At 33.4% G+C, this 72,089-nt stretch overlaps 6 protein-coding genes across 6 annotated transcripts in view; 4 read left to right on the top strand and 2 right to left on the bottom strand.

The window, feature by feature from the left end:
* Positions 1 to 3,118, top strand: part of LOC109815496 (cysteine proteinase 15A) — a 3,418-nt gene extending 300 nt beyond the window's left edge. The window contains exons 1-4 of the mRNA XM_020380236.3: positions 1 to 199; positions 268 to 387; positions 1,913 to 2,156; positions 2,482 to 3,118. The exon at positions 1 to 199 is cut by the window's left edge and continues 300 nt beyond it. Of these exons, the coding sequence (XP_020235825.2) occupies positions 1 to 199; positions 268 to 387; positions 1,913 to 2,156; positions 2,482 to 2,750 (832 nt within the window). The 3' untranslated portion in view covers positions 2,751 to 3,118. The remainder of the gene's footprint in view (positions 200 to 267; positions 388 to 1,912; positions 2,157 to 2,481) is intronic.
* Positions 3,119 to 28,817: 25,699 nt separating this feature from the next.
* LOC145951729 (uncharacterized) lies at positions 28,818 to 29,924 on the bottom strand. Its single transcript, XM_083063634.1, has 3 exons — positions 29,810 to 29,924; positions 29,592 to 29,710; positions 28,818 to 29,501 (listed from the first exon to the last, which is right to left on the bottom strand). The coding sequence occupies exons 1-3, from the start codon at positions 29,907 to 29,909 to the stop codon at positions 28,962 to 28,964; spliced, it is 759 nt and encodes a 252-aa protein (XP_082919760.1). The 5' UTR covers positions 29,910 to 29,924; the 3' UTR covers positions 28,818 to 28,961.
* Positions 29,925 to 29,967: 43 nt separating this feature from the next.
* LOC145951985 (uncharacterized) lies at positions 29,968 to 31,430 on the bottom strand. Its single transcript, XM_083064197.1, has 2 exons — positions 30,020 to 31,430; positions 29,968 to 29,978 (listed from the first exon to the last, which is right to left on the bottom strand). Exons 1-2 carry the CDS (start codon positions 31,428 to 31,430, stop codon positions 29,968 to 29,970), a joined length of 1,422 nt encoding a protein of 473 aa, XP_082920323.1.
* Positions 31,431 to 35,928: 4,498 nt separating this feature from the next.
* Positions 35,929 to 40,107, top strand: LOC109806195 (uncharacterized). Its single transcript, XM_029272778.2, has 2 exons — positions 35,929 to 39,850; positions 39,977 to 40,107. The coding sequence occupies exon 1, from the start codon at positions 36,677 to 36,679 to the stop codon at positions 39,845 to 39,847; it is 3,171 nt and encodes a 1,056-aa protein (XP_029128611.2). The 5' UTR covers positions 35,929 to 36,676; the 3' UTR covers positions 39,848 to 39,850; positions 39,977 to 40,107.
* LOC145951986 (uncharacterized) lies at positions 39,981 to 41,582 on the top strand. The gene is made up of 4 exons (XM_083064198.1): positions 39,981 to 40,238; positions 40,312 to 40,515; positions 40,598 to 40,834; positions 40,917 to 41,582. Exons 1-4 carry the CDS (start codon positions 39,981 to 39,983, stop codon positions 41,580 to 41,582), a joined length of 1,365 nt encoding a protein of 454 aa, XP_082920324.1.
* On the top strand, positions 41,571 to 43,355 carry LOC145951783 (uncharacterized). The gene is made up of 4 exons (XM_083063812.1): positions 41,571 to 42,306; positions 42,386 to 42,458; positions 42,539 to 42,634; positions 42,721 to 43,355. The coding sequence occupies exons 1-4, from the start codon at positions 42,218 to 42,220 to the stop codon at positions 42,808 to 42,810; spliced, it is 348 nt and encodes a 115-aa protein (XP_082919938.1). The 5' UTR covers positions 41,571 to 42,217; the 3' UTR covers positions 42,811 to 43,355.
* The last annotated feature ends 28,734 nt before the right edge of the window (positions 43,356 to 72,089 follow it).

The raw sequence follows: 72,089 nt of genomic DNA on the forward strand, positions 1-72,089 counted from the left end.
GAAACTCGACCCCTCCGCCGTCCACGGCGTCACGAAATTCTCCGATCTTACTCCGGCGGAGTTCCGGCGGCAGTTCCTCGGCCTCAAGCCTCTCCGCTTCCCGCCGCATGCTCAGAAGGCGCCTATCCTCCCTACCAAGGATCTCCCCAAGGATTTCGATTGGCGTGACAAAGGTGCCGTCACCAAAGTCAAGGACCAGGTAATGTTAATTATAATTTGTGGATAATTTGACGTGAAATTGAAGTTTTGGTGTGTGTTTTTGTTTAGGGTTCGTGTGGTTCGTGTTGGTCTTTCAGTACTACGGGAGCGTTGGAAGGTGCTCATTATCTTGCCACTGGCGAGCTCGTTAGTCTTAGCGAGCAACAGCTTATGGACTGTGATCACGTGGTTAGTTTCTCTCACGTTTTTAAGCTTATCTAGAAAAACTCAAATTCCGTTGATCATTAAAAAAAAAGTTACTTATTATTTATTTATATATAATTTGTTTTATAATAAAGATATAAAAGATTATTAGAATGATTACAATGAAAATTAAACCTAACTATCTCAACTCTTTTTCACGCAACTAGTTAAACTAATTGCAGTGATTTTATATACAAAATTTAATAATGTAAAATATAAGAAAGTATTAAAAAAATTATTTTTAATTAAAAAGAAGATAATTCAAAAATATAAAATAATTCTTATGAATTAATTTTGTGGAGAGTTGAGGCAGTTTATTATGGTTAAGAAGTCCTTTTTGGCATTTGAACTTGGCTTTTGTATCAGTACTCATAAACTGGCGGCAGGTGAAAGGTTGGAAAATTGTATTTTAAGTTGATAGTAACATTCAAGTATGAAAACTTTTATCCATTACAAAAGCTACTTAAATTGCTTTTCAAGTCAAAATCAATTTTGATTTCACAATATCAACTTCTCAACGTTGGATTAAACAAGCATCGCTTTTAGTAAATAATTGCTTTGGTTTGATTACGTATTTTTTTTTTTTTTTTTTTATGGTTCGTCTTATAAGTTATTCGATCACAGAAAGATAATCTGAATACATAATAATACAACGAAGACATTATGTGGCCGACCGTAAGTTAACACACTTCAAAACAATGTCGTATCCATGCTAGAACTGTTAGTGAAATCGACATTCTAGACCTATTAATTTCATTGTAAATTTTTTTTTCTCAACTGTTATGTTAATATTAATACAAAAGAGAATCCCATAATAATTACATAAGTAATGGTATCTGATATCGATGATTATGATGTGTTATAAATTTTCGGACATCGAATTTCTTTTCTAAATTACAATTTTTATTTTCTTGTTAATTAGTATTTTAGATTGTATAATGTACAGGAAAAATGTTTGTTATATATAATTAAAAATTCTAATAATTATATATACAAATAAATTTAATAATTAAATATATAAATTATATTTAAATTTTATATAAATAAACATTTTCAGCATACAAATTTTATTTTATATTTATGATAAATAAGTTAAATTTATATTGTAATAAAATATCATTTTTATTTTTTTATAATTTATTTTAAAAATATTAAAATTTAATTAATAAATAATTATAATAAAAAAATTAAATTAGATTAAAAAATTAGAAAAATTTCTAAAAATCTTTTCTTTGATAAGAATTCTTACATTTTTATAAGATAATTATAATTGTTCATGTTTAATATATAAAGGTTAATTTTTTTAATGATAATTTTGAACTTTGCATTGTAACCGTGTTGTATTGTACTCTAATGTTATAAAGCTTATTATATGTCCTTGTTCGTGTAATATAATATGGCCTTTGTGTCTCGATCGTATATGTATCTACTATCAGGTAAGAGTAAAATAATAAAATTAGCCACCATCGTGATATATGTAATGATGAATCAACGGCTATGAATCTTCCAGTGTGATCCAGAACAATATGGAGAGTGTGACGCAGGCTGCGGTGGTGGGTTGATGAACAACGCATTTGAGTACATACTTGAGTCTGGTGGAATACAGCGAGAAGAAGACTATCCATACACCGCAAGAGATGGCACCTGCAGATTTGACAAAAGCAAAATTGCGGCTACTGTATCTAATTACAGTGTGGTTTCCCTTGATGAAGATCAAATTGCTGCAAACCTAGTGAAGAATGGCCCTCTTGCAGGTAGCTTAATTCTTCTCTATGGACCAAAATACTTGGCTCCACAACTTACTTTCTCCCTTTCCCCATCCAAAAAGGAACTACATACATATATATCTGTTTGATTGCAACTTTTTTTAAGGATAAAATTTTCATACATGATAAGGTTCTCTAATTAAAGTTAAAATCTTATTTCGATAACATGCATTGATATTATGACGTATATTATCGGAAGTATAACTGTAATTTTGATTGATGAGTAATGCCAAAAGTATGATACTGTAATTAAGCTGCCCCTTTTTCTAATGGCAAATTAGAGAAATACTGACTATTGCTTTGCTTGGTACAGTTGGTATCAATGCACTTTATATGCAGACATATATAGGTGGCGTTTCATGCCCATACGTCTGCGGGAAGCATTTGGATCATGGGGTTCTTCTAGTGGGTTATGGCGAAGGTGCATATGCTCCCATTCGTTTCAAGAAAAAGCCTTACTGGATCATTAAGAATTCATGGGGTGAGAACTGGGGAGTGAAAGGATATTACAAGATCTGCAGAGGCCAAAATGTATGTGGAGTGGATTCCATGGTCTCAACTGTAGCAGCTATACATTCATAAAGCCGTTAAACACAAAGGATATGCCTCATTGTGCTTATGTGATGTAATATTGGGCCAGAGGAGTTTGTATATAAATATTTATTTTGCGCACTGTATGCGATACTGTGATGTGTTACTGGAAAAATTATTTCCATGTAGCGGAAACTGCTACGATCATGTTACATAGAATGTAATTCTATATGCTTGCTAGTTAAATGTCGTTGTCCATTGTTAGGGCAACATGGCAGAGTAAATGGATTAAAGATACTTCAGTATAAAATTTCATTAATGTATTTATTTGAAAAAATACTCATCTTTCTTCAAAGTCCTCGAAAGTATTCAATCTTTGAAATGGTTGCTACATTTACAAAAGAGACTTTGAAACTTAAGTCAGCAATTATTCAAAATTTGTAGGTGTTTTTTTTAGAATGATCATGTCTTCTAAAAATAAAACACGAGAGTATAAGTAAGAAAACATTTGTTACCAATAAATGTGAAAATATTAAAGAGTATTCAAAATCTTTAATAATCATTTAATGCTCAGACGCTACTCTATGTGGTTTTAACTTTGGACTAATGAGTCTCAGCATGTTGAAGACCATTTGGTTTAATAGTAGTGTACCTTCTCGGTATACCATCTAGTATATGGGTGTATATACTATGTTCCCAATTTTTCCCTTCTCAATATTCTTTGTTGAAGTTGAGGTGAATTTTGTGGTGGTACGAGATTTATCTAGTACATAAGCTTCCTAAGTCTTTGATTTTCAAGGAGAAGAGTTCATTTTTCAGTTGCATTTGCATTATTCTTTTTGGCACGAAGAGATTTTGTTCCCCACTTTTGAATTTTGAAATCATTACTTTATGATATGTTGTTGTTTTGGGATATGTAACTTTAAGGTCATTTCAGGGGAGTGTAATGATGGCATGTTTGTTACGTTGCAATTTTCTAGAGACCTAGGTGTGAAGGGACATGGTAATGCAAAAAGTCATCTTCCTTTCATCTATTAATCCCGAAGAGATCTAATAGTTTAAAGAGATGTGACGCTTCATTTCTCAATGCCCCTTGTGCCTATAAATAGGGTCCCTTAGTTCTCACAAGGAATTACCTACCACCTTCACCTTCAAATTACACCGAGTACTTATCATCATTGATAATTTCCAAATATGGATTCAATCTCTATTCAATTTAGGTAATAATTAATATATCATATTTCTAAATCTTGTTTTTTTGGTCACAAAACACTTAATCAAGATTTAATTTTATTTTAGAATTTAATTTTTAAACAATAGGTATTTTAATATTTTTCTTTGTTGAGATATAACATAGAAAAAAGATAATTTGGATGTTACAAGTCTCAAAATTGCGAACCATCACTCTAAGCTACATAAAAGATTAATTCTAAGTAAGGAAAATTCACTCAAAGCAACCAACAACTCCTTTTGAGCAAGCCAAGTCAGAGAGCAACCCTGGAAGGCTATAACAACTTGCTCAAAGTGAGCTACTTAGACACTCTGAGCAAGCAAAATTCACTTAGAGTTACCACACGAATGCTACTTGGAAGCTCGAACATGCTCCCTCAGAGTGAACTACATGAGCACTCAAAGTGAGCGTATCAAACATAAAAGTCCATCAGATTTGTTATAAAAGTAAGGTCTCTAGGAAGTTTCTATATTCCATTCTTATCAATCAGTATTCTTCTTAGAATAATTAAAGAGAGTTCTTATGAGGTTACTCTTATAATCATGGATTTCTCAAAGGTCTTTTTTTGTTGTTGTGTAATTCTTAGTCATGAGTGACTAAGTATCTACTGTTGGAGATTGAGGTAACTACTTGAATTATATAATTTTCTCTGTATTTTCATTCAATAAAGTCTTTATTCAATTAATCGTTTTGATCCTTGACCTTAATGTAGGGTTGTTTAATCTAAATTACAAAAAAAAAATTAAAGAAACCTAGACTTTGTCACTTAAAGATTTAGGATTTAAATATAATTGTGAACTGTCAAATTTACTATATAATTACAACATTAAGTGGATAATTAAGAGGTTTTACACAGGAAAAGTTAGTAAATTAATCTCTGACTGTTCTTATTATTAAAAGTTATTGCTTTATATTATTTTCACTAAATATTTCTTGTTGAACAATTTCAAATTATCATTAATTATCTGTTTAGTACCAAATTTAAGAGGTTTTACATAAGGAAAGTTAGTGAATCAATCTCCAGCGATTCATATTATTAAAAGTTACTACTTTATATTATTTTCACTAAATATTTCTTGTTGAACAATTTCAAATTAAAAATAAATTATCTTTTTAGTACCAAAATTTTATTATACAATTATAAACCCAAGTTCATATGGATTCGATAACGTGGACTTCTTTTCAATTTACTACCTATGACAATTGATATACTTGCCAAATGTGTAATAAGTAAATGGCATTGTTGTCGAAGACTTGCATCCTATAATTGTTTAATTATAATACGATGCCAAACTAGATTTGTAATTTTCTATTTTTCTTAATTTCTTATTTTTTTATTTCAGTCTATTTTATTTTAATTTTATTATATCTCATTTGTTCTTCGTTTAGCCTAAATTTTGTTTATGCGAGGTGAAACTTCTATTGTAGAGCTGCACTATGGTCTAAAGATTGAAAAAACTTGTAGAAGAAATAATGCTTTGTGAAGGAGAAAACAACAAGCCAACCAAAACACCTTAAAAGTTGAATCAATGGCAAAAGAAGGAGTAAATCCTCCTCCTCCTTCTCATCCACAACTAGAGCGAAAGAGGTTGGCTGATTACATGGCACATCGTGGTCTTAGGGAGTTCAATAACATTACACGACCTACTACTACCGCTACTCAATTTGAGCTTAAGCCGACATTTCTAAATCTAATAAGAGGGAATCAATTCTCTAGAGCCAACAATGAAAATACTCATACACACTTGTTTGAGTTCATCATGATTTGCAACACCATGCAATATCAAGGTGTTTCAGATGACACCATCAGATTGTCAGTGTTCCCTTTTTTCACTAGGTAGGAGAGTTAGTTATTGGATACAATCATTCTCACCTAATAGATTTCACTACATATAATAAATATCTAGAGAAGTATTTTCCTACAAAGAAAATTATGCAGTTCAAGATTTCCATCAACAACTTTCAGTAGGAGGCAGACGAGTCACTATTGGAAGCATGGGATAGATACATAAATCTGCTAAGGAAGTGCTCGAACCATGGATGAGATGATATGGACTAGATATGCATTTTTCTAGATGGACTGCTATGTGATACTAAGCTCATTTTGGATGCCTCAACTAAAGAAAATATTAATTACAAGACACCAAAGGAAGTTGACATCATTATAGAAAGTATTGCCAACAACCATAGTGGATCCTAGAGGAAAAGATTCACACCATGGAAAGGAGTTTATGAGTTGGGTGCCAACGATGCTATATTGGACCAAAACAAATTTTTTCCCCAACAAATGGAGATATTGAACAAGACAATGGGGAAGTTACCACAACAAATCCAACAACTGCAATCTCAGGCACCTACATTTGCTTCTACATACTATATCTGTTGTTGTGAGACTTGTGGAGGTATGAATCTGTGAGGGCAATGTGGAGTGGTGGTGGAGGAACCTCAATAAGAGGTTAACTACATGAGTAATCAAGGAAGATAAGGAGGTCATCAAGGTGCAAACTTCAATAGAGAAGAGGGACAACAACATCAAAACTTTGGATGGAATTAGAATGGTGTAGGCACTTCCAATGCAGCTCCTCCAACGTCCAAGCCTAACCTATATGACCGTCAAACAAGGTTAGAGGACACCCCAACCAATTCATACAAATTTCCACCACTAACTTGAAGAATACACATGTCGTAATTAGAGACATGGAGGTCAAAATGGGGCAACTCTCTACTCAATTGGAGGAGAGATTTTCTAGTAAATTTGTTGCTCACACACAACCCAACCCCAATAGGAATTATAATGCCATTTTTACAAGGAATGGTAAAGAGTATGGTGTTGTGGTTGGAGTGAAAAACAAAATGGAGGAAATAAATGGAGAAGACGAGGGAGAGAAAGAAGAAAAAAAATGACAAAAATAAAAAAATGAAAAAAAAAGTATAAAAGAAAAATAAGAAGTAATATATGAGGGAGAATAAGTGAAAAAAAATGAAACATCAAGTAGAAAAAAAGGAGAGGATGAACACACAACAACACTTGGTGAAAGAATTACCATACCCTTTTGTAGCCATAAAAAATAGTAGAGAAAAACAATATGCTCGATTCTTAAATATCTTTAAACAACTTTGAATCAATATACCATTTTTTGAAGCTTTGGAGTAGATGCCTATCTATGCTAAGTTTATGAGGGAGTGACACACGAAGAAAAAGAAATTCATTGAAGAGGACATCATTAAGATAAAGGCAAGCTATAGTGCCATCATCTAAAAGTCTTTGCCTCCAAAGCTTAAGGATCTTGGAAGCTTCACCATTCCTATCACTATAGTAAATCTAATGGTGAAGAAAACTCTTATTGATTTAGGGGCTAGTATCAACATGAGACCTTATACATGTTTTCCAAGAATGGGGAGGTAAAGATGAAGCCAAACCAAATGATATTGTACTTAGCAGATAGATCTCTGAAATATCCTCATGGAATGGTGGAGGATTTGTTGGTAAAGGTAGACAAGCTCACTTTCCCAACAGACTTTGTAGTTATAGATATTGAGGAAGAAATGAATATCCTTAGCATTTTGGGAAGTTCATTCATGACCATAGCCAAAATATTAATTGATGTGGTAGATGAACAATTCCAAATAAAAATGTAGGATAAGGCAATAACTTTTAATGTGTTAAAAGGAAGGAGTCATCCACTTGATCAAGGGTTGCGTTTCATGATAAAAGAAAAAAAAAAGAAGACAAACCTTGATAAGGAAAGAGGGGAAAGGCCAATAGGTCAGCCTAAGAAGACGAAAGTCCAAGTAGTCAAGACCTTATGTCATTAAGGGATATGTGAGACCCGTAGCTTATTGCTTTTTCCTCACTTCTCTCACTTTCATTATTCACTCATATTCTCTTCTCCCCAATTTCCCTACGTATTGTTGCCTGATTCTTCCTTCTTTGGTGAGCTAGGTTTTGAGTATCTGGTGATCTTGCTGACATTTCTCCTCCTCCGTTCTTCATTTCCTCAAGCTTGTCCTTCTACGTTTAAGCTTCTCTTTTTCTTCCCGCAGTCCCAGAGCTCGATTTTTCTTCACACCGAGGTAAGGGAAGCTAGTTACTTTGCTGTTTTTGGTTGAGAATGAGTCTTAGAAACTCATTTGTTGTTTGTTGGTGGTTGATCTTTGGCTGAGATTTAAGAAAAACTAGTTTTCGGGGTTTTTCGGGGTTGGGTGAAATTTTGGGGTTTTCCCTTGATTTTGGATGCATGTTGAAAATGAGCTGTTTTTCTTGATGTTTGATGGAAGTGTAAACTTTTGGATGGTTTGCATGTTGGTTTCCTAGTATTTTTTGCAGTTATTCGCGCCGGGCGTGATTTGAAATGGAAAATCTCTGGGTGAATCGTGCCGGGCGCGGGGAGAACCACGCCGGGCGCAATAGACCTCTGTAGGTCTCTGGTTGAGAATTGCGCCGGGCTCGCTTTTAATGCGCCGGGCATGAATTTGATTTTCGGAATTGGACTTTATAGTCTGCATGAAAGTTGTATCCTTGGATGTTAGCTTTCCAATGGCGCTGGAATCACCCAAAAAGGAGTTTTAGAACTCCAGATATGGCTGTTTTAGTGAAGAGGGGTCAAGCTGCTAGCATTACTTATAGCTATTGTGGTTTTTAGAATTGTTAACAAGGTAGATGAAGGAATTAGGACTTGGTGTCTTCATGAGAGTTGTAGGAAATCTTCTTATTTTTCATATGAGATAAGGATGAGTATGGTAGGAGTAGTATAACTCCTAATGCGCTGTTTGCTGTGAAGGCTGCCATTTCACTTTTAGTGATTTGGTTAAGTTGAAAGTTGTTTTAGGTGCTTAGGTGTATTGGTGTTGTTTGGGTGAGTAATTTGACAAGATAGATGAGTTGTAATCAAGATGGTTGGGTCGTATTATGTGTTGAACATATTGTACGTTGTGAAGTTGTTGATCATGTTGTTTTAAGCTGTTAATGATGAATGTTATTGAGTTGAATGATGATATTGATGTGCTGCGCTGAGCGCGGCCCTTGTCGCGCTGGGCGTGAGACTCCTTGGGAGTCTCTGCCTCGAGGGCGATGGGCGCAATTTGGTTTGTGTTGGGCGCGAGACCAAGGGAGGTCTCTGCCTTGCCTGCGCTGGGCGCGGGTTGGGGCACGCCAAGTATGTGAGACTCCTTGGAGTCTCTGCCTGGCCTGCACTGGGCGCAATTGGGTATTGCGCCAGGCGCGAGAGAGCTTTGGACTCTCTGGCTAAGTCTCATCGGGCGAGGGCACGCTTGCGCCGGGCACGCTAGCCCTGGAGCCCTCTGGTTGTGCCACGCCGAGCGCGTATGAGGATGTGAAGTTATATGCTGAATTTGCTGATAATATGGTTTTATGCTGATTAACGCTGCCAATGTTGTGTTATGAAAAGTTGTGTTGTGCTGTGTGATGCTAATGCTGAACCTTATTGTTTGAGTCGAGCTGAATGATATGCTGATAGTTGTTGAATTATGCTGTAATTGCTGAGCTGAGATGTAATTGATAAATATGTTGTGCTGACTAGGTGTAAATGCTAAAAAAATGATGTTAAGCTGTAATAGATGTATATCGCTATGCTAAGCTGGGCTGTTATTGATGATTTTAAATGCTGATTTATAATATGGTTGTGCTCTAGAATGATGAGCTGAGTTGTGAGTAGTAAGCTGTGTTGAATACTACTTAGTTGTGCTGTAGTTGTGTTGTACTGTGAGCTGTTTTGCTGTGTTGTTTATTGCTGAGCTGTATGCTGTGCTTAGCCATTATTGTGGTGCTGTTATAGCCGTTATGTCGGTGCTGTTAGCCACTATTGTGGTGCTGTTATAGCCGCTGAGCGGTGCTTGTATTGCTGAATTTGCTGTGGTGTAGTATAAGCTGTACGGGTGTGCTGATAGCTGTAGATGCTTTTATTTACATATTTATGTATGTATGTCGATTTCTTTACACTAGCTTACCCTTTGTTGTTTCCATGTGGTTTGGACTGCGATGATCATACTATGTATGGGAGCAGAGCAGGGATAGGTTGGTGGCTAGTGGTGAGTCTGCAGCTGGCAGGCGGAGCTGATCCTTGTTGATGTTTTGTTGTTTTTAGCTACTTGGTGTAGTAGCTTTGGATGTATTTTTTGTACATTTTGAATCTAGTCAGACTTGGACATGTATATATGTATATTCTAGACACTTCTGTCCGGTTTCAGGTGTGCTGTGCAGTGTGTAGTGACCAGTCGAGTCGTTACACTTTAGTGGTATCAGAGCAGTTCAAGTCTAGTGGACACTCTTTGGGGGTGGTTCCTTTAGGCTTTTGTTGTGCTGAACTCTGTGTTGTGCTGTCTTGGTGTGTTGTTTGTTGTGTTGATTGTTGTGGTGTTTTACTGTGCTGTTGATGGTTGTTTGGTTTAGTTATTGTATACTGAAGATGCTGTTACTTCTGTAGACAATGACTAGAACCAATGAGCGGATAGCCCGTGCCATGGAGATGATGGCTATGGCTATGCAGCAGCAAAATGTTTATTTTGTTAGGATGGACGCTAATAGAGCTGCAACTGGTGCAGCAAGGCCCGTGGGGTCGCAGTAGAGCCAGGATCTAGCTAAGTTTCGGAAATGCCGTCCTCCACAGTTTAAGGGAGATGCGGACCCAGAGGTAGCTGACCACTGGATCTGTGAGCTGGAGAAGATCTTCACTGTGTTGGGATGTTCTCGAGAGAAGAGGCTGGCATATGCTGTCTACATGTTGGTTAGGGAGGTTGAGCATTGGTGGAGAGGTACTCACTATATGCTTACTGCTAGAGGAGGAGCTGTTGATTCAGCTGGTCAAGCTGAATCGTTGTTGAGGGATGGAGCATAGTGTTGTCTTCTGCTTGCTGCTATGAGTGTGGAGACCGAGAGGGTCATTGCTGAGATTGATGTGGTGAGGGATTTTGCTGAGGTGTTCCCTGATGAGGTGCTTGGGTTACCTCCTATTAGGGAGATGGAGTTTAGCATTGACTTGGTTCCAAGTGCTGGGCCAGTGTTGGTGGCTCCCTATGGGATGGCTCCTGCTGAACTGGTTGAGATGAAAGGTCAGTTGGACAACCTGTTGGAGGAGCAGTTGGTGCGACCAAGTGTATCGCTGTGGGGTGCTCCCGTGTTGTTGGTGGAGAAGAAAGATGGAGGTAGTTGACTGTGTGTTGATTACCGGTAGTGGAGCAAGTTGACCATTAAGAACAAATATCTGCTTCCCCGGATAGATGACTTAATGGATCAACTGAGGGGAGCATCCGTTTTCTCAAAGATCGACTTGAGGTCAAGTTATCACCAGATCAGGATGAAGGAGGGTGACATACCGAAGATTGGTTTCAAGACTAGGTATGGTCACTACGAGTATGTTGTGATGCTGTTTGGTGTGACCAACGCCCCGGCTGTGTTCATGGATTACATAACAGGATCTTCCGGCCGTTTTTGGATAAGTTTGTTGTGGTGTTTATTGATGATATCTTGATTTATTCAAGGACCCCGGAAGAGCATGGTGAGCACTTGAGGTTGGTGCTGGAGATTTTGAAGGCGAAGTAGCTGTATGCTAAGCTTTCAAAATGTGAGTCTGGTTGGATGAGGTGAAGTTCTTGGGACATGTGATCTCAGCTAAGGGGATTTCTGTTAACCCGGCTAAAGTGGAGTCGGTGTTGCAGTGGGAGCGTCCTAGAACTGTCACTGATATTCGGAGCTTTGTGGGTTTAGCGGGTTACTATTGAAGGTTCCTTGAAGGATTCTCTAAGATAGTAGCGCCTCTGACCCAGTTGACGAGGAAGGAGCAGCCGTTCATTTGGACAGATGCCTGTGAGCGGAGCTTTGATGAGCTGAAAAGGAGGTTGACTACTTCTCCTGTGCTGGTGATTGCCGGATTCTGGTGAGCTCTTTGATGTGTATTGTTATGCTTCTCACTAGGGTCTGGGGTGTGTGCTGATGCAAAACAGGAAAGTAGTGGCATATGCTTCAAGGAAACTGAAGAATCATGAGAGGAATTATCCCACTCATGACTTGGAGTTAACAGCTGTGGTGTTTGCCTTGAAGATATGGAGGCATTACTTGTATGGTGCTCGGTTTAGTGTCTTCAGTGGTCACAAGAGTCTGAAGTACTTGTTTGATCAGAAGGAGCTGAACATGAGGTAGAGGCGGTGGATGGAGTTTTTGAAAGATTATGATTTCTAGTTGATGTATCATCCTGGTAAGGCCAATGTTGTGGCGAATGCGCTGAGTAGGAAATCCATCCACGTGTCGAGTATGATGGTTAGGGAGCTGGAGCTGGTTGAGGAGTTTAGAGATCTGAATCTCTGTGTGGAGTTAGCTCAGGATCACATTAGTTGTGGCATGATTACCATAACTAATGAGTTCATGAGGCAGGTTGGACTTAAGCAGTTGCAAGACGTTGAGCTGGTGAAGCTTCTTGGTTTGCTAGGTACCGAGAAGGCTGTTGGTTTTGAGCTGGGTGAAGATGGAATCTTGAGGTTTAAGGGCAGTATTTGCCTACCTCATGATGCTGATGTTGGATGATTTGCTGAGGGCTTGTGTGTTAGACCACTTGGGAAGCTGGGAAGAGGTCCTACCGCTGGTTTTGGGTTGGGGCCGTTTAAAGCCTTATATGGTAGAAGATGTGGGACTCCTCTATGTTGGTACCAAGATGGTGAGTCAGTGGTTGTGGGACCGGAGTTAATTCTACATACTACTGAGGGGGGGTGAAGCTGATTCAGGAGAGGATGAAGACTGCTCAGAGTAGGCAGAAATCATATGCTGATAAAAGGCGTAAGCCTTTGGAGTTTCCCGAGGGGGAGCATGTGTTTCTGAAGGTGACCCCGATTTCTGGTGTGGGCCGAGCACTGAAGGCAAGGAAGTTGACACCGAGGTTTGTTGGTCCCTATCAAATTATACAGCGTGTGGGTCTGGTTGCTGATCGGTTGGCTTTGCCACCGTCTCTTTCAAACCTACACGATGTATTTCATGTATCCCAGCTGAGGAAGTATGTTCATGACCCGAGTCATGTGGTGGAGCTGGACGATGTGCTAGTGAAGGAGAATCTGACTTTTGAGAAGTTGCCTGTAGCTGTGGTTGATCATAAGCTGAAAAAGCTGAGGGGCAAGTCCATTGCTCTGGTTAAGGTGTTGTGGGATGCAGCTACTGGTGAGGCTACTTGGGAGGTGGAGCAGTAGTGCAAAGAGCGGTATCCGTTTCTTTTCCCAAGTAAGTCTATTTTCGGGGACGAAAATTCCTGTTGTTGGGGAGGTTGTGAGACCCGTAGCTTATTGCTTTTTCCTCACTTCTCTCACTTTCATTATTCACTCATATTCTCTTCTCCCCAATTTCCCTACTCATTGTTGCCTGATTCTTCCTTCTTTGGTGAGCTAGGTGTTGAGTAGCTGGTGATCTTGCTGACATTTCTCCTCCTCCGTTCTTCATTTCCTCAAGCTTGTCCTTCTACGTTTAAGCTTCTCTTTTTCTTCCCGCAGTCCCGGAGCTCGGTTTTTCTTCACACCGAGGTAAGGGAAGCTAGTTACTTTGCTGTTTTTGGTTGAGAATGAGTCTTAGAAACTCATTTGCTGTTTGTTGGTGGTTGATCTTTGGCTGAGATTTAAGAAAAACTAGTTTTCAGGGTTTTTCGGGGTTGGGTGAAATTTTGGGGTTTTTCCTTGATTTTGGATGCATGTTGAAAATGAGTTGTTTTTCTTGATGTTTGATGGAAGTGTAAAGTTTTGGATGGTTTGCATGTTGGTTTCCTAGTATTTTTCGCAGGATGAAATTTGCAAAGTAGGTAAGGGTTCTTGTTTGAATTTGCGCCGGGCGCAATAGACCTATGTAGGTCTTTGGTTGAGAATTGCGCCGGGCGAGCTTTTAATGCGCCGGGCATGAATTTGATTTTCAGAATTGGACTTTATAGTCTTCATGAAAGTTGTAGCCTTGGATGTTAGCTTTCCAATGACGCTAGAATCACCCAAAAAAGAGTTTTAGAACTCCAGATATGGCTGTTTTAGTGAAGAGGGGTCAAGCTGCTAGCATTACTTATAGCTGTTGCCGTTTTTAGAATTTTTAACAAGGTAGATGAAGGAATTAGGACTTGGTGTCTTCATGAGAGTTGTAGGAAATCTTCTTATCTTTCATATGAGATAAGGATGAGTATGGTAGGAGTAGTATAACGCCTAATGCGCTGTTTTCTGTGAAGGTTGCCATTTCACTTTTAGTGATTTGGTTAAGTTGAAAGTTGTTTTAGGTGCTTAGGTGTATTGGTGTTGTTTGGGTGAGTAATTTGACAAGATAGATGAGTTGTAAACAAGATGGTTGGGTCGTATTATGTGTTGAACATATTGTACGTTGTGAAGTTGTTGATCATGCTGTTTTAAGCTATTAATGATGAATGTTATTGAGTTGAATGATGATATTGATGTGCTGCGCTGTGCGCGACCCTTTTCGCGCTAGGCGTGAGACTCCTTGGGAGTCTGTGCCTCAAGGGCGTTGGGCGCAATTTGGTTTGTGCTGGGCACTAGACCAAGGGAGGTCTCTCCCTTGCCTACGCTGGGCGCGGGTTGGGGCACGCCGAGCGTGTGAGACTCCTTGGAGTCTTTGCCTAGCTTGCGCTGGGCGCAATTGGGTATTGCGCCAGGCGCGAGAGAGCTTTGGGCTCTCTGGCTAAGTCTCGCCAGGCGCAGGCAAGCTTGCGCCGGGAGCGCTGACCCTGGAGCCCTCTGGTTGTGCCACGCCAGGCGCGACCATGAGTTCGCCGGGTGCATATGAGGATGTGAAGTTATATGCTGAATTTGCTGATAATATGGTTTTATGCTGATTAACGCTGCCAATGTTGTGTGATGAAAAGTTGTGTTCTGCTGTGTGATGCTAATGCTGAACCTTATTGTTTGAGTCGAGCTGAATGATATGCTGATAGTTGTTGAATTATGCTGTAATTGCTGAACTGAGATGTAATTGATAAATATGTTGTGCTGACTAGGTGTAAATGCTAAAAAAATGATGTTAAGCTGTAATAGATGTATATCGCTATGCTGAGCTGGGCTGTTATTGATGATTTTAAATGCTGATTTATAATATGGCTGTGCTCTAGAATGATGAGCTGAGTTGTGAGTAGTAAGCTGTGTTGAACACTACTTAGCTGTGCTGTATGCTGATTTTGCTGTGCTGTGCTGTGAGCTATTTTGCTGTGTTGTTTATTGCTGAGCTGTATGTTGTGCTTAGCCACTATTGTGGTGCTGTTATAGCCGCTATGTCGGTGTTGTTAGCCACTATTGTGGTGCTGTTTTAGCCGTTATGTCGGTGTTGTTAGCCACTATTGTGGTGCTGTTATAACCGCTAAGCGGTGCTGATATTGCTGAATTTGCTGTGGTGTAGTATAAGCTGTACGGGTGTGATGATAGTTGTAGATGCTTTTATTTACATATTTATGTATGTATGTCGATTTATTTACACTAGCTTACCCTTTGTTGTTTCCATGTGGTTTGGACTGCGATGATCATACTATGTATGGGAGCAGAGCAAGGATAGGTTGGTGGCTAGTGGTGAGTCTGCAGCTGGCAAGCAGAGTTGATCCTTGTTGATGTTTTGTTGTTTTCAGCTACTTGGTGTAGTAGCTTTGGATGTATTTTTTGTACATTTTGAATCTAGTCAGACTTGGACATGTATATATGTATATTCTAGACACTATATGTATACATTTGTTCCTTTCTGTCCGGTTTCAGGTATATTGTGCAGTGTGTAGTGACCAGTCGGGTCGTTACGGGATACACAATTGAAAGAATGGTTGAAATAAAGGAGTCGATCTGAAGGAGATGTTACAAGGTGAAAAAGGAAAAGGTAAAGCCCTGTCTTTAAGGCAAGCTAAAAGAAAACATAGACCCTTAAACAGAATTCAAGGACCCTTGTAGGCCCTATCATCTATCAAGCTAGTGTCACTAAAGAAGTGTTATGTGGGAGGAAACCTAGTTTTTGAACTTTCACTTTCATTTTCAAATTTTATCTTTCCACATATAATTCATATTGACACTCTCGCTTAAAGTAAACCCATTGGTCGCTTAAGTGAGATTGTCACGAGTTTTCTAGTGACCTTTCCATGGTCACTAGCTTAGAGTGAGCTCGACTCTCGCTTAAAGTGTTCATTCTAAGCTTGCTTGCTCATTCTAGCCCTTGATATTGCTTTGAGTGACCAAAATAAAATAAAAAATAAATAAAAATTTTGTTGACAATTTTTTAAGAGTTGTGTAGCTTATGCGGCATGGTCAACTTACTTTGAAGGACAAATAAGTTGTTGGCCAAGGAGAACATGGAGTCATTGTTGAGGAGGAGGAGTCTTTAGTGGAATTAGAGGAAGAGATAAAAGAGGAGAATGAGTAGGCTTGTTTGAGAGGCCATGTTTTTATTCTTTTTTTTTTTTTTCTAGCATTTTATCATATTTGTTTTATTTTTGAATTATTTTGATCGAGATGTATTTGTAGTTCTACTAGGATGTATAAGAATATTAATTGAACACATCCTTATTGTGTTAACCAATAGTTAACTATTTTATTCGATAAAAGTAGAGTTTTTTGTGGTAATGGCAGAGGTTGAAATCACTTAAATGTTGTATTTAACTATTTGAGATGGGAAAATATGATGTGTGATTATGCTTTTCAAAAAGCCTAACCAGTGAGTGAGAGACCCACAAATAGTAAGGATTAAGTGTCTGTGTTCTCTTCTATTTAATAGGTTTTACTTTAGTTTTGTAATTGTGAATTTATATGTATGTTTAGGCATAATCAAGGCAATTTTAATTTTTTAAGCCACTAGCCAAAAAGTCAGCCTAAAATTTTTATTATTTTTAATACTTGTTACTTATTTGAGTTATACATTGAATTTCTTCTTTTAGAACTCAAGCCTTTAGGAAAAAAAAACAAATTGTTACCCTACACCTTTAGGAATAAGGAAAATAATTTAATTAAAAATAAGTGAGAAAGGTTCTAAATTTGGTGTGGGCATACATTATGCTCACCTCATATGTAAAGATTCTAAGTTTGGTGTGGGGATGTTACACCCGTAAAAACATCAAGAAGGTTGATGATTAAGCAAGCACTAACACAAAGTTGTAAGTACCCTTCTACTAAGTTAAAACAATAAATGAAAAATGGAAAAATATTATAGACAATAAAAATAAGATCCCATATTTAAATGTGATGCATACCAAGTTCTCGGGATCTATTAGTTAGAAAGGTATTTAAGCTTTTATGCTTCATTGTTCAAGCTTTGAGTGACTCAAAAGGGTTTTTCCCAATTTGTTGAGAACTTGTGTTGCATCCTTCCGTGCTTCGCTCTATACTCTCCACACTAAGTCCTGCTCTCAGATTTCTGGCTTCACTAGATGGGAAGCATGTCTTTGGCTTGCCCTTCTATGGCTTGCTTTTCCCTATATTTGAGCTCGGTCTCGAGCAATATCTATTAAGTCAAGTTCAACTTGAAGGGAGAAGTCATTGTCATCACTGTATAAGATCCTTTTGGGGAAAGTTCCACTTATCTCCACAAGCAACATTACATCAACACCATAAGCTAAACAAAAGGGAGTTAGTTTTTTGAGTGATAGGATAAGGAGTGCATTTGTAGGCCTATAGTACTTTTGGAAAATCTTTGGTGTGCGACTAAAGGATTTACACTAAAGGAAATGATGAATGCAGTTTTGATCTTGTTAAATGATACAGTGTAACCCGAATAAGCATCAAGGAAGCTTAGTATTTGGTGTTCGACCGCTTCGTCTACTAATTTGTCAATACTCGATAAGGGGTAAGTATCCTTGGGATAGGCCTTGTTGAGGTCTGTGTAGTCTACATATATTCTCCACTTATCATCGCTTTTGTTTACCAAAACTACATTGGCAAGTCAAGTTGTGTACTACACTTCTTGTATAATTTTGGCCTTCAATAACTTATACACCTCAAGCTTTACTTAACGATTCTTCTTTCTTCGCCCATTTTTCTCTTTCTTTAGGCTATCGGCTAGGCTCCGCGACATATGGATAAGTGGTGACAATGGAAGGATAGGTTTATGCCAGGCATGTTCGGATGCTACCATGAGAACAAATTAGCATTTCCCTTAAATGTTAAGTAATGATTCCTTGTCTTCTAACTCCATCTGGGTACCAATGCTAGTATATTGTCCTTCTCCCTTTCCTAACTGAAGTTTTTCTGTTTCCTTGATCGGTTCCATCCAAGCTTCATCACTGATCCTTGGATCCAATTCAACCATGTTTACTTGTTTCTCCATTGTTGAGGAGGTGTGCTTGGCAGCCTGAATACGTTGTTGTCTAGTCTTGACTTTACTTACCAAGGGGGTTATCTTTAAATTGGTTGCATAACATTCTCTTGTAATTTTCTAATTGACATGAATAATCATTATCCTCCCCATGAAGGAAAGAAACTTTGTGGCTAGATGTGGCATCGAGACTATAGCTCATAACTAGAAAGGGAAGGCCTCCTCGATAAAACATTGTAAAAGGTGTTAGTGTTGACAAGTATATACCTTATGCTGACAATCTTTCTCTTCTTGTTGCCATCATCAAAGGTAGTCAGCAAGCTAGCATAACCTCTTGTGTTCACCCTTTCTCTCGAGAATCTAACCAATTGATCATTGTAACGCCTAATGCTCGACTTAAGAATCTACAATTGGCAAAAGGTAGACATGTACAATATGTCAGTTGAACTACCTTGATCTACTAGTGTCTTCATAACCATAAAGTTTGCCATCTCAATAGTAAAGAGGAGCATTTTCCACGAAGGCTGACAAACAACGACATTTACTACCTTAACAATTCAGAGGTGTCTCTTCTATGAGGAACTAGTAAAGCCTCCACCAGCAAATCCTTCGACTATTGTATCAATCACTCCAGTAGCCAAGAACTAGGGCGATCTTCTTGTCTCGTCTAGGTGTGATCTTCCCTCTCACACCTCTTATCTTGACGCTTATGCCTTTAACCTCGGTCACTAGATTTAGCCTCCTGTTTTTTGCACAAACTTTTGCAAATTCCTAGCTTGGATCAACTCCTCGATGGTATGACTGAAATTAAGGTGACATTGGCCGTGTTTAGTGCAGTCAACATTTTAGGAACTAACCTTAAAAAGCACTATCTATTAGCAAAATAAGCGCGATCTATCGATGAATTTGGCGTAGTGGGAGTAATTGAACAAATAACATACCTCTCTCAACGTCGGTTCTTACGAATGTGTAGTGTGACTTGCCCAAAGGATACCAAAATGTTTAAGTTGTTCCTGTACCTTTGATTCATTTACCCGAGTTTGTGCTGGCATAAATTTTTCTATGGACTTGGACTTCAAAATATAAAAATTGCAGGCCCATCAACTCGAGTGCTGACACCTTACCTTGCTTGTCCTGTTAGTGGAAGAGTTATCTGCCGGCAACAATGTAGGCTTAATAGTTCGGTCAAGAACATGTTAAATACCAGGAATAATAGCCAATGCTACTAGATCCAGCAAGCAAAGGTTATCTGATACTAGGTAGTGGTACAGAATTTTACCAGGCTCAAGGAACATCTAAAATGCTTTCGTAATAAATAGTCTACCTAAGAAATCTTTCATAAGTTGAGAACAATTACTTGAAAAACTAGCACTATAAGCTTTTAATTTTCAGAAGGGTTTTACTAATAAAAATAACTGCAGTGTGATTAATATTTGATGTTTACAGTACAATTGTTAAGTATTGCACGCCTCAAATTGTTATTGCTGATTAGATCATAGGTTGGTTGGAGACCATAGCCTTTACTCTTACTCTGTAGGTTTCATAGGGAACTCCAAGACCCTCATTTAAAAGTTATATGATACATCTATAGACAAGGCAGTATGTACGGATAGCTACTTATGCATAATGCCAGTGTTTAAAGCAAATTAACCTATTTTCTTACACTAGGTGATGAAAATGAAAATTAGAAGAATCAAGAATGTAACAATCCCCCTCATAAAGCTTGTTCCAAACTCTCCCTTGAGAGGCCTCAAAGGTTTACAAGGAGCTCAAGAATTTTGCTTACCAGACTTGGCAACACTTGAAAAAATGAAAATAATAATGCCAACAATGATATTGTAAAACCTGAATTACACACACAAGGGTTTCTTAAGATGTCAAATGATCCTCCTTGTATCCACCACTCACAACTTAAATTAGAGAACTTACCCTGAACTAGACAGAAAAGACTAAAATCTGAAGAAGAGATTGAAACTAAGGATATGATCCATTTCTATTTGGAAAGGCATAACTTCAAGGCTAATTAATCCATAAAAGTCAAAAGTGAAACATCATAAAATGAGAAGCATTTGTCAAAGATAACACTAGACAAATCTGAATGAGCTACGCTGAAAAGACCAAAAAGTGATGAAGAAATTGAAACTAAGGATATGAGGCATCTAGACATGAATTTCTAGAAGGAAACATATGACTTTAAGGCCCATCCATAAAAGTCAGAAGAACTTATTATGGCACGAGTTGAACTTTGTGAATGAAAAGATTTGACAACTCTCAATGAACTAGATTGAAACGAGCAAAAACTGAAGAATGCAAGCTAAAACTCACTATTAACAAAAATGTCCAACACTACATATAAAAATTCAAATTTTACCTATCTTATATCATTAAAAAGAAAACCATCACTATTTATTTGTATGCTAAATTCAATAATCTTAGATATGAAAAATAAATTAAAAAAATTCCAATTTCACATTGATTAAAGATAAATCCAATAAAAAATATATAAGTATAAAATAGTTTTCATCTTATAAACTTATTTTATAAAATTGAGTTAACTTCAAACTCAGTTTTTTTAATGATATAAGACAAAAAAAAATCTATGTAAAAGTAAGAAAATAAACATATTATACAGCAAGTAACTGCAACTAATGAATGAGGGTAACAAACAAAAAAATAATTGAAACAAGAAGGGAAAAAAAACAGAAAGAAAAAAAAAACCGTAAAAACCGCGAAACTTGTTGAAATTATGTCCAATACTAAAATGTTAGCGTTTGAGTTCTAGACTGACAATCAATACATAAAAGAAGCTTTTAACCTTGTGGACAATAGAACATAGAAATTTATATAAATATGAATTAATCATCCATATATTATTAGTATAAAGTTTTTATACTAACAATCAATTATATTTTTTAAATTATTTTATTTTATTTTTATTTAATTAAATAAATAAATAATATGATATTATTAAAAAATATAATTAATTGCCAATATAAAAAAATTAGTAATATATAAGTGATTTATAAGTGATTTACTCTATAAATATATAATTCATACATACCCATAAGATTATGGAGATGAAGAGCAATTGCAAGTGAAAAATTTTGTTATTCGCGTACGGATACAGATAAGCTTAAAACGAGTCAACTATAAAGTTTATTTTTAAAATGCATGACTTCGAAAAATATTTAAATTTGATATCGACTAAAGATTAAAATATTTTATAAAAAAAATAAATATTATATTCAAGTAAGAACCGATCTTAATTTACATATAAGTTTTGTATGGTTGAATAAAAAACCTGCATTTTGACATTTATCAATAATCTCAATTCCTCGGTACACCCAAGCCGATGTTTGTTAAAATACGGGAGTTATTCTAAAAATAAAAATAACTTTGAAATAATATAATAAAATTTTATTTACTAAAATAGAAAAAAAAATTGTGAATTTTTTGTTCAATTTATTTCTCAAAATTTATATATAAATATGAAAAAACTCAATTTGTCCTGACTCATAATATATATAAAAATATCCTTAATAAATTCAAACGTTTCATATAATATATATATATATTAAAAATCTTAAGAAAATAATAAATATAATCAAATTATTCTAAAACATCGTATGTTCACATATTCTTTTTTAAAAAAATAAGAATAGTTTTATAATTTTTAAAATTTTCAAGAATATCGTAGAATTTCTATTACAATATTTGATCAATTAGAAATTCAACCGATAGACATCACTTAGCGTGAGACTAACGTAACGTTTAGGATATGTAAAAAAAAAAAAAAGTAATAACGTTTAAGAGATTTAAATTTCAGCACGCGATGTCAATCCCATGTCGACAAAGATGCATAATAACAAGCCCAAAGAAAGGCATGTGAACAATTAGTGGAAAAAAGTTATATAACATTGACAAAAGGGAGGAAAAAACTAGTTACATTTCATTGAAGTTGAGAAACATGACAAAAGTAATACAATGTATTTTAAATGATTAGTTTTAAATTTTACCACTCCGACAACTTAGTGAGTGGTGACAACTAGGTTAGATTCTATCTTTGTCTTCTAGTTTTAATTATACGATTTTCTTTGTATTTTCATGGTTTGGTTCCTATGGGAAACTAAAAATCTTAACTTTTGCAGCATATAAGTATAATTGAAATCCAGTTTTTTATTTTTAATTTTTATGGTTGTTAGATCTAATTGTTCTTTAGTACTTTGTAAATTTTGGCTATTTATATTTTTATCATTCTTAACACCAAACTCCGTTTTGTTAGTTGCATGAATCGACTATTTGCTTAATTTATGAATTTGTGTAAAACCAATTAGAGTTATAGATTCCACTACTAGAAAAATTAAAATTAGAGAGGGAACAAATCCGTCACTAAATTTTATAAAATCCGTCACAAAATGAATTAGTGACGGAATTTGTGATGGAACTAACTCCGTCACAAAAATTGGCGTCACAAAATCATTAGTGACGGAATTTTCAGTCCGTCACAATTAGTGACAGAATGAAGGCGTCACAAAAAATATGTTTTCCGTCACTAATTGCTAACAATAATTGTTTATAAATTAATAGAAATCCGTCACAATTTGTGACGACCTATAATCCGTCGCAATTTGTGAAGGATTAAGTCCATCGCAATTAGTGAGGGACTATCTCCGTCACAAATTGTGATGAATAGAATCCCTCACAAATTGTGATGAACAGAATCCGTCACAAACTGTGATGACTTGAATCCCTCACAAATTGTGATGAATAGAATCCCTCGCAAACTGTGATGAATAGAATCCCTCACAAACTGTGATGAAAAGAATCCCTCACAAACTGTGAAGGATCTATTAGAAGAACAAAATCCGTCACAAATCCCTCACAAACTGTGAAATCTGTTATACACTGGTATAATAAATGAAATCCGTCAGTTATATTTTTTTACGTGAAGAATATGTTTTTCTCCTGTAATTGTGATATAATTTTTTAATTATGAATATAACAAATAATTTATTAATTAATAAAAAAGTTGAATTTATTGACTATTTGTTTGAAAAATTAACAAAATAAATAATTAAGAAAATTTTCTCAATTCTATTAAAACATGTAACTAAACACGAATATAAGAAAGTCAAGCATACCATATATACAAATAACATCAAATATAACAAAGTTTATGACTGTAGCTGATCCCTAATGTATGAGAAGTACTATAGTAAAACTTAAACATAACAAATTATAACATAATAGTAAAAGATAATGCATCCCTAAACATCTATATCATGATCATCATCTAACTCATTATCATCAGATTGTACAGTGTCAGCATCATGTGTAGGAGGAGGTTGGGGAGGACGAGAAAATTGAGAAAACATCTCCATAAATTGCTTCAGTTGCTCACGAACCAATCGAGACTCTTCCTGTGACGCTCGAATCAAATCTGCATGGCTTTGCATTAAAAGATTAAAATTAATTGACAACATATAAAAGTTATGCAAGTTTATATTTTGCTTCTGTTGTATTCCTTGTTGCATGAGATGTATGAATATTTATTTAATTCCACAAATACATGAGTTTTGATTTGAATTAAACATGTTTGGTATTTCAATTATGAAAAAATTATGTTATTCAATTTTTGTTATTTGTGTTATGGTATGTGGGGTAGAGGCTGTCACACAAATGATATATTTATTATTAATAAATAAATAAAATATATATATTATTATTTTTATAATATTATTGATAAATTAATATTAATAATATTATTAGTATATTTACAGATAAACTAATAATTTGATAAATATAACTTATTATATATTAATATACTTTTACAAAAATATAAATATATTAATTATAAATATACATATCTTATCTACTATATTTATATTTTTTTAAAAATATATTAATATATACTAAGTTATATTTATCAAATTATCAATTTATCTATAAATATACTAAAAATATTATTGATATTAATTTATTAGCAATATTAAATTATTAATAATATATAAATTTTATTTATTTAGTAATAATAAATATATATCATTTGTTACATTAATAAAAAATTATAGTATATGTTAACTTAAATAAGCAAATAATTGTATAATTTTAAATTATTATATATATATATATATTAAAATTTTAAAATTATTAAATTTTAAATGGGAGAGATTCAAATTGCACAATTATGATATTTGAGGGACTAAAATTGTTCAATTAAAAATTAAAAGACTAAAATTACATAATTACAATTCTTTAAGGACTAAAATTATCCAATTAAAACTTTAGGGATCAAAATTGCACAATTACAATACTTGAGGGATCAAAAATGTAATTAAGCCAAAATTAAATTAATACTCTTTTTTTTTTTAATTTCACAAGTTTTTTTATAAATATTTTTAATGAATGTCTTAATTTCTTATGCTCAAAATTGACAATTTTTTATTTAATTAAATGAATTTCATAATTTTTTCGGACCTTTAATGAAATAAAATATTTTTAATTTTATTTTTTTTAAAAAAAATTTAACATATTTTCGTTAATAATGGATAATTCTTATATATAAAAGTTTCATAAATAAAATTTAATATTTTGAGAAGGAACAATTCGTCACAAATTTTTTCACAAAATATTTTAACCTATTTGTGACGGAATTTTGAGAGGGAATAATCCGTCACTAAATTTTTTTTATTTAGTGACGAAATTTGTGACGGATTTTTTAGAGACGAAGTTTATTCCGTCACAAAATCCGTCACAAAAGTCAATAAATGCTAGTCTGTCACAAAACTTAAAATTCCCTCACAAAATGCGTCACTATTAGCGACGCTATTTTTTCCGTCACAAAATTCGTCACAAATATTAATTTTTCTAGTAGAGTTCACAATTGTTTATTAGTTACGATAAAGATAAAACTTAAGTATAACTTTTTAGATGTAATTGATTGGTATTATTTTTCACTTAAAGTTGAAATTTTATCTGTGACACCCTCTACCCCAACATACATATACAGTAATTATAAAAAAATAGAATTTTTCATCAATAAAAATCAAATTTCCAACCACGTAAGGGTAAAGAGTTCACATTCATAAACTTAATCCAAATAACATGCCACTAAAATTACAAAGAAATAAAACTGAATTTTCCAAAATAATTTAATAAGAACATTTTAAACTAATCCTATCTATGTCCCGATGTCACATGTCCTATCAGAGAAAAATCCAACATAGAAGCCTAAGCTTCATCACCAACATCCTCAGCCTCACGCTGATGATCACTTGTATATCAAACAAGAGAAACAACACAAAAGAAGGGAGTGAGAAACATCTCACTCTGGCTCACGGTGTAGGAACGCACATCGGATAGCCAAACACGAACAATACAGTTACCTCATAAGTCAATCAACAACAATAGTTTATTCAATCATCCAAGTCATACAAATAGTAATTTATCATCATTTAATAATAAGGATGCACATGCATGGACACGGACTTCACATTATCATGCATGTGGCGCCAGTAAAACATCACATGGCATATTGCCGCTAGCAATACACGAAGAGTAGTCTAGGAGTATATGCCGGGTCACACCCTCTGCGCACTCTCACTAGAAGGATATACTACCAGAGTCTCGTCGGGATAGCTAAGCCGCGCAAGATACATCCCATGCACACAATGGGCGAGACTGGGACTTCCAAATCGAGCTATCCCCAAGGACTAATCCCCAAAGCTTTTACACTAGGGGGCCTTCTCTGGCGGTGTATTCCATATCGTACCCTTAAAACACTTATGCAAATGATGCATGTCAATCACGACTCTATGCATTCTCATATCACATTATCATTTCTCATGGTCATTTCACATCATCACATTTCGTCATAACATTTCATTATCACATTTCATATTATCTCATCATATTCACAAAGCCTCCACAGAGCACTTTAATTTATATCAAAACTCGTTTATTTATAAAATTAAATACATATTTACATTATACATCACACAAGGAACGTAACAGAACATTCAAAAAGCAAAACAGAAAATATTTATATTTTGCCTATTTTCTCATAGGGTTTCCCGTAGAAACCCACATAGCACTCTAAATCATATCAAAACTTGTTTATTTAATAAATTAGACACATATTTACGCTCAGCAAATATCAAGAAACACAACAGAAAACTCAAAAAGCAAAACAGAAAACATTTATATTTTGCTTGTTTTCTCATAGGGTTTCCCGTAGAAACCCACAGAGCACTCTAAATCATATCAAAACATATTTATTCTCAAAATTAATCACATACTTACACATTACATTCAACAAGGAATACAATAGAGCAATCAGATAGAAAAACAGAAAATATTCATATTTTGCCTGTTTCTCATAGGGTTTCCCATAAGAACCCATAGAAATCTCAAATCATACAATTAATTGCATATAAGAAAAATAATAAGCAAAACAGATACAATTGGGAGAAATTCCTCATACATGAGCATACAAAAATACAACAAACACAGGATTGGGGGCCAATCCCACTACCCAGCATACAATCCCACACCCAGAGCGAGGTTTCTCACTCCCCCTTACCTGGATAAGCAGAAGACAAAGGTGTGATCTAAGGTCGTTCCTGAGTACTCTTCCTTAGAGCTCTTTGTTTCTCCTTTTTTTTCCTAACCCTTTAGAACGCAAATGAGGTAGATAGGGTTAACGCTACCTGACTCCTTAAAATTAATCCATTGGGCTGGGTCAACCCAACCCATTTTCCTTCTCTTCTAACCCACTTCTCTTTTTCCTCAAAATAATAAAATAAAATAAATACATGTATATTATAAAATATTTTTCCTCTATAATAATAATATATTTCTGACTCAAAATATAATAATATAATTTCAATAACAAAATATCATATAAAATCAACCTTCTCTTAAAACATATAAATATTTATTTAAATATGCTAATAAAAAATACTTATTTAATACGTACAAAATAATTGTCCAAAATAAGAATTATTTAAAACGTACAAAATAATATTCTTCTATAATTATTAAAATAATTATGACCAAATACCATATAATAATAATTATTATTATTATAATAATAATAATAACTTTATTAAAAACTGGGGTGTTACAATTCTCCCCTCCTTTTAAAAATTTCATCCTCGAAATTACCTGAAGTAAATAAAAATGGATATGTCTCCTGCATTAGACTTTCTAATGTTCCACCTTAGGCTTTTGGAATACTACACACGAGTCCACAACTTCCTCTACTCCTCTCTTCACCTTAGACCACCACGCTTCCGCTACGTCACTCTCATACATCCTCCAAAGGTCCTAATCCATCTAATAGCTCCTAAGTGAATACTAAGAGTACTCTTATTGCCTTTTTCTAAGATCATCTTCCTTAATTCGGGATTATTAGACACATAGATTCTATCCTGAAACCACAAAACACCATCAACTTCCACTCGAAAAGGGCTATCTATACCCTTACCATTTCTCTCCACTTGGTTCACTAAGAAAGGATCTAACTCTTAGGCTCCTCTAATCTCATTCATTAATTCACTAGTCACCTTCGACATACTCAATTCAATGCTTTTAAGGTTAAGCTCACAAATCAAGCTTAAATATTTAAACTCTTCAATCAAATTTAACCTTTAAATCATCAAAATGATAGATGAAAGATCATCCTACTCAAGACATCTGTCACCACATTGCCTTTACCTAGATAGCAACTGAGATTAAAATCCTAGTCTTTAAGAAATTCCAACTATCTCTTTTGGTCAAAAGATATTTAAGACTCTAACAATCACTAAATACCTCAAGCTTAGAATCATATAGGTTGTGTCTCCAAATCTTAATGTAATATCATAACCACTAACTCATAGATAAGGTAGTTCCTCTCATGAATTTTCAATTGCCTAGAAACATAAGCTACTACCTTTCCTTCTTGCATCAACAATGCATCCAAATTCATCTTATAAGTACTACTATATACCACAAAAGGCTTACTAAAATCCAATAATATTAACACTAGTCAATCTTGCCTTAAGAGTTGGAACTACTCTCATACTTACTATCCCACATAAAGAGAATACTCCTCCTAGTGAATGTAGTTAAGGGCAATGCTATCTTAGAAATTCCATCAATAAATCTCCAATAATAATAAGCTAACCTCATAAAACTCTTATCTTCACTAACTGGCTTAGATATCTCCCCACTTAAACACAACTTCTACCTGAGACAGATCCATGTTTACCTCAACTGGAATTTACTGGAACTAGAAAACTTATCTCATACAATAAAAAAAAATAATAAAATAAAATAAAATAAGATAAAATAAAATAGTAATACTTAGATAACTTAATATACAACCGTCTTGAATATATCTCCACCCTCAACTACAATATGATCGTATCACACCCAAGGTTATCAATAAGGTTATACGGCGGATGGCGGCAAGGACCTTTAAGTGCCATATTGCCATGGCAGATGCCATGGCGGTCTATGGCGGACAGAATATATATATATATATATATATATATATATATATATATATATATATATATATATATATAATATGATGCAAAAGCAGAAAAATAACAAACACAGTCACATTAAAACCAACAATATAACAATCTAAAATTCATGACATTTACAATCTATTGATAGTCATCATAAAGAAACATAAACATAAACAAAAACAGCCATCAAAACAAAGCAACAATGTTAAAAAATAGCAAAACACAATTGTCATTCCTAAAACTATTTTGTTTAATCCCCTTCACTCTTCATCCTCATCAATGTCTACATAATTAATTTCCACATGATGATTTTTCTCATTCAAAAATCCTTCAGCTTCTTCTCTATCTGAATGTATGAAATTAGCATTTGGTTCCTCCTCCTCACTGCTAGTGCTAGAATCTTCTGATGCCTCAACTTCTTCAACCCTTTTCCCCTTATTCTTTGAAGCTAATCCTTTGGCTCTTTTAGAAGGATTAGTAGATGTTCCTACTTGCTCCTCCCCACTTACTCCTCTCCTTTTGTGACGCCTAGTGTATTGTCTAGGCTCATCAAGTCTCGAAGCTTGATAAACTTGTCTCCAAGTAAGGTCATCATCTCCTTCATGAACCCTCTCATCTTCACCTTCTTCCTCATCCATCTCTCCAATTAGCCACTCATTGCAATCATCAATCCCATTGAGACTAATGGGATCGATTTCATCCTTAAGGTTATACCTTTGATGGAGTGCTTGATTATACTTGACAAATACCAAGTCATGTAGTCTTTTATGCTCGAGTCTATTCCTTCTCTTGGTATGAACCTAAAACAATTAAATAAATACTTATTACTTAAGGAATAATAAGCAAAACATTGATTATTAACTTTAAAGTGGAATTAAGAAATTAATTACTTGCTCAAAGACGCTCCAATTACGTTCACAACCCGAAGCACTACATGTCAAGCTAAGGATCCTTATTGCAAGTTGTTGCAAATATGGAGTATCTGAACCATACATCCGCCACCATTGAGCTACAAATGCAAACAAAATATGTTAACACAAACACTTGAGCAAATGACTTTATGACTTAGAGAATAATAGTTCAAAAGTTGCAATGTTTTGTCTCTTACCCGGTGCAACTTCACCCCTCATTGCTATGGCAATTGTGCACCCAAACATACCACTCGCAGCTTTATAGTGAGCCAACTCCTTATGAACAATCCTTTCCATCTCCAAATCTCCCAGCAATTTATTGATACAATCATACAAACCCCTAATAATCTCACCATTAAACTCCATCTGTGGGTTGGTATAAAAGAACTCTGGGTTCAAAAAGTGACCAACAGCATGTAAAGGGCGATGAAGCTGAATATCCCATCTTTTATCAATGATTTCAAACACATCCTTGTATTTGCTTTCATTTTTAAAAGATTTCATGATGGTTTCCTTTGCCTTGTCCATTGCCTCATATATGTAGCCCATGGCTGGTTTTTTCTCACTATCCACAAGCCTAAGCACTTTCACAAGAGGAGCCATCACTTTCAGAATGAAAACTACATTCTTCCAGAAACTAGGCATCAAAACAGTTTTTGTGGCTTCTTTTCCCTTGGCCTCCTTTGCTAGCTTGTTTTCATTCCACTCTTCTGACACAAACATCTTTCGAAGATTAGTTTTCTCTTGATGAATCCTCTCCAAGGAAAGATAAGATGTGGCAAATCGAGTGATTGCATGCCTGACTAATTCCCTCCCCCCAGTAAAGAACCTCAACATGCTCAAAGTGCTTGAATGGCTATAAATGAAGCCAACAAGAGAGATAGCTCGCTGAATGGTCTTCTTTATATGGGGCAGCTTGCCAATATCCTCTAACATCAAATCTATACAATGTGCAGCACAAGGAGTCCAATAAATTTTTTTTCTTTTCTCCTCTAGCAACCTACCAGCAAGAACATAATTACTTCCATTGTTCGTTATAACTTGGACAACCTTTTCCTCTCCAATCTCCTCCACAATAGAATCCAGCAACTCAAATATCTTTTCACCGGTCTTTACATAATCAGATGCATCAACCGACCTTAAGAACATTGTCCCAGAAGAGGAGTTCACCAAAAAGTTTATTATGCTTCTTTGTTTCCTATCAGTCCAAGCATCTGACATTAAGGAACACCCAAAACTTGCCCATTGATCCTTTAGTGGCTTCATTAATTCATTAGTGAACTCCACTTCTTTTTGAAGGAGTGGTACTCTAATGTCATGATAGGAATGAGCTTTCAAATGCTTCCCAAAATGCCCAATTTCACGAATCATATCTTGAAAACTTTCCAACTTTATCAAGTTGAAAGATATGTCAGCTTGGTACCAAAAGCGTGCTATATATTGGTAAACCCTTTCTACAGCTTTTTTATCACAAAGCTCTCTTATGCCCACTTGCACCACCTTGTCTTTCTTATTTTTTGCAGCTGTAGATTGAGGTTGAGTGTAAAGGTCCATAGGTCCTTTCCTAGTATCCTTCAATCTAAAATCACCAATTGGAGGTAATCGAGAATCAGAACCTCCTAATTCCATAAATCCTTCTTCACATTGTACCTCAATCTCTTGCATTGCCTTCTTGAATGCTTCATTTTGCCTATGCTTCTTACCATCCATAGCTGCCCTTATCTCAACTTTGACAGCTTCAGGAGCCATCAAACAAGCTGTAACATTGCCCGCCTTTCCAACCAAATGTTGTTTCACCCTTGTGATACCTCCTTTCATGACCTTCCGACAATAATTACAAAGAATCTCATTTGTATCATTCTCTCTGACTGGTGTACAATGATTCCAAGCAACGTCACTCCTCTTAGAATTAATGGAACTAGAAGATGACATTGTGGGTGGCCGAGAGTTTGAATCTGCCTCCCCTGACATTGTCGGATTGTCGGATGCGGTGTCAGTTGTGATGGCAAAACTCAAAGGAGGAGGAAGAAAATCTTGTCGGAAGTCACGGTGGTGCTGTCAGAGGTCACGGTGGCGTGCAGAGGTGACGGCGGAGGTGGTGGTGGCTCGCGGGGAGGCTAGGGTGGTGTGCGCGGAGGTAGCTGCGATGGTGGCGGAGGTTATGGTGGCGCGACAAATGCCAGCGGAGGAGAAGAGACTTCTTAGTTCTTACGTGATGGTGGCGGCTGCGTCGGAGGCTGCGACGGTTGGCAGCTGCGTCGGAGGCGACAGCGGCGGTTGAGTCGTCGGTGTTAGTGGCGGTTGCGTCGTCGGCGACGATGGCAGATGCGGCGTGGGAGTCGGAGCAGTTGCGGGGGGGAGGTTTGCACGAAAGGGACCGTAAGTGATTTAGGGTTTCTAATGCCCTAAATCATCTGTTGGGTGCAAACAAACCCAGGTCCAAAACGAATAAAAAAAAAGAAGGGCCAAAACGAAAAACAAAAAAAAATGGCCCAATAACGGCGCCATGTCCGCCATGTCCGCAACGGACCGCCACGCCAGACCCGCCGTAAAGGCTGCCATCTCCAAAATGGCGGAACCCCGCCATTTTCACCCTAAACCGCCATAAAGGATTGCGGCCGCCGCCGCCACGCCGTTATGGCCCCGTTATGGCGCCGCCATAACCGTTATTTGATAACACTGATCACACCCTAAGATCAATCTCACTAACCACACGACATTCACCAATTGATCCCTAAGATCATCTATCCACATATCAACATACATGCATATTAAATCATATTAGAATACCTACTTTAAACCTTCAAATATACCACCCATAAGCATGTACATGAACAACCCTTACCACATAGCATCATACAATCTTAAACAACCTCTCAATCCACATGAAAACACCTCAAAACATCTTAACAAAATCAATTCTTATCCTTGCATTGCCTACTAACCCAAAAACATTATTGCAGCCTACTTCTCCTTTCAACAACTATCAAAGAAAATAACACACAGAGATTTATACTCATCCAAATGATCTCAAACCTATCTCAAACGAAAGCTAAGAGAATAAGCTACAACTCCTATGAAGACATAAGATTCTAAAAAGATCATCTTCTTAGCTAAAAATCTCAAAAACCGCAGCAGATATACTCAACGCTTACAGCTAGACCTTTGATCACCAAAGTAGCTATAACTAGAGTTCTAGACCTCCGTTTTACATGATTCCAGTTCCATTGGAAAGATAACGTCCAAGGCTACAACTTTTGTGAAGACCATAAAATCTAAATCTGTCAATATGGTACTCATACTGGAACAACAAGACTGCAGCGAAAATATCCTCTACACCAAACAGCAATAGTATATCAATATATCTAAGCCCACAAAAATACCTCAACCCTTCCAAACTCAAACCTCAACTTCATATTCAAGCTTTCCACTACAATCATAAACCAAAACAACTCACATATTCAGTATAAAAGGCTTAGAAAATAAAATTCACATGCTACCTAAATCATAAAAGGTCAACATGCAACCATCACACTCTAGAAATCATCAACACTTCAATCACTCCTTAAGAATATCAAAACTTCAATTCTCAACATACATCATCCTTAGATTCAATCGCTACAACTATAGCTTTAAAAAATTCCACCAATCGTAAACTCTTAATACACTAAAAACAATCAATGTCTTACCCAAGTCTAAGGCCTCAATAGTTCCTATAATATTAGCACAATATCTCGTCTACCACTACTCGCACATATGCTTGCAACACAAGCGATATCACTCAACCACTACTTCTTCCATAAGCAAGAAGTATCAAACAAATAAGCAATCATAAGAATGAAGAAGAGCGGTCATAATGGTATTAGCTAACACTATCATGACTATCATTCCTCTAATTACAAAATAACTTAACAAGAAGAACATCATCATCATCAAAGCAAAACATCATCAAAGTACACAACAAATAAGACACAATCAGAGTACACAGCAGAATCACGATAAGTACATAACTCACGGCCGATTGGATCAACCAGGCTCTGATACCACTTAATGTGACACCCTCTACCCCAACATACATATACAGTAATTATAAAAAAATAGAATTTTTCATCAATAAAATCAAATTTCCAACCACGTAAGGGTAAAGAGTTCACATTCATAAACTTAATCCAAATAACATGCCAGTAAAATTACAAAGAAATAAAACTGAATTTTCCAAAATAATTTAATAAGAACATTTTAAACTAATCATATCTATGTCTCGATGTCACGTGTCCTATCAGAGAAAAATCCAACATAGAAGCCTAAGCTTCATCACCAACATCCTCAGCCTCACGCTGATGATCACTTGTATATCAAACAAGAGAAACAACACAAAAGAAGGGAGTGAGAAACATCTCACTCTGGCTCACGGTGTAGGAACGCACACCGGATAGCCAAACACGAACAATACAGTTACCTCATAGATCAATCAACAACAATAGTTTATTCAATCATCCAAGTCATACAAATAGTAATTTATCATCATTTAATAATAAGGATGCACATGCATGGACACGAACTTCACATTATCATGCATGTGGCGCCAGTAAAACATCACATGGCATATTGCCAATAGCAATACACGAAGAGTAGTCTAGGAGTATATGCCGGGTCACACCCTCTGCGCACTCTCACTAGAAGGATATACTACCAGAGTCTCGTCGGGATAGCTAAGCCGCGCAAGATACATCCCATGCACACAATGGGCGAGACTGGGACTTCCAAACCGAGCTATCCCCAAGGACTAATCCCCAAAGCTTTTACACTAGGGGGCCTTCTCTGGCGGTGTATTCCATATCGTACCCTTAAAACACTTATGCAAATGATGCATGTCAATCACGACTCTATGCATTCTCATATCACATTATCATTTCTCATGGTCATTTCACATCATCACATTTTGTCATAACATTTCATTATCACATTTCATATTATCTCATCATATTCAGAAAGCCTCCACAGAGCACTTTAATTTATATCAAAACTCGTTTATTTATAAAATTAAATACATATTTACATTATACATCACACAAGGAACGTAATAGAACATTTAAAAAGCAAAACAGAAAATATTTATATTTTGCCTATTTTCTCATAGGGTTTCCCGTAGAAACCCACATAGCACTCTAAATCATATCAAAACTTGTTTATTTAATAAATTAGACACATATTTATGCTTAGCAAATATCAAGAAACACAACAGAAAACTCAAAAAGCAAAACAGAAAACATTTATATTTTGCCTGTTTTCTCATAGGATTTCCCGTAGAAACCCACAGAGCACTCTAAATCATATCAAAACATATTTATTCTCAAAATTAATCACATACTTACACATTACATTCAACAAGGAATACAATAGAGCAATCAGATAGCAAAACAGAAAATATTCATATTTTGCCTGTTTCTCATAGGGTTTCCCATAAGAACCCATAGAAATCTTAAATCATACAATTAATTGCATATAAGAAAAATAATAAGCAAAACAGATACAATTGGAAGAAATCCCTCATACATGAGCATACAAAAATACAACACAGGATTGGGGGCCAATCCCACTACCCAGCATACAATCCCACACCCAGAGCGAGGTTTCTCACTCCTCCCTTACCTGGATAAGCAGAAGACAAAGGTGTGATCTAAGGTCATTCCTGAGTACTCTTCCTTAGAGCTCTTTGTTTCTCCTTTTTTTTCCTAACCCTTTAGAATGCAAATGAGGTAGATAGGGTTAACGCTACCTGACTCCTTAAAATTAATTCATTGGGCTGGGTCAACCCAACCCATTTTCCTTCTCTTCTAACTCACTTCTCTTTTTCCTCAAAATAATTAAATAAAATAAATACATGTATATTATAAAATATTTTTCCTCTATAATAATAATATATTTCTGACTCAAAATATAATAATATAATTTCAATAACAAAATATCATATAAAATCAACCTTCTCTTAAAAAATATAAATATTTATTTAAATATGCTAATAAAAAATACTTATTTAATACGTACAAAATAATTGTCCAAAACAATAATTATTTAAAACGTACAAAATAATATTCTTCTATAATTATTAAAATAATTATGACCAAATACCATATAATAATAATAATAATTATTAGAATAATAATAATAACTTTATTGAAAACTGGGGTGTTACATTATCCCAATATTATATACTTGTATTTAATATAAGACTCATTAATGTACATTTACATATATTATAAAGATAAAACTCTAACTCACTAGTGCAAAAAAGGGTATTTACGTCACCCAATTTACGTCGCAAACCACAAACACCGACGTTGTAAAAACGCGGTGGCAGTTTCGTAAATAAGTGGAGACTAATTTACGTCGGACCTCTCTTAGACCGACGTAAATTTACGTCGGTTCCCTGTAGTCCGACGTAAATTTACGTCGGTCCCACCCAAATCCGACGTAAATTTACGTCGGAGTTCAACAAGGGCGACGTAAATTTACGTCGGCGACGCCTTATCCGACGTAATAGTTCTCCTATATTGCCCCCAAAGTCCCATTTTCATTCCCGCGCTCACAGTTTATACGAAATCCTCTGAATTACTTGAGTCTCCCTCTGCGTTTACGGCTACATTCAACGTATCCAAGTTTGTAAGTGTCAGCACGTTGGTCGTTTGAGGTTAGTTTGTTGTCCCCGTAATTTATTTGTTTTTTTTTTTGCTATTTGTTCCTCTGGAACGGGCCGTTCTCCTTGCAGAACGGGCCGTTCTCCTTGCAGAACGGGCCGTTCTCCTTGCAGAACGGGCCGTTCTGCAAGCAGTACGGGTCGTACCGCATGGAGAACGGCCCGTTCTGCTGGAATTTTTTTTGTTGTAATTTGATGATCTGGAACGTCCCGTTCTAGTTTCAGTACGGCCGTTCCAGATGCATTAAAGAAGAGACTTTTTTAGGCATTGACCTTTAGTTTACCATCGATTTTTTAGGGTTGTAGTTTAGGTTAAAAAAATTATGAATAACTGAGTCAATAGTTAATTTGTGTTAATATATAGATAATGAATCGAAGTTGGATGAATGCAAGTCGCATTAGTCAAGAGTACAGAAATGGAGTTGAAGAGTTCTTACAATTTGCAAGAGAAAATGGGAAACCCATCAAAGGGGCATATTATTGTCCATGTGTTCGATGTTTGAATCAGATACGTCAAGAAGTTGGAGAAATACGTGATCACCTGTTTATATATGGTATTGTGAAGAGTTATACAGTATGGACATGGCACGGAGAAATATTAGACATTCCAACAATGTCAACAACTGAAAATTTTGAAGGGATGAACGATAACTTAGAAGAGATGATACGTGATGTTGGTGAAGAAAATTTTGAAAGAGCACATGTGTATGATACCTTAAAGTCTGATTTTGAGCAACCATTATACCCAGGATGCAGTATGTTTACAAGATTATCAGCAACTTTAAAATTGTTTAGTTTAAAAGCAAGAAATGGTTGGACTGATAAAAGTTTCACAGAATTGTTGGAGTTATTGAAGGAGATGCTTCCAGAAGATAACACGTTACCTAATCGCAACTATGAGGCAAAAAAGATACTATGTCCAATGGGTTTGGAGTATAAGAAGATACACGCGTGCCCTAATGATTGCATATTATATACAAATGATTTTGCTACACTGAAAGTGTGTCCCACATGTGGATTGTCGCGGTTCAAAAAGAAAACTGATGGAAGTAATGGTGAGGAAGAAATAGAGGGTCCCCCTGCTAAGGTCTTATGGTATTTGCCAATAATACCTAGGTTTAAAAGATTGTTTGCCATTAAAGAAGATGCAAAAAACCTCACATGGCATGAAAATGGTAGAAAATGTGACAACTTTCTTCGACATCCAGCTGATTCTCCGCAATGGAAGAGGATTGATGAAACATTTCCAGAATTTGGTGCAGAGTCAAGAAACTTGAGAATTGGTTTAGCTACAGATGGCATGAATCCTTATGGGAACTTAAGTAGTAAACACAGTTCATGGCCAGTTTTGTTGGTCATTTATAATTTGCCTCCTTGGCTATGCATGAAGAGAAAATATATTATGTTGTCTATGATGATATCAGGTCCCCGACAACCAGGAAATGACATAGATGTGTATCTTAGTCCATTGATTGATGACTTGAAAATGTTATGGGACACAGGAGTGGAGGTGTTTGATGCATATCGTGAAGAAAAATTTACCATGCGTGCAATGTTATTTTGCACAATAAATGATTTTCCAGCATATGGTAACCTGAGTGGGTATAGTGTGAAGGGTCATTATGCATGTCCTATATGTGAAGAAAACACAAGTTATACCCAATTGAAACATGGGCAAAAGACTGCGTACACTAGGCATCGTAAGTTTCTTGTTCGTAGTCATCCATACCGTAGATTGAAGAAAGCATTCAATGGAAGTCAAGAGGATGAAATTGCCTCGACACCGCGCAATGGTGAAGAAGTATATCAACGGGTGAAGAACATTAACATTGTGTTCGGAAAGACGCAAAAGAAGTCAACTGAGAGAAATATCTGGAAGAAACGATCAATATTCTTTAATCTTCCTTACTGGTGCAAGTTAGATGTTAGACACTGCATAGATGTGATGCATGTGGAGAAAAATGTTTGTGATAGTGTAATTGGGACATTGCTAAACATCAAAGGAAAGACTAAAGATGGAGTGAAAGCACGACAAGATTTGGTGGACATGGGTATACGTTATGAGTTGCATCCTCAGTCTATTGGAAGACGCACTTACTTGCCTCCAGCTTGTCATACTCTATCAAAGAAAGAAAAAAAAAGCTTTTGTGAGTGCTTAAGCAGTGTGAAAGTTCCACAAGGGTACTCCTCAAATGTTAAGAGTCTGGTGTCTATGCAAGATTTGAAGTTAATTGGTTTAAAGTCTCACGATTGTCATGTGTTAATGCAACAACTTTTGCCTGTGGCTATTCGTAACATTTTACCATCTTCTGTTAGAGTTGCTATTACTCGATTGTGTTTATTCTTCAATGCCATTTGCAACAAAGTAATTGACCCTATAAAGTTAGATGAGTTAGAAAATGAAGCAATCACAATCTTGTGTCAATTGGAAATGTATTTTCCACCTTCATTTTTTGATATCATGGTGCATTTGATAGTTCATTTGGTTAGGGAGATTCGATTGTGTGGCCCGGTTTATCTTAGATGGATGTACCCTGTTGAGAGATATATGAAGATCTTAAAAGGATATGTCAAGAATCAATACCGCCCAGAAGCCTCTATTGTGGAGAGGTACATTGCAGAAGAAGCCATTGAGTTTTGTTCTGGGTACATGTCGAAATCAGAACCAATAGGAATTCCCAAGACTCGACATGATGGGAAACAATTTGGTAAGGGTAGTCGAAGTTTAAAGATTAGAACTGTGAGTCGAACAGAAGTTGACCAAGCACATTTGTACATATTGAACAACACTGATGAAGTAATTCCTTACATATCAGAACACATAGATGAAATCAAGATAGCACACCCTCGGATGACTGAGAAATGGGTATTGAATGAACATAACAAGAGTTTTTTAGCTTGGTTTAAGAAAAAGGTTTATGGTGAGGTTAATGCTTCTGATACACTTTTGAGACTCGCGCGTGGGCCTAACAATGATGTCATTACATTTGGTGGGTATGACATTAACAAATATTGTTTCTATACAAAAACAGAAGATGACAAAAGTAGAGTACAAAATAGTGGGGTTACAATTCAGGCTGAGGCTGTGCACTTTGCTAGTTCAAAAGATAAAAATCCCATTACAGCATCCATGAGTTATTTCGGAGTCATAGAAGACATATGGGAAATTGATTATGTTACGTTTAGAGTGCCTGTGTTCAAGTGTAAATGGGTTGATGGCAATACAGGTGTGCGGACAGATGATTTAGGGTTTACTTTGGTTGATTTGAATAAGGTCGGCTATAAGGATGAACCTTTTATTATGGCATATCAAGCAAGACAAATTTTTTATGTAAATGATCCATGTAATGAGAAATGGTCAGTGGTCCTCGAAGGAAGAACCATGCATGGAACTCACGAAGATGAGTCTCTAGATATGCATGAGACACCGTCTTTTTCAAGCAGATCATTTGGTCCTATTGCGGACAATGAAGTGGACGAAATACATGCTATTCGAAGTGATCATGCTGAAGGAATATGGGAAAACATTCCAACCTAATAGGTTTCTGTTTATGTATTATTTGTTTTTTTATTAGTTATTTTGTTGCTATATTGTTATTATCTTTTTTACTTTATTTGTCTATTCAATTAATTCATTGTTTTAATAATGACAGTTTAATTTTTTCAGGATTATGGAGGATTCTGGGTCTGGCAGTGGAAGGAGGGAAGGTAGATCTGTCACTCGATTGTCTGGGTTGACAGCTGGGCGCATTGCCAAGGAGAGGACATCGGTTGAGGTGGATCCTCGTTCTGGCAAGGCATCAGGCCCAAATGCTGCCAAGTTTAAGAGCTATTTGGGAGTCCTAGCTCGACGACATGTTTCTATTATCATTCCATCATGGGATGACGTTCAGGAGGTTGACAAGAACCTCATGTGGCAGGATATTCAGGTATATACTTTCACATCCTTTCAATATTATATAACTTAAATACATTATTTATTATTTGTTGTTATTTTCATAGCAAAATTTTGACATTCCCAACACTGAGGGCATGAGGAGGAAGATGTTATCTGCCCTTGCCAGCAGGTGGAGAGACTTCAAGACTTTCTTGACACGGGAGTATGTATTTGGAGAGCGCCAAAATGAGACTCCCTGTCTAAAGTACCAGATCACTGATGAGGAGTGGATGCAATTTTGTGCCACTCGATTGGACCCTTCGTGGCAGGTTAGTTATCGATAACTTTTACATTGACACAAATACTTAAGGTATATTTTAATTTATCTCATTTTTTTTTGTATTATTGCAGGCTAAAAGAATAGCTGCCCAAGAACGACAAGCCAAGAATGATGCACCCCATCTATTGTCAAGAGGGGGATATGAAAGAAAAAAAAAGCAAATGAAGAAGGCTAGGGCACAGGCAGCAAGGGTTGAGGATGCTGACCGTGTGGAGTCACCTCCCCGCCATGAGATGTGGATAGCAGCCCGGACAAAACCAGATGGGCAAATGACTTCTGAGTCTGCAAGGGTCGTTGCTAATAAAATAGTAAGTAAAAATATACAAATTAAGACTCTTCATTTCAACTCATTTAATTCATAAGATTTTTTAATCTTCCTTATTGTTGCAGGAGGATTTAGTTGAGCAGAGCACCCAAGGCTCATTTGTTTCCGATGGTCGGAATGATATCCTCACAACGGCCATAGGAAAGCCAGAGCACGGAGGTCGTGTGCGTGGTGTTGGTGGTTCTTGGAGCCACCGAGATTTCTTTGGTGGCCGATCATCGAGGAGCACTGTCGACTCTTGCAGTCAAGAGGTTATACAGAAATTGGAGCAGAGATTGGAGATGCAGTTTGAAGAGAAACTGAAGAATATTGAAAAACAGTTTGAAGAGAAGTTTGAACTTTTGGCTCGTTCTCAGCAACAGACTGCAGTTGCTCATGATGGTGTTCGAGTCAGCACTAAAGGGAGTTGTGCTGCTCCAAATTTCTCAGGGGAACATGCTCACACTGATGTACCAAACCAGTGCGAGTTATATGTTGAGGATGACCCCCCACGGTTAGTGGCTATTGGCCGAGTATTTGAGGGTGGCTCAACCATCCATGGTGTCCCTCTACAGCCAGACTGGACACGGGTTGTGGTTGACCAAGTTCAAGATGCTGCTGCTCCAGTGCCTTTGCCCAATACAGAGGTTCAACTAGTGGGGCAGGCAACCGGCACATTCTTAGCTTGGCCAAAATGTTTGGTCATGCCGCTTTCAGCACGGGAAAAGGTAATTATATTATTGCTCCTTTAGATTCTTATAATTCTATTATTGTTTAACTAATTTTCATTATTTCTTTAGGATTTTATCGATCGTGGTAAGGAGGTCATGAGAGAACCTCATGTTCATGATGCTAATATCGCAGAAGCTGAGGATGATCCCATATCTAAGCTTCTAATCAAATTACCACGATTAAAGAAGCAACCAATTCAATTGCAGTGGGACATTAGAGTTTTTGGAGTTGATAGCTCTGATGTTCCACTATACATATCTCTGCCTGATGCATTAGAGATTGTTGGGGGAACCTCCATGTTAAATATATCTATCATACAGTTGTGGGCCATGTAAGTCATATTTTCTTTTATGAGTCTAAATTTACAATAATTACATTTAACTTATAATAATTATTTGTGTTAGGTACATGGACAAATTGAGTGTGGAGCAAGCACAAGCAGAAGTATATGGATTTATTGAGCCTCAATCCATCCAAAAATCAGGAAACACTCAGGTCCAGATCCAACAATATATGCAAACATGGATGAGTGACTCAAGAAGACATATATACATGGCTCCATACATTGACGGGTTAGTTTTTTAATTGATTTTTTAATCATGGTAATTTTTTAACTGATTTGTTTGTCATACAATGTAGGTCTCATTGGCAGTTAATGGTAATCATTCCTAAGGAATATACCGTGGTGTGGTTTTGTTCACTTCATCGAAAACCAAGCCAGGAAATTAAAAGCCAATTACATGGGTAACTAAATTTTTTCATTATGTTTTAACACTGTAATTATATATATTGGCTAACATTTATTTTTATTTCAATTAATTAGAATCGTGTCTGGAGCTAATATATTAAGTGGAAGAGCCAGATCATCAAAGTCATTGCATTTCATATACCCTAAGGTTAGCAAATTAATTCATACAGTCAATAATATTTAAATTTATTGACTTTGGAATTAATAGTTATTTGTTTCTCATTTTAGTGTAATAAGCAACAAGACTCGTTTGAATGTGGCTATTACATCATGTATTGGATGAAAGCCATAGTTTCTGCGGGTATTATTGATTCTTGGGCGCAGGTAATTCATATCAAAATTTATTTAACTATATTTACCTTTAGAATAATTAACATTGCATATTAATGACACTTAAATTACCCTTTCAGGTCTTTCAAGATCCATCTCCATTGCCCGAAGATGAGATGCTCAAGATAAGAGAACAATGGGCAACTTTTTTTCTAAGTTTAGTTAGTTAGATATTATGTTTATAGTTTGATAGTTAGTTATTTAGATAGCATTGACAAACATGTTTTATAGCTTTTTTAGGATAATAGGATTTACATTGTCATAATTTATGTTTTTTAAGATTTATATATTATTTTCTTTTTGTCATTCAATTTTGAAATACAATTTGAATTTCTATTCTGGACTGCTTGGTTTAGATTTGGTATTCTGGATTATATTTATATGCAGGTGTTGGGTATATCAATTTACAAACGTTTTTAAAAAAAAAACTGCCACAATTTACGTCGGACATGGCGTTGTCCGACGTAAATTTACGTCGGGCCTGGCAAAGACCGACGTAAATTTACGTCGGACAAGGCCACGTCCGACGTAAATTTGTGGCACGATTTTGACCCTTTTTACGTCGGTCTGAAAAGTTGCCCGACGTAAATTTACGTCGTCTTCCAGTGGCGACGTAAATTTACGACTCCCGTCTTAACGTCGGACCCTTTTCCGACGTAAAATGGTCAAAATACACGACGTAAAACACCCTTTGTGTACTAGTGACTCTAATTAAAAAATAACACCAATTACATATAAGAAATTATACCTAAATTTTATCTTTATAATAATCAATAATAAATAATCATTTTGTGGTATAGAAACACAATCTGACTTAAATAAATAGAGCATATGCGTTTATTGATTAGAAGTAGGTCTCTCTTAAACTTAGAGTTATTTATAAGCTAGATCGTAAAGGATTATTTATAGATAAATGATGAAATAATCAATGAGCTACGTACTTTTGGTTATCAAGAAAATAAAGATAGATTTATAATTAGAATTTATCTTTAACTATGAGGATGTTTCGATAAATTTTTCTAGAAACATGTTGGGAACAATGAGGAAGAAATGGGCCACCTGGTTACAAATAGTGAGAACAAGTTCAAATTTTAGAATGTTTATTATAGAAAACGTTTCAAAGGGAATAAGGGTGTTGAGTTGGCAAAGGAAAGAGTGAAGTGATATTGACATGAGTTAGTAATATATGTACCTATATATAAAAGTAATTTCTTATTTTTGACAATATAATTTTTTAGATCATTTTATCTTTAAATTTTTAAATAAAAATAATATTAGAGACTAATTATTTTTACAAATCCAAGACTTAAATCCAAAATCTTAAAATTTAAGGACTAAGTACAATACTAGTTAATTTAATAAATATTATTAATTTTTAAACACCTTTAAATAAATATAGAAGCACTAAATGTTTCAACCTCACTAGTAAGAAATAAGGAGACAAGTGAGGAGGAGGAAGAATTTTGTTGAAGGAGATAGAAGGATCACACAGAATGAATCTCTAGTAAGGGGAACTGTTTGACTCAAGTCGATAGTCATTCAATCATAATATTTACTCATTTTCCTTATAATTAAATCAGAGTAACCTTTGATATCAATACAAATAACTATTATTCATCTTTTTATTGTTTAAACCCAACAAAACACTTTTAAGAAAAAAAAATAGAAAGAAAAGCTAAAACAATTTTTTTTAAAATTAGAATTAATTTATGTATAAGTTAAAAATAATATTTTAAAAAAGGTAATAGAGAAAAACTTCTATAAATTAATTTGTTTATAAACTAATTTTAATTTATAAGAAAACTTATTTCACTTGTCCCTCTTAAAAGTTTTTTTTTTTTTATAGAGAAACTTATCAAACAAACTCAAATTATAATTTATTTAAAGAGGAAAAGCGCATCCTTGAATCGATTATCACTTTATTGTAAAAGTAAAACGAAGATTATGCTTTGGGTTGGAGTTTTAATCATTGAAATTTTCTTTTAGTTAAATTGCCTCTAGCCCCTCTTTTTATTTTATTGTTTTTTCCAACTTCATAAAAGAAGTAAATTTTTACTAGTCTTGCGGATTTCACTCTACTCATTGCCCTCTTAACTATGTATAGAGTATAAAGACATGGAGAGAGATCGAAAACTAAAATCTAAATTGATTCTCTTGTACCGTCCAAATTCCACACGCTAGGTTTTAAAATCTTTATTAAAGATTAATATGAAATGTCAAACATTTTTTTTATTTAGTAGATTTAATAAATTAATATACACTGTATTTCATAAATATAATATTTACTAATATAATTTAACATTAATTTTATATCATATATGACAAATACAAGTTTTACATACGTCATTCATTACTCAAAAGAAAATACTCTCTTCATTCCAAAATAATTGTAGTTTTTACATACATTTGAAAGAAAAAAAATCAAAATGACTGATTTTTTTTTCTTAATTTGTTTAATCATAAATTCTTGGATCATTAAAATCAAATGTTATGTATTTATTAAGTGAGTAAGACTATTTTAATAAAATTATACTTTGTTTGACATTTAAAATTTTAGTATGAGACTTAAGAAATGTAATTAATATGTGTGATTTCATAAAATAAACCATGTAACTTCTCAATATACTCTTAAATCTTTTGAAATCCCATCAATAATTAATTAATGCATTAATATTAATTAAGGGTATAATAGAAAAAAATTACTACCTCCAATCCTATTTGTAAGACTCAATTTAAAGTAATTGTTAATTCATATTATCTTATATATTAATTATTTTTAGATTAAAATAGTCTTAATTAAAGTGTATTATCTCTTAACTTGATAAAATGTGTTAATTATAAATTATTTAAAGAGCATGCACTTCAATTAATTAAGAAAAAGATGAATTTAATTTATGAAAGACAAATAGTATAGGACAATGGCATGCGGTCTCATTAGTTAGAAGATATAAGTGTTAATTGGAAAAGAAAAATAGTATAAGGATAATTTTAGAAAAAAAATATAAATAGGACAAATTTATTGTTATTAACTAAAGTAACTATTTTACTTGTTAGTAAATTAGGTAATTGAAGCTTATATATAGGAATCAAAGTAGTATTTAATGTTGTATTGGTATTGTAAAATTACAATCAATTTGAAACACACAAAATTTGCTAAAACTTCAAATAAAATGAAATAGAGAAAGTATCTAAAAGTGATAAATTTATTGTTATTCTTAATTTGCGTATAAAAACCTTAAATTCTTATTTTGAGACAAAGAAAGTATTTATTTATATATTTATATAAAACAACATTAATAACATTAAATATTACGGGATGTCAATAAAAAAATTTAAATATTTCATTTATATTTGTCTTCAAGTCTACATTAATATTTGTAATTATATTAAATTTTGTAACAATTAATTTTTGTTCAATAATATTATTTTAATTTATATATAGATATATCTGTGTGTGTGACATGAGTTATTGAGTGAAATACCAAGACTTACTCTTAAAGTAAGTGATTCCCTCCCGATATATATATAATTTTAATGCATAGATTAAAATTTTAAAAAATAAACAAATTTTAAATAAACAATCCATTAAATAAACAAATTTTAATGCATAGATTAAGTATTCAAATTTTTTAAAATTTTAAAAACTATTAATAATTTATTTCATTAATTTAAATTGATAGATAATCATGAAAATATTTTATACATTGATTTGAATCTATATTACAAAGGATCGTAGAATTTTCAAATTTTTTAAAATTTGTAAATTGAATCTATACATTAATAACTTTTAATTTAATGGTTGAATCGTTAAAAATGTAATGTAGAACATGAGTTATTAAGTGAAATAAATCTACCAAGACTTACTCTTAGAGTAAGTGGATCTCCTCATATATTTGTGTGTTGTGTGTGTGTATGTATGTATGTATGTATGTATGTATGAGGAGAGATTCACTTACTTCAAGAGTAAATCTTGGTTACTCTACCCAATAACTAATGCTTTTCATCAGATTTTTAAAATCATATGATACTTCATTATATATTAGTGGAATATCTCGGTAATTAATGGAATATATCTTTGTAATTACTTTGTGAATATTTTCTAGGCTATAATATATCAAGATGAGATATCTCCTTGATATGCTTTCATAAATTAGTTTTATTTCTTTCCTAGATTAGCTATGCTATTTATGAAAATGCTAGAAAAGCTCTGTATATATTCATGATAATGGTCAAAGAATTATTGAGGGATTAAAAATAAAATTTGTGAAAAGATATGAGGGATTTTTACCAATGGAAAAATTATTGAGGGATTAAAAGTAAATTTCGTAAAATGATGAGGGACTAAAAACATAATTTGCAAAAAAAAAAAATTGACTGTCATGTTTTCAAAAGTTAATGATGTGGTAGGTGACATGATTTCAATGTAATTACCACATACATCATTACATAACAATGATACTTGATGCCAAGGGCAAAACATGTTAATGAAGAGTAAGTTTAGAGATTATAATTGGTAAAAATTTTATTTAGGAACTAAAAGTAAAATTAAAAAAAAGTCTAAAGATTAAAAATATTACAGTTGAAACAGTGACATACTTCGTTTGTAAGACGAAGCATATAGTATGAAATAAATACCGTGTTCATTTGTCGTTATACTGTCAAACTATTCCTTAAGAAAGCATTAATACTTTATTCCTTAACAAATCCAATAAGGAAGGATCCTTAAAGAGAACAAAAACTTTCAAAAAGGAAACATCAAATCATTGTGTCAAGATAGAAAGAGAAAATCCTGGATATCTTAGACAAGATACTGAAAAGAGCAGCACTATTCTGACACCACTCTGTCACACTCAAAATAGAAGAAAGAAATGATAAGTAGTTACCTAGATCAGATAGGAAATACACATGTCTCTAATTAGAATTTAATGTTCACATTAAATGCATCTATAGTACCCTCTGAGGAATAGTTAGGAAGACAAACAAAGCAACTCAAGAAAATTTTAAATTTTGAACATTGTTATAACGGTCATCTTCTTTGAAGCTGCTATATAAGGGTCAAGCCTTCAAACAAAAGAGATAGACAGAGAGGACTAAGAGACAAACAAGCATGCATAATGTGAAATAAGAATTAAATATCTGAAGCTCTATGAAGAAGACCTTTATAGCAAATCTTGTATAGAATTATTTGTAGACTACTTGTGCCAAAATTGTATAACATCACGTCTAGAAAAGACAAAGCTATTTTGTAACTCTTATCAAATTGCATTTGTAAGGGTTAAGCCTAGAAAAGTTTGTTTAAAAGAATACTTAGTGGTTAAGCTTGCACTACAAGAAAAATGTAAATTTCCGACGGAAAATTTCTGACGGATATGGATCCGTTGGAAATTTTTGACGGATTTATATTTCCGTCGAAAATCTTCGACAAAATTTTCCGTCAAAAATTTTCCGTCAGAAATTTCCGACAGAAATATAAATCTGTCAGAAATTTCTGACAGAAACTTTCCGACGGAAAATTCTGTCAGAAATTTCTGACAAAAAAATAAATCCGTCAGAAATTTTTGCCGGAAAATTTCTGACGAAATATTTCGTCAGAAATTTCCGACGGATTTATTCCATCAGACGGAATTTTCCGTCGGAACTTATTTTTAATTATTATTTTTAATTTTTATTTTTAATTTCTTTTTTAATTTCTTATTTTTAATTTATTATTTTTAATTTCTTACATATATTGTAGTATTAAAAATTTTATATATCTTTTAAATGTATAAATATATATTATAATTATTTATTACAAGTTTTTTATATCTACGATTAGTATTAAAGATGAAAATAAATTAGGTTATACTATATTTTATTATAATTTACTTGGTTTGAACTTAACTTTCTTTAAAAATATATATTTTAAGTGTGACTTATTTATCTATCATAGATAATTTTTAAATATTTGGGTAGAACTACAATCATATAGACTTATTTTATAATAATTTAACACTATTAAAAATATAAAAATCTATATGTTAAATTTATAAAAATAAAGTTTAATTTATTTATGATATAAATATGTTTTTAATATCTAATATATATTTTTAGATGATAATTTATTTTAAAATATATCTTATAATAACAATTCTAAAATATAAATCTTATGATTTTTCTTATTTTGATTTTTTTAATCAATGTATACAATTTTACTATTTTGATTTTTTCAATCAACGTATACAATAAATAAAAAACACAAAAGAAAAACATGCATGCTACAAATTTTATTTTATCAAAAAATTATTTGTTTTAATATATTATATTATATATGTGAATATTAAGACATATATATATATATACATATATATATTATAATTAAACTTTTTTTAAAAATTAATTCATTATTAAGAATTTTTTTTTATCACATGAGAATTAATTTCCTTCAAAAATTTGACAGATATCAAATAAATAAACATTTTTTCTGAATCTATATATTTATTTTATTAGAATATAATTTTTATTTTTTAAAATATATTATTTTTTTAGATAAAAAATTATGTATATGTCAAATAGTAGTGAGGGCAAGTGCCTCACTATTCCAAACGTGCAGCTGTCGCTGTATATATGTGACACCCTTACTACCCCAACACATATTAACCAAGGTCACAATACTCATGTAACAATCTAGAGCCGTGCTCACCCCTGATATAACACTGTGCCAAGGTCACGTTACCCCTAACCTAGGGCCGTGCTCACCCCTAGTCATAGGTGTGAAGAACCACAATCACATCTCATTCACATCCACATCCACATCCACATCCACATCCACATCTCAATTCCACAATACACACACAATCCACACAAAATGGTGATTCACATACCCCTCAAGTAATTCATCATCTAGATCATCAAATAATATAACAATAACATTCATAAACTAATATAACAAACAACAGAATTATCAATTTAATATAATTTTAACGTAAACAGTAAAATTCCCAATTGTTCCAAAACCTAACTCACAAACACTTTTCTACAATTTCGTTCTCCCTCTCAGATCATCATTCTTACAAATTATTAGCATATCTATAATCCTCAACACATACAGAATCTAATGGGATCCTCAATTTCTCAAACAGAAATCAATTTTTCACAACCTAACTTACAGACACTTTTCTATAATTTCGTTCTCTCTCCCAGAGCATCATTTTTACAAGTTAAACATATATTCCTAATCCTAAATATATATAGAATCACATAAGATAATTAATTCTCCAAACATAAATAATTATAAAATTATTCATAACCCTAAGGGCTCTTCCTCTACCCAATTCTCTCATGTAACTCTACATATAAATAATCTCCTTTTCCCCCGTACCTGGATAAATAGGAACTCAGGCAGAACCTCCTCTTCTTTTTCCATAAACAAGGATCGGAACTAAAACTGGAGCAGAACCTCATCTTCTGAGTTCCTCTTGGTCTTCAGAGAGAAGAAGAGGAACGAAAGAGAGAACAGAAGAGAAGAGGGAGTGAGAATGAGAGGTGTGTAGAAATGAGAGGATTTGAGGCCTATTTATAAGATTTTTTGCCCACCTACCACTACGGCCCGTTCCAAAATCGGAACGGCCCGTTCTGGTCCCTTCAAACATACGTAAATTTTTTTACTGGAACGGCCCGCTCCCAAACCAGAACGGCCCGTTCTCAAACCCAGCAGAACGGCCCGTTCTACTTCCAGAACGGCCTGTTCTGCTTCCAGAACGGCCTGTTCTGCTTCCAGAACGGCCTGTTCTGCTTCCAGAACGGCCCGTTCTCCTAACCAGAACGGCCCGTTCTCCCATCAGAACGGCCCGTTCTGCTTCTACAATTTTGGCCATACTCACTAATCCAGAACGGCCCGTTTCAAAATTGAAACGGCCCGTTCTAGGCCACGAATTGGGCCTTTGGCCCACGAAAAATGGGCTGTTACAATACTCCCCTCCTTTAAGAAATTTCGTCCCCGAAATTTTTGTAATGGTAGACTTCTCTCTTCTTACTTTCTAATCCTTATGCAACCTCACTACCTTACTGATATACAACTCTATCAATTTTATCAAAGGATTTCTAAGGGTAAGACATGTAAACTTGGCGAGTCTATCCACTGAAACACAAATAAAATCAATCTCTTAAGCGTCTCAGACAAACCTACCACTAAGGTCTATCCACTCACCATCTCACTTCCAAAATGGAGCGTCTAAGTGCTACAAAATTCTTAAAGATTTCTAGTATGCTAACCACAAGTATACAATTGCTTTACTCCTCTCTTCATCTTAGGTCACTACACTTCCGCTGCGCTACTCTGATACATCGTAGTAGCTCTTAAATGAATGCTAAGAGTACTCTTACGTTCTTTTTCTAAGATCATCTTTGTTTTTTTTTTTTTTAATTCAAGGTTACTAAGCACCCAAATTTTCTCTTGCACTTCAAAACAATGTCGATTTCTAAAAAAAATGGTTATCTATACTTCTACCAATCTTCTCCATTTGATTCCCTAAGAAAGGATCTGACTCCTAGGCTTCTCTAATCTCATCCATTAATTCACTAGTCACTTTCAACATAATTAATTCAATGCTCCTAAGGATAATCTCACACACCAAGCATAAGTCTTTAAATTCTTCAATCAAATCTAATCCTTAAATCATCAAGAATGATATATCAGAGGTTATCATAATCAAGGCATCTGCCACAATATTAGTTTTACTTCTATGATCATTTCTAAAGATCAAGTACCTAAGCGTAAGTACACTCGGTATTCATATCAGACCTCTAATTTCACCACTCCATCTACACCCAAGTCATACTCTTATTCATCTCCTTATCCCATAGCCTCATATCTTGTCACCAAAATTATGCTTCTCTAATTTCCTTCAACAATCCATTCGTTACTCAAGTCATACTTAGTCTCACACTACTAAGAGTAACCTTATAGGCCAAACTTAAGTCTCTAATTTGAGCAAAAAAGATTCATCTCTCTAATCATAAGGGAAGATAATTATAAAGGTTTCCTACACAAAACATCAATCACCACAATGGCTTTAGCCAAATAATAAATAAGATCAAAATCTTATTCCTTAAGAAATTCCAACTATCTTTTTTTGTCACGTAATTAACTCCTTCAGTCAACAGATAATTAAGGCTCTAACAATCAATAAATATCTCAAGCTTAGAATCATATACGTAGTGTCTCCAAATCTTAGTATAAATATTAAAGCTGCTAACTCAAGGTCATGGATAAGAAAATTTCTCTCATGAATCATAACCTACTACCTTTCCTTCTTGCCACAACACTCCTCCCAAACCTATCTTTAGAAGCATAACTATATATCACAAAAGTCTTATTAAAATCTAGTAGTATTAACACTAGTCAATCTTTCCTAAAGAGTTTGAAAACTACCTTCGCATTTGTTATCCCATACAAAGGCAACTCTTTTCCTAGTCAATCCAGTCAAAGGTGATAGTAAGCGACCCAGAGGAGTAAGCGACGAAATACTTTAGGTAGTTAAAAATAAACATAGGTCTAGGAATTCCTGATATAAATTAACCTTTCGAACTACTGCTGATTACAAGGGTAGGCAAGAGACAACCTGGTGGACTGAAACATCTTAATAACCAGAGGAAAGAATGCAAAAGTGATTCTCGTAGTGAGGGCAGTTTAAACCATGAACAACTATCTTAAAAATTTACTCAATAATTTTCCTATAAGCTCTCCAATAAACTCCTAATTATACTAATTGACTCAGATATCTTTCACTTTAAACACAACTTCGGTAGATCTACGTTATACCTCCGCAAGAAATTTCATGGCCTAAAATACTCACCTCATACAATCCAAATTCATACCTAGATAATCTAGTCTAAATCTATATTGGATATATCTTCATACTTAACTCTAATATGATGATATTACATCCTAAGGTCAACCTCATTAACACACAAACATCCACTAATTGATCCATAAGGTCACATACTTGCATATCAAATCATGTTAGAATACCTTCTTCACATATACCATCCCTAAGCATGTATGAATTGATCATCGTTTACACCATGAACCAATCATATCATTTTAATCAACTTTTCAATGACCAAACCTCAAAACATCACCAAATCCATTTTTAACCTTGTTATGCCTAAAATCTCAAAAACATTCATAACAACATATATCTACCTGACACATAGAGTTATATTCATCCAAATGATTTCAAACCTATCTCAAAAGAAAGCTAAGAAAATAAGCTACAATTTTTATGAAAACATAAGATTCCCAAAAGATCATTTTCTTAGCTAAAAGTTCAAAAAAATCACCACAAATGTATTCCGATCTTACAACTAAACTTCTGATCACCAAAGCAGTTATAACTGAAGTTCTAAACCTCCGTTTTATGTTATTCCAGTTTCATTGGAAAGATAATATCCAAAGCCACAACTTTCATGAAGACCACAAAATCTAATGCTGTCAATACGATACTCATACTGGCACAACAAAACTGTAGTGAAAATATCTTCTACACCAAACAACAATAGTGTATGCTACAAACTACCTCGACTCTTTCCAAACTCACCTCAATTTCTCATTGAAGTCTCTCACTACTATCCTCAATGAAAACAACTCACATGCTACCTAAACCATAAATAGTTAACATGCCAGTACTAACACTCAAGGGAATTACCGTCATTTCAATCTCTCACCAAGGAGACAATCACCTTAGATTCAACCGCTACAACTATAGATGTCAGAAACTCCACCAATCGCAAACTCTTAGTACACTCGACAAATCAATGTATCACTCACATCTAAAGTTCTAGTTGGCTAGCACAAGGCTTCGTTCACTGTTACTGGCACATGTGTTTACAACACGAGCGATACTATTTAACCACTACTTCTTACATAAGTAAGAAGTATCAAAACCAATGAGTAATCTTCAACTAAGCTATATCATGTCTTCCAGATAAATCCTAAGAACACAATGCACACAAATAAATAAAAAAAATCAATCATCACATCAGCACATCAATAAGTTACAATCAAATCATCACATTACTCATCTACCAAACAAGTATAGTAGACTCATAACTCACGGCCGATTGGATCGACCTGCTCTGATACCACTAAATGTGACACCCTTACTACCCCAACACATATATTGTAATAATGAAAACTTAACAAAAACAATTTTTAATTTCGGTAAAAGGGTTCACATGAGAATCTTCAAAATTATTCTTCAATAACCACAACAATAAAAATGAAACGTGAGAGTTTACAAATGATTTTCAAAAATAATATTTACAATTCTAATTCCATATAACAATCTATGTCTTAAAGAAAATCCTCTGCCCCGATGTCACAATATCAGAGCATAACCACAACTCAACCGTTAGCATTCTAGATGTCACTCGTAGTCGGATCTTCCTCACCTAAAATATCCACAAATCGCACGGTGAGAAAAGAAAACATCTATATATATAGCACATAAGAAACACAACATATTATCTCATTATAACTTAATATTCATAAATATTTCAACATATCGTATTTCAATCAATCATACATCGTCATCACGTCATAATTCTCAATCACACCAATCATCACAAATCTTGCACTTCACACTATGCCAAGGTCACGCTACCCATTTAACAATCTCAGGCCGTGCTCACCCCTGATATAACACTGTGCCAAGGTCACGTTATCCCTATCCCAGGGCCGTGCTCACCCTTGACATGTTAACCAAGGTCACGATACCCACGTAACAATCCAGAGCCGTGCTCACCCCTGATATAACACTGTGCCAAGGTCACGTTACCCCTAACCTAGGGTCGTGCTCACCCCTGACATGTTAACCAAGGTCACAATACTCATGTAACAATCTAGAGCCGTGCTCACCCCTGATATAACATTGTGCCAAGGTCACGTTACCCCTAACCTAGGGTCGTGCTCACCCCTGACATGTTAACCAAGGTCACGATACTCATGTAACAATCTCGGGCCGTGCTCACCCCTGGTCATAGGTGTGAAGAACCACAATCACATCTCATTCACATCCACATCCACATCCACATCCACATCCACATCTCAATTCCACAATACACACACAATCCACACAAAATGGTGATTCACATACCCCTCAAGTAATTCATCATCTAGATCATCAAATAATATAACAATAACATTCATAAACTAATATAACAAACAACAGAATTATCAATTTAATATAATTTTAACGTAAACAGTAAAATTCCCAATTGTTCCAAAACCTAACTCACAGGCACTTTTCTACAATTTCGTTCTCCCTCTCAGATCATCATTCTTACAAATTATTAGCATATCTATAATCCTCAACACATACAGAATCTAATGGGATCCTCAATTTCTCAAACAGAAATCAATTTTTCACAACCTAACTTACAGACACTTTTCTATAATTTCGTTCTCTCTCCCAGAGCATCATTTTTACAAGTTAAACATATATTCGTAATCCTAAATATATATAGAATCACATAAGATAATTAATTCTCCAAACATAAATAATTATAAAATTATTCATAACCCTAAGGGCTCTTCCTCTACCCAATTCTCTCATGTAACTCTACATATAAATAATCTCCTTTTCCCCCGTACCTGGATAAATAGGAACTCGGGCAGAACCTCCTCGTCTTTTTCCATAAACAAGGATCGGAACTAAAACTGGAGCAGAACCTCATCTTCTGAGTTCCTCTTGGTCTTCAGAGAGAAGAAGAGGAACGAAAGAGAGAACAGAAGAGAAGAGGGAGTGAGAATGAGAGGTGTGTAGAAATGAGAGGATTTGAGGCCTATTTATAAGATTTTTCGCCCACCTACCACTACATCAATTTTGTTTTATAAAAATGAAGTATCAAATCATCTTGGATTAATATAAAGTTTTGTATATATAATCTATAAGAGATATGAACTTTCAATCTAACAGTTGGATTTACCAAATTCACATTTAATATATATATATATATATATATATATATATATATATGAGGGGGTTATAATTACAATGGTATAAATTTTACTAAGTGTTACACCGCTCAATAACTTTATATTAAATGTGAATTTTGTAAATTCAACCGTTAAATTGAAAATTTTTTACTCTTAAATCATATATATATATATATATAGACACACACACACACACATATATATATATGAGGGGGGTTATAATTACAATGGTATAAATTTTACTAAGTGTTACACCGCTCAATAACTTTATATTAAATGTGAATTTTGTAAATTCAACTATTAAATTGAAAATCTTTTACTCTTAAATCATATATACAAAATGTTATATTAATCGAAGATGATTTCTTATAAAAAAAAATTAAATCTGTCAAAAAATTTATATTTTTTATGAGAAAAGTTTTGTAAGAAAAGCTATATTATTGATAGAATATTTCAGACAAATTTATATTTGTCGAAAATGTAAGAACTGGTTTTAAATTTGATATGAAAATATTATGATATAATTAGATAAGATTTTAAGTTAGTATTTTATTAATGGTTGATAATTAAAAAATAAAACATGGATAAATACATTTTTTGAATTTTATATGTTTGATTTAAGACAACTTACAAAATAACTCTTGCTAAAGTTATTCCGCTCAATAACTCATGGTGTGTTGAATTTCATTGATCCAATTAATTGTTAAATTAAAAGTTATTAAATTTTACTAATAATTAATATAAAAAATTAATTAATTTTGGAATAAATTATTTTCTAATTAACAATATAATTGAAATATTAATTATTTTAAATTATTTAACTAAAATCTTATTGACAATTTACTATATGATCTTAATATTTTTGTATAACTAATATCTGGTTTTAAATTTGATATGAAAATATTATATACAATTAGATAAGATTTTAAGTTAGTATTTTATTAATAGTTGATAATTAGAAAAAAAAAATAAAGATAAATACATTTTTTAAATTTTATATGTTTGATTTAAGGTAAATAAATATATTAAATTAATTAAAAATTTATTTAAAATTTTAAAATTTAATTTATAAGTATGTAATAAATAAATATTTATAATTTTATAAATTATATTATCATTATAAATTATAAAATTAAATAATTTAAATTATAATTTTAAATAAAAATAAGTAGATGTTAATTATAAAAGTAAGTACATATAAATAAAGAATAATTAAATATATTATTATTATTATTATTATTATTATTATTCGTAATATAAAATTATTATATATTATTATTATAGTACAAATATGAGATTGTATATTTGATGATGACTTAAATGAATTAATTTGTACAAGTTATACTGACAACATACATAGACATTTTGGTAGCTTACTCATCAGAACTTCACAGTTAAGCGTGCTTGACCTGGAGTAGTACTGGGATGGGTGACCTTTGAGAGGCCAAATATGAGAGTTGTTACATTAATAAATTTATTAAAATTAAAAAAAATTATAATTTCTGACGAATTTTTCCGTCAGAAATTTTGACAGCAATTTCTGACAAATTTTTCCGGCAGAAATTTTGACAGCAATTTCCGACGGATTTTTCCGTCGGAAATTTCCGACGAAATTTTTTGTCGGAAAATTCCGTCGGAAAAATTATTTCCGACGGATTTTTTTTTCCGACGCTACTTTTTCCGACGGATTGAAATCCGTCGGAAAAAGCAAAATCTGTTGGAAATTTACCTATTTTCGTGACGGAAATTTCTGTCGGAAATCAGCATTTTTCTTGTAGTGTTGAAAAAGCTTGTTTAAAAAAATACTTTGGTTTAAGCTTAGAGAGACTTGTTAAAAGAACACTTGGATTTTAGCCAAAAGTGACTTGTAAAGAATATTTGTTTAGCTAGAAGTGGCTTGGTAAAAAATACTTGTATCTTGTTGAAAATAATGAAACTCAACCTAGTTTGATTGAGGACTGGACGTAGTCTTTGGGTTGGAGACAAATCAGTATAAAAATACTTATGTCATTTCATTTATTTTACCACTTCGTTTGATTACCTTTCACTACTTAATCTGTTTTTACTCTTCACTTCCTCACTGCAAAAGCGCGAGTTTTTGATATATACTATTTAACCCCCTCTTCTAGTGTGTATCTTTCTGATCTCCAACAATCTTATTAAAAAAATTAAAATATTTCCTATATCACATTTTAAGTATTCTAAATAATCAATCACTAAGATGAAGGAAAAAAATATGCGAATATGTAACTCTTAGAGTTTTTATTTTTGATTTTGTGGTTTCTTACGAATAAAGAATGTAAAACATTTAAGTATTGTATAAATGTTAAAAATATTGATAATTTGAATTTTCGTATTACAAATTTATTTATTTAGTTATATTTTTAATAATAATGTTATATATATATATACATATTATTTTTTATTATATCATAGATAAATAGATTGGCCTATCAAGCCTAACATATTTTTTTATAAGTTTAAGCCCAACATTTTTAAATAAATAGGTTTTTTAATAGTCTAAGTCTAATCTTATTATTAAATATAGGCTAGACCATAGGCTTTTATTTAAGGCCTAACCTATTCTTATCCCTATATGCAATGCACCTATAACATTTCAATGGTGCATGCTAGCTTGCTATTTTTTCCTACCTTTTTAGAAAAAAATGCATTGAGGTTTTCATGGATGACTTCTCTATCTATGGACCCTAGCTATTTTTCTCACCATTTGAGTAATTTGAAAGTATTGTTACAAAGATACATAAACAATAATGTGATCTTGAACTGGGAGAAATGTCACTTTATGGTTCAAGAAGGGATAGTATTATGGCACAATATTTTTGCCAAAGGTATTGAAGTAGATCGAGCTAAGGTGGGTGTGATTAAGAAACTTCCCTCACCTACAAATTTCAAAGGGGTAAGGAGTTTCATAGGCCACATAGGATTCTGAGAGATTCATCAAAGACTTTTCAAAATTAGTCAAACCTACGAGTAATTTGTTGAATAAAAATGTTAATTTTTTTTGACAATTTGTGTTTGTAGGCATTCAACACTCTAAAGGAAAGGTTAGTCACTGCACTGGTCATATGATAGCCCTAGTGTGGGGGGAAGATTTTGAGTTAATGTGTAATGCCAACGACTATGTTGTGGGGGTCGTCCTTGGACAAAGGAAGGAAAGGATTTTTCATGTCATTATTATGCTTATAATGTTCTTAATGATGCCCAGCTGAAATATGTCACTATAGAAAAGAAGTTGTTGGCCATTTTCTATGCATTGGAGAAATTTCAGTCATACTTGATTAGATATAAGGTAATCATTGACCATGCAACTATTAAATACCTCATTATAAAGGTTAACTCTAAGCCAAGGTTAATCTAGTGGGTTATTTATCTAAGAGTTTGATTTAGAGATTAAAGATAAGAAGGGAAATGAGAATTTGGTGGTTGATCACCTTTTTAGACTGATGAATGAAGAGGTAACTAAGTAAGAAAGAGATATCCAAGAAAAGTTTTTGGATGAGAAATTAATGGTATTGTTTGTGAGACCATGGTTTGCATACATGACTAACTACAAGGTATTCATCACCCTTCTAGGAGATATCACATAGGCACAAAAGAAAAAGTTCCTTAAAGACTCTAGGCTTTATGTCTCACATAGTGGGTGTGGGTGTGGGTGCGGGTGCGGGTATAGGTATTATGGAACTCGACCAGCCCAGCCCCGCAGTTAAATATATATATATATATATATATATATATATAATTACTTAATAATAATTTATATATACCTATATATCAATATAATAATATTATTATTATTTATCTAAAATACAAGTTGAAGTTGTTGGAATACTTTTTTTCCATGTTTTATGGTAGCTCATCTTTAATTAAAGTTAATAATATCAATAAATTATGCTACTCATTATTTGAAGAGTGTCAAATTAAAGTTAAAGGAATAGTAAAAAATTCAATTTCACGAGAAAATATCAATGAGTCAAACTTGAATAATCTAAATATTAGCAATTTCCTTAGTGATTATGACTCATTTGTAAATGATACAATTGAAACAAAGTTTGAAATAGAGCTTTACTTGGAAGAAAATTTTTTGTCTAGAAAGTGCTACTTTTGACATTTTTGAATGGTAGAAAACAAATGGGATCAAGTATCCAATTTTGCAAAATTTTGTTAAGGATGTTTTGGTAATCCCAATTTCAACCATAACTTCAAAATTTGTATTTAGCGTAGGAGGTAGATTTTTGAGTTCTCATTGAATCCTGATAGTGCATTATAAGCGCCCACTGGGCTCGTTGTTAGAAAACATAGTTTAGGGTTTCATGATTTATAATACACTCACTTAGAGTAAGAGGCTTTGTTGCTCTTAGTGATAATGGCATAACAAAGGAATTGTGTTTTTGGTGTTGAATATTGCATGATCTTGATTTTAATAATGACAAATTCTTAGTCTCAAATTTAGAATAGAAGAGTATCTATGTGTGTGATAATGTCTTTGTTCAAGTGTTTTAACAAAAGAAAATTAGACTAGTTAGAAGACTGTATGACATGATATGTTCTTGAACAAAAGGAAAAAGTCACTATACAACCTTATGACAACTTAAAGGGAAATTAAAAATATGTGAAGGATTGCTGATTAACACCCATGAAAATGTTTATCTCAAGCAACTAAATGATTATCTCAAGTTGTTAATCAGAAGCATTTAATTGAAACATTTCTTCTTAAAAGACTTTTTTTGAAAACTTGATTTAGAAAACTTGAAGTGAAGACTTGCTCAAAATACACCTCATTTGTAAAGATTGATAGATACAAGAAAATATAGTGATGTTAGCATAAAGCATAAAGAACAGAGCAAGCTCCAACATATCTATTTGTTGAGTGCTTATAAAGAGAAGACAATGGTTTTGTTTTGAAGCAAGCAAGAATAAAGAAAAATATAAATCACTTAAGTTCACCAAGTTACACTCTTTCTTGCTTCATCCTCTTATATTTTAAAGAAATCCACTTCATATTTGTAACTTTGATTCGTAATAGAAATAAAAGTAAGGTATCTTCCTTAGTGGAAGCTCCATTGTAGGAGATTGAGTTGTGATCTTTGTTATCTACAAGAATGCATGAAACCCTTTCTTGTAAATACTTCCTACGTAGAACTAAGAGTATAGTATTTTAGGAAAGAAAATATAATCATAATAAGTGTCATGTGTAGTTTCACAGAAGGTAGTCATGAGGCTATTTTTCTCAATAGGTGGTTGAGTGGAGTTTCTCAACAAATGGTTTTGTAGTAGTTGTCTGTATTAGCAGGTCATTGAGTTTGTGTAGTAGTCGGCTGTGTTTTTAGTGAAAGATCCCACAAGGTTGTGTGAGGATTAGATGTAGCCTAGTTAGTTAGGGTGAACTAATATAAATCTTGTTTCATACTATATTTCCTTATCTCTTTACTTGTTTATTTTGCTCACTGCATTTACTTTTATATCATTAAATATTCTGAATGATAAACACGTAAACTCAAAAATTATTTTAGTAAAAAATACTCAATATCAAAATTATTTTTCCTCAAATTATTTGCTTTCTGAGAAACTAATTTGTAAAAGAATTTTTTTTAAAAGGAAACAATTCAACCCTTTTCTTATATCCTGAACCAGATAACAAATTCAACATCCCAATGGTTTGGAAACTTTATGTCAATGCTTATCTTCTCGATGGAGTTCCATATCACCGATAAAGTATGGTTAAGGGGGTGCCTATTGACTATTATGGCATTTCTATCAACCAATACTTGGGTACCACCATTTCTCATGCAAGAGAAACTCGTGAGTATGATGTTTGGGAGCTACATCTTAGTTCTTACTTTTTGGTGGAGGATTTTTTGTATGCACCAGGTTGTGGGTTTAAGCTGACAGGGCCTGAAGAAGATATTTCGATTCGCCTCCAAAAGTCCTACCTCAAAACCCTTCCTCAAGCTTGGACTACCTTCATTCTAGCCAATGTAGCTCCTAACATGCATGTGACAGATATTGTTGCCAACATGGTATACTTAATATATATTATCATGACACAAAAAACCATTGATATAGGGGAATATATCTCTTAAAGGATATATGAGTTTGCATAGGCTAAGAAGGGTTGCCTTGGTTTTCCTACTCAAATCCATAGCTTGTGCATATCCAAAGGGATAATGATAGAAACCCTTCACTGGGCTCTACACGATTCCATCCGACACTAGACATAAGTTCCATATACATCAACTGATGCTACAAGTCAAAGGATTTCCCCACCACCTAGGGTACCACATGCACTCAGATAGTATCCAATGGAGATGTAGAAATATGAATTGTTATTGTTGCTAATCATCATGCCATCAGACTAGTCATACAATCAAGAATCAAGCCTAGAAGCATGGTATCAAGCCTAAAAGGCTGAGAACGATCGTTTTGGTCATGAAAACGGTCGTTCCCATGGAAAACCAAAATTCCTATTTTCATGAAGGGAATGGTCGTTCCAAATCAAAATTTCAATGTAAAAAATAGGCTGAGAATGGTCGTTCCAAAGGGAAAACGACCATTTTGCACCCTTGAGCCCTATTTAAGCATTAATACACCTCAAGCAGAACACACTTCATTCTTTCTTCCCCCTTGACTCTTTTCAGAAGCACTCTGAGTAAAAAGACACATTGAGAGCCTGATTAAGAGATCTCTGGTCCATTTGGAAAAGATTTTGGAGTTTTTGTAGTCTAGGAGACTTTCTTGAGCGATAGTGAGATTCTTGTAGAGTAAGAAGGTCATCACAAAGCACCTTCAATTTTCTTCTTGTATAAAGCTTGCTTCGAAGGTTCCGAATTCTCTCCCTTTTCTTATTTATTGCTTTAAGTTATTACTTTAATTTATGGCTTTAGTTAGAATATACATCATGTAGATAATTCATTAAAATACATGTGTAATTATGTGGTAAGAATGTTAATCTTTGCTTTATTTTGTTAATAAATACGTCACAGGGTACTAATTTTAGGCGTTGTGAGGTTCTTAACACCTTCCTCACACGTAAACGACCCCCGTACTCAACTCTGATTGCAAAAACCTTTCTTTTTAAAATGTTTTAAGCAAAATATCAGTGGCGACTCTAAGAACCTTTTTTCAAAATCATTGACGAAGGTTTAGTCCGATTTTTGGGCATTCCAATGTCGATGAAAATTTTAACAATGGAAGTCAAATAAGCTATCTTTTTAGGTTCGGTTCCCACATCTGGGAGTTTGGATGACAAAGAGTTGTCTTCATATGGGGAGAATGACGCCTACACCTATTTGAAAGGCCAAGTTTTTCTTTCTTTTTCCTTTTCTTTTTCTAGCACTTATAGTTTATCTTATTTGTCTTTATTTTGAGTAACTATTGCACTATTCTCATTTCTTAACTACTGGGCTGTATGGGAGTATCATATATATGAACATAATTTTAATTGTTAATTGGTAATTTTCTTTTTCTATTTGATAAAATGTAGAATCTTCTGTGGTAACGGTGGAGGTGAAATTACTTTCAATTCTTGTGTTTATTTCTCTAAGACTAACACTATGGCATGAATTGTTATGTTTTTCAAAATGCCTAGCCAGTGAGTTGAGAGACCCATGAATAACATGATCGAGTGTCTGCATTCTTTTTTGTTTAATTGGTTTTGCTTTAATCTTGCAATTATGTTAATTCATATTTGTGTTGGGACATGATCAAGGCATTTTTAATTTTCTTAGCCACTAGCCAAAAAAACCAACCTATATTTTTTTTTTTTTACACTTGTTACCCCTTTGAACCAAATAATTATATTCTTGTTTTAGCTATCGAAAAAACAAGTTGTTAGCATACACATTTAGGAATAAGGAGAACAATTTAATCATAATAAAAAACAAAGGTTCTAAGTTTGGAGTAGGTATGCATTATGCGGTTCTAAGTTTGGAGTAGGTATGCATTATGCGCACAACATAATTAGGATCCTACGTTTAGTGTGGGTATATTACACAAACAAAAGTTTCAAGAAGATTAAAGATGACCCAAACACTTATATAAAGTATCAAAGTGCCCCTCAACTATAAAAAATTATATAAATAAATAAATTTTACGACAAAGGAATGGTACAACCTAAAATGTGCTTTAGGAAATCTAAAAGGAATTGTAAAAATAAATAAAAATAACAAAACTAGGGTTTTCCTAAGCCTTAGATGTTTTTTTATTTAAAAATAATAATAAATTCCTTGGTAGCCTAGCCTCATTACCAGCTAAAAAAGTCCTTAGCGATCTTTGCACACTTATGATTCTCATCACACAATTGTTATAGAAAAGAAAGATGAAAAGAAAAATTAATTTGAGTGGCGTTGAATGTGTGGATTGAGTGAAACACTAACCATGTGATTAAACTTGAAATTGCAATGGTGAAGAGAATAAGTACGTTGAATTGCATAACTATAAGTGTCATGAAGGCTAGTCTCTTTGAAATTTCTTGATGCATTTTTTGTGTGTAAATCTAATGTTATTATAGCGAATGATGTGATTATTTGAATAGTTAAGAAAAAAAACTTGAATAATAAAATTTGTTCATATTGAATGTTCCTAGTGCATCTTAAGTTGTTTAGAATAGAGACAATGCTTGATTTATATTTGCTTGAGGACAAATAAGATTCTAAGTTTGGTGTGTTTTGATTTATATTATTCCTTTTTTCATGTATAATTCTTAGTCATGAGCAGCTAAATCTCTATCATTAGAAATTGATGTAGTTGTTGTACTCATGTAATTCTCATTTAATAAATGTCTTTATTCAATTAATCATTTTTTCTTTTTTACTTAATGCTTGTTTGGCCCAATCAACCATTGCATGATTTTATAATTTTATCTGAGGTTGGAAAACTCTTTTATAATTCAGATTTAAGTAAAATGTTGATAACACTTATTACTAAAAATAATATAAGTTTTGTAGTCAATTTTTAGATTCTTGACCTTAATGTGGGTTGTTTAACAAAAACTACTAAGGAATTAAGATTTTTCTTAAGTAACTTATAATTTATTGCATAAGAAATCAGGGTATAAATATATTTTAGGACTATTAATTAACTGTATGATTTCTAAAATTGAATGAAAATTTGAGAGGATTTACATAGGAAAGTATTAGTGAAATCAATCTTTGATTGTTCTTATTATCTAAATTTAAATTCTTCAATAATCTATTGCATGCTTCTTACTTTCAAAATTTTATAAATTTTTATGCGCATTACTTTAAAAATATTTAAATTTCCTTAAGTCATATGTTTAGTATACCAAAAATTAAATGAAATAGTTATTACTAAAATTCCTATGAATTTGATAACTTTAACTTATGTTTAATTTACTACTTATGATAATTAGTATACTTGCTAAATGCATAACAAACTCACAATAAGCAAAATTAACAAAGAAAATCAAACTAAAAAACTACTAAACCTATAATCAAAATTCAAACACTTGACCCACTAAAAAATATTAACATCAAGCTCTTTAGTTTTAATATTTTTCTTTTAAATATTTTCCTCCATTGAAAATAATGTGCAAAGAGAATAAACATGAAGTGATGTTAGCGACAATAGAGTGAGGAAACAACATCTCTTTCTATGTTTTTTCTTTTGAAAATTCAAAACCATGTTTTTTTTTCAAGTAACACCTTAAAAACTAAAAACAAACATCTAAAACCAACAACATTTTATCAATTGTTTTTTGCATTGAACTAGTATTTTACATGATAAGTCACATGACTGGGAATGATGAAGAATAATTAAAAGATTAAGATTGATCAAAAAGTTTTTAAGAGACTAAAAGTGAATTTCATGAAAAGATGAAGGGCTAAGAAAAGTAAGAAAATTGTTCAGAGATTAAAATTAAATTTTTGTAAAAATGATTATAACAACATAACTTTCAGTAAAAAAAAAAAAAAACATATAGTTGTCTCATTAAACTAGTTGATGACAAGTGGGGGATTGGGTTAGGGTAATATGCACATGATCTTAGATTCAATCTTGGTTATCTTCATTATAATTTCAATAGATAAAAAAAAATTGATGACATTGACATGGTTGCCAACATAGTTATCGTGCCGTGTTTAATACAAGTACTTATGATAAAGACAAAAAAAAATGTCAACAAATGAAAAGTTTCAAAAGAAAAATCAGCCAAATTTTTTTTAGAGACTAAAAGTTAAATTTGAAAAAGATTTAAAGACTAAAAATATGTTTAATCTTAAACGTTACTACATCTTGTCCTAATTATACACCACATTGATTTTTTCTTTGATTTTATTTATAAGCAATAATAATTAGTTTTTAAAGTTTCTCAGGATAACTTTATTTTGTATCCTTCATTTTTTATTTCCTATACATTCACTTGTAACTAACATTAAATATGACAATCACTTTTTTTTTTTTGAAGGGGACAATAACTTTTAGTAAATGATATTTTTGAAATAAAATATGAAGTTATGGTAGAATTAACTATAAGTACCCATATTAATTACTTTTCTTAGTCTTGATGATCTATCCTATGTTGCTTATAATTAAGACTCGAGCTAGTATTATTATTCTTCCCTTTAAATTAGTTTTTTTTTTGTTTGATAATGAAGTATAATTACTTCTCACCAGATTGACCCTTATATATGCAAAATGGTACCCCCAGTCGCAACTTCATGCCCTAGGTGAAAATTGAATTGAAGTCCTTAGTTAAATAATACAAGCGTCAAACCACTTCAGATAACAACTTTTGGTCCTTTAAATTAATTTAAGAATTAAATACTATTTATTTATATATTTTCAAGCTAATTTACATTATACAATGAGTTGAAAACTTGAATTTTGAGACACATTAACAAATATTCTTTTTCCTATCATTATTTTTCTTAGGATAAAATATTTTTAGTCCCTGTATTTTCACTTACTTTACTTTTTATTTTTAATAGTCTAAAATAGATATTTTTAGTTCCTATACTTATCTTTTTCTATCATTTTTAGTTCTTATAGTTTAAGATAAATCTTTTTAGTTCATACACTTGAAGCTTTTTAAGCATTTTAGCCTTTGTCATTAATTTTTTTTTGTAATATATTCATCATTGTAGGAATTGGGTTCAAGTTTTCCCTAGCCCCTTCTCATCAAGGGACTTCTAATGTATATAAAGCAATGTGTAGTTCGTTCTTCTTATAATGTGGGATATGGTCTAATTCAACCTTATAAAATCAGCTTGTAAGGTGATGGTTGTTTCCTACTTATATATTTTTTAATTATCTTATCTCTAGTCGATGGGAGACTTAAGTTTTTTCTAATATACCCTCTCATGTCCCGTACTATTAGGCTTGGTATGTGGATAAATGGTGAGTGATCCCTTTTAATGATCTAGGATGGTGAGACTTGGATTTTTTTTCTAATATACTCTCTCACGTCCAATACTACTGGGCTTGATACGTGTATCAATGGTGGGTGATCCTTTTTAGAATGGATCTGGGATAACTCTTATACCATCATAAGATATGGATTATGGGTCAAACTCAACCCTACAAAATTGGTTTGTAAGGTGAGGGTTGTCCCTACTTATATACTTTTTAATTGTCTTATCTCTAGTTGATGTGAAACCTGAGTTTTTCCCAATTGTTCTCTTTTGTGTTGACATAGTAGAGGTATTAATTCAATTATATATGTTTAATGTCGAATTTATTTTGCTATACTCTAAATTAAGTTTTTCGATGCTTCGTGTCTTTTTTTTTACACCTATATCTATGATGCTTATTGTGGATACATTTTTTTTTTACATTTACAATTGAAGATCTATCATGTTAATATAGTACAAACAATATTACAAAAAAAAAAATTAACGGTAGAGACTAAATACAAAAAATATAAATTATAGGAAAAAAGATAAATACAAAGTATTAAAAAAAATATAAATATAAACTAAAAAATATTAAAAAAAGATAAATATAAAAATAAAAAGTCAATTTATTTTAAATTATAAGAACTAAATAATAAAATAAGTAAAACTATAGGAAAATAAATGTTTTAACATTTTTCTTATATATTTTTTTTTGTTTTCTGTTTCTGTTCTTATCTTTGTTCTTATTGTTATTGTCTGTGACTCCGGTATACTTATTATTCCAAGTGCATGAATCCACATTCGCCTCTACGTAAATTTTGAAAAGTTTAACCAAATATTGGAAGGCAAACCTTCATTGCTTATGAAATGATACGGATTTGTAAACGTCGTAGGTATTGAAAAGTTTTTCTGTGTAAATATATTTTCTATTTACATATTCTTGAATTGTTTTGAAAAATGTATAACTATAAATACTTTATATGAAATTAATACTTATATATTTATTGCATAAATTTTAACCTTTATATAGCTGACTCAGTCTATTATATATCTACGTCTGACGCCCTCCCTTTCAACAAATCCATTTTCTGTAACAGTTGAGTCAAAGTGTGGTTTTGCCAAAATCTCATCAGCGTGAATGACAGGTACCTAGCACTGTCGGTTCCCAGTCGCTGTAACCCTGTGCTACATACGCCTTTATTATCGCAATTGTTATGTTTTCTATGATACGAATTCAATATTCCTTGAATCCTTGTCACTATAAAAATTCTCCAGACATATCTACTTATAGTGGTGAATTTATTTTTTTTAAGTTGGTTGATTTTTAGTTCAATAACTAAAATTTTAAATTAAATTAGATACTATTCAATTTTGATTAATCATTAATAAGTGAATAGGAAAACTTATCTAATGATTCTTAATATTTCATAATTTTCTGATTGATAATCTTGAAAGTATCATTCTTTATCTATTATTTTTATTAATAAAAAAAAATTACGCCTTTATCACTCACCCAAAATTTCCATTTAATTTTTTATTTGGAGCTTAAACATTTTTAAGATTGAAATAATGATCGACAATTTGTCGGACCATGTCCATTTCAATCAAGTTTCGTACCGGACACAAACCTTATAATGAAAAAGAGTACGTGTGTATGTGAAACTATTGGTACAGGATCAAATGGTAAAGTGAGATATAAGCCTTTTTCTTTATATATAGAAGACTTTAGTGGGAAAGAAACAAGTGCCCCTTTATTTATGTAATTAAGCTCCCGGACAATTAATACTGTTAAACTAATGTAGCTTAAGGTGATCCATTTAATATTTTAGTTAAAGTTTATATGTGAGATAGAATCATATAATATTTGCGGATACAAAAATTGTATAGGTATAGTGTTGTTTTTCCAGAACTAGTTGCTCTATCTCTCAAAGTCATTCACATGTCACATGCAAGCTTGGTGCAGTGTAGCTGAGTCTCCATGGACCACTGTGTAGCTGAGAATATATCAAGCAGAGGGAAAAACAGCTTGCTGGTATGTCCCGCGCTACGACCTATATTCCCTTCTATTCGTTGCACAAACCCTACCCCGTGACCATCATATCAAACCCTAGCTACTTGAGTTGAGACTTCTCTTGCTCAAAAAACCTACCAATTTTCAACTACACAGGACTTATATGTAAAGACACAGCAAACACGCTATGAATAACAATTCTCCGACATGCAGTGTCCGGATCGACATGAAATGGCCCGTGAATCATGTACCCTTAGTTCTGACGTTAATTAATGTGGGTAATTAATTAAACATTTGCGGTGAAATCTACAACAACTTAACCTTTGGCCTTTTTCTTTGCTGGGGTTAAATCTAAAAAACCTTAATTGACGTCAATAGTGATTGATTTATCATGTTGATTTGTTTGTTTATCACTACTATATGTTATACCTAGCGCAATCTTAGGGCATATAATAGCAGTTTCTGTCATTGCCGAATAATTAACTGTCCGATATATACATCAATTTTCTCGAGTACATTTAAATTTGGCATGACGCAAGTCAATTTCATGTGGACAATGGTAGGTCGAGTCCTATCAAATAATTGTTGACCCCAACTCAAAGACAGCAAAGCAGACATTCAAACACTTTATTACCCAAAAATCACATTATGTGGTTTCTAAACAAGACTGTTTTCTGTGCATTTTTATCGAAGATAAACAGTTTAAATAAAGGTTATAGAGATCTCTCGTTATTGCTGTTTTTTCCTTCTTCTTTTTTCTTTTTTTTAATGTTACTGGTTATTTTTGTTGTTTAGTAACCTAAAAAAAATATCATAGTCATGATTTTGATTATCTTTAAAAAAACCAAATTTAAAAAAATCTGAAAAAGTTTCAATAATAAGTTAATTTGAATATAAGATATATACATTAATCCAAATATACTCTTACAACCACTTGTAGAAAATACATAATGTCTTTTCACTTTGCTAGTGACGACTATCATGTTGAAATTGTGAAAAATGGAAAATATTTTACCCATTTTAAAATAATCTTCATTTGAAAATTTAAATAAAAGTAAGAAATTAGTATTAGATATCTTTAATTTAAAGAGATAAAGTTATATTTGATTAAATTACGTTTTCAGCCCTAATAAATAGTGGCTCACTAGTGCCCACAAAATATGAAGTCTCGTGTTGTGTGCGCATCCATAAATCAGGGTATAAAACGTCGCTGGCATGAAACTATATTTTTCGGAGCACAGGATTTGAGCACCCAAAAAAGAAAGGAATATACAATTGTGTGACTAAGCATTTGACTAGACAGTGTGTCGTCTAGCCATGAAAAGGTTCCTATTTATCAGCGCAATCAGAAACTAAATCCTTGCCCTAGCTAGTGCGAGAAGAATGAATAATTGTTTTATAAGTATAAAAAGATTTCCTAGCATAGGATCGTTTGATATGCTATTAATTATTTGCCAAACAATTCACACACCATATCACCATCTTGTTTATTGCATGTTTGAATCTTCAATAGCAAATACAATTGTAAAATAAACCCACCATAAATTAATGAACCAGTTGAGTCTAGCTCAAGAAATAATTAAGGATGCAGCGCGATTTGAGTTGACATCAGTTTGATCTCTTGTAATTATTTTAAAAACAAAACCTTACCATATGAAATACGTAAAACTTAAATAGTACAGACTTGGTTCAAAGCAGTCTTGTCTCGCATGTTGTTAACACATCTAATAATTGTCAGTATATATATCAAGTAAAACTTCTTATAAATAGCTCATTATTCATAGTTCTTTACCGGATATGTCATCGTATATTCAACATCATTCTGACTTAGCTTAAATGTTTACAATGGAACTGATTAAGTTTGTGAAGAGGTCAAAGTTCTTAGCTAGGTCATAACAACTACTAGTTGTCGCAACACACACAAAGATAATAATAACATGACATTTTCACTCAGAAGTTGAAAAGGCATGATCAACATTCTTGTTATTTCTTATCAAAGAATTGAGAAGACCTATGGAAACAATCATGATCCAATAACATTCCTAGCTAGAGCATAATTATAGTTGCATGTTCTCTTAAATTTCTATTAACATCTAGCATAAAGTTAATTTTATTAATTTTCGACAAAATACTTATTTCTCTCTTCACTAATAATGATTTTGTTATCAATATTCAACTCATTCTCATCTTACTGAGCTTGTGCATGTGTACATTGCCGTTTTCAGATTATTAATTGTGTTTTGAGAATTGAGAGGCTATATTTTGATGCATAAAAAAAAAATTACATGTTTTATGAAATACTTTCGACTCAAATATTCTTATTTTTCTCTCTCTCTCTCTTCTTTGAACGTGCTCACCACAAGTTAAGGTTACTTAACTCTTTGCTTTGACCCTTGTCTGTCCGCCTACTCAAAATTCACAAATTTTCTTTTTATTCGTAAGAATTGAAAAGAGAATTTTAAGATAGAATCTTTGGTATATTACACCAGAAAACTTACGATTTATAACCTTAATATTAATATAATGATAAAGATTATTCATGTGATTAATATATATACCTTAGCAGAAGAAAACAAAATATTAATTTCAATTCCTAGATATGGAAGAATCGATCAGAGCAATAGATAGGGAACGATGCACCTTTTGTGTTGCTACATGAACATGATCAACACGTATATAATAGGAACCCGGAAGAGATCATTTGGGGAATAATTGAAAGAAAAGGCATTGAAAGAGGTTGGTTATTATAAATACAAAAGAACAAAAATATAGATGAAGAAGAAAGAGACCGCTATGGTCTCAATCAGCTGAAGGTTGAGTAGCACATGTTATGGGTCAGTTATTACAAAACAAGGGAAATTTTCGTAAAGTTTTCTGGTTCTTCCTTATGAACTAAAACCAGCAGTAGTCTACGAAAGTATGATTAACCCTATCGTATCATATGTACCTTGACCTATATCATTGGTGGCAGTAGCCACTTGTATGCAATGTAAACACTCCTCACATGCACATACTTTGAGAAGCATTAAACATTATGTGCCAAAGAAGAATGCTTTTCCAACTCTAGCATAAGGAATAGACATCCATGGATGG

This window comes from Cajanus cajan, chromosome 9, assembly GCF_000230855.2.
Source record: "Cajanus cajan strain Asha chromosome 9, NIPB_CcT2T_4, whole genome shotgun sequence".
NCBI classification, from domain to species: domain Eukaryota; kingdom Viridiplantae; phylum Streptophyta; class Magnoliopsida; order Fabales; family Fabaceae; genus Cajanus; species Cajanus cajan.

Bases quoted from the DNA above. Each gene is read 5' to 3' on its own strand.
- LOC145951986 (XM_083064198.1), top strand. From the start codon at position 39,981: ATGGAGGATTCTGGGTCTGGCAGTGGAAGGAGGGAAGGTAGATCTGTC. The intron at 40,239-40,311 runs GTATATACTTTC...TTATTTTCATAG, and splicing joins TCATGTGGCAGGATATTCAG to CAAAATTTTGACATTCCCAA. The intron at 40,516-40,597 runs GTTAGTTATCGA...GTATTATTGCAG, and splicing joins GATTGGACCCTTCGTGGCAG to GCTAAAAGAATAGCTGCCCA.
- LOC145951783 (XM_083063812.1), top strand. From the start codon at position 42,218: ATGGTAATCATTCCTAAGGAATATACCGTGGTGTGGTTTTGTTCACTT. The intron at 42,307-42,385 runs GTAACTAAATTT...TCAATTAATTAG, and splicing joins ATTAAAAGCCAATTACATGG to AATCGTGTCTGGAGCTAATA. The intron at 42,459-42,538 runs GTTAGCAAATTA...TTCTCATTTTAG, and splicing joins TGCATTTCATATACCCTAAG to TGTAATAAGCAACAAGACTC.
- LOC145951985 (XM_083064197.1), bottom strand. From the start codon at position 31,430: ATGAAAGGAGGTATCACAAGGGTGAAACAACATTTGGTTGGAAAGGCG.
- LOC109806195 (XM_029272778.2), top strand. From the start codon at position 36,677: ATGAATCGAAGTTGGATGAATGCAAGTCGCATTAGTCAAGAGTACAGA.
- LOC145951729 (XM_083063634.1), bottom strand. From the start codon at position 29,909: ATGGAAAGGATTGTTCATAAGGAGTTGGCTCACTATAAAGCTGCGAGT. The intron at 29,711-29,809 runs GTAAGAGACAAA...TTGCATTTGTAG, and splicing joins GAGGGGTGAAGTTGCACCGG to CTCAATGGTGGCGGATGTAT. The intron at 29,502-29,591 runs GTAATTAATTTC...TAATTGTTTTAG, and splicing joins ATTGGAGCGTCTTTGAGCAA to GTTCATACCAAGAGAAGGAA.